Source organism: Ciconia boyciana, chromosome 3 (genome assembly GCF_034638445.1).
Source record: "Ciconia boyciana chromosome 3, ASM3463844v1, whole genome shotgun sequence".
NCBI lineage: Eukaryota > Metazoa > Chordata > Aves > Ciconiiformes > Ciconiidae > Ciconia > Ciconia boyciana.
Genome location: NC_132936.1, coordinates 116,668,774 through 116,739,605, shown reverse-complemented (window position 1 = coordinate 116,739,605; position 70,832 = coordinate 116,668,774). Strand labels below are relative to the sequence as shown.

Below are 70,832 nucleotides of genomic sequence, written 5' to 3'. Positions count from 1 at the left end.
ATTCCTTTTATGTCTTGTGCAAAGGCATCTGCTACTGAAAGCAAGAGAGATTCAGGCGAGTGCTCCATGAGATGTGACTAGAATTTGTTTCTTCTGAAGTCCTCTAATCAGAAGTACTAATGTATTCCCTCTTTTCCCCTAAGACTTGGAAATCACATTTTAGCGCCTGCCACAGGACTGTCAGGATCAGCATTTCAAGTAGCAATTCACCCTTTATCAACATTCAACAGCATTGTAAGTCAGGAATAATTAATGTAATATTAACATAGAGTTATCAAGAAAGGTAAGACTGTAAGTGTTCAACATCAGATTCATTTAGTATTTACTGGAGTAATGCAATCAGCATGAAGTCATTTAACTTAAATGTCAGCTTCAGTGGAATGTCTCAGGGCAGTTGCAGCAGTTCAGAGGTGTGCCCCACTCTGTACCTACCGCCCTCAAGCTCTCCAGAGCTCTTTAGTGCGCTCCTCAGCGGGTCATCTTGGCAAGTCACTTCATGTATCCCTGTCAAAACAAAAACCAAGAAATATTTCTGTAAAACCCACAAACACTTTGCCATTATATATACCAGATGTATGTATCACCGCTCACAAGCTACATCGTACAGATAGATAGATAGATCATACATACAGTACCTATAGAAATGACAGATGAGAGTCTATAGGAATGATAGATAAGAGTCTATAAAGCCATATTTTTGTATTTATACACACATACATATGTGAAAGAATACATAAAATCAAATTCATACATCCATTCAGTAGAACAGGGCAATACATTGTGGCTTTTACAGAAACCATTTCTTGACTTTCAGTGGACACATCAGACAGTGTAATGTGTACTGTGCTTAGCTACAGTAATACACATATATATAAAAATACAGAAATTGATATAAATTCAGTCCAAGGTTTTGCCTCATAACAGAGGAAGACAGCTAAGCTACTTTTCTTAACATCTGGAAAGGGTTTACTGTCTTTCAGGACAACTAGGTTCAGCAGTTTTGGGGCCCAATTCCTGCATTTCTGTTCCCACTATCTCCAGTGCTACTCCAGCACAGCCAAAAGGAAAAGGAGTCTGGCTGAGGGGCTTGGCTGAGCAGGGTTGCAGTAAATGTCTAGTTGGATTTGCAAACATGCCAAGGCTGCTACCTTACGCTGACATTAGCAGGGGTGAGGTGCCCAGGCATGCTGGAAAATCCCCGTAGCTACTTACGTCTCACTTGTAACAGCATGGCGCATGTGACAGAGTGCCTGGAGCCAGAATCCCACTGAATTTCAGTGGAACTGGGACACCTGGATCCAGTAAGTTCCAGCAAAACCCCACACCAGCAAGCACTCGCAGCGCTGCAGGGCTGGAGCACATGCCCTGGGTTGTATCCATGCTGCAGCCTGGTTGCTCCCATTGAGCTCACTTTTCCCCTAGCTGCCATGATTGCTCCGAAACTGGGGTACAAAGAACAGGGAACAACGAACGTGCACACAGAAGCAACAAACCTTTGCTCAGCAAGATAAGCCCCAAAGGCCAGATTCTGCACCATCAATCACAGAGCTGACGTAAGCCGTGTTCGGGGCAGCGGGTGAAGGATCAAGACTGACTCAGGAGAGAAGGCACCTCTAACACTATCCTAACAGCCTGAAGCAGTGGTGAGAGCATCTACTATAATCTCCTTGCCACATATGGGGCCTTAACTGTGTCAAACGTCTTCAGTGAACACCACATCTGTCTTTAAAAACAAAGAAGAGCTTTTCCTACAAGTAAAATAATGTTAACAACCTGCTGCTTGGAATTACATCTAGATATGCAGTTCCAACACACTGCCTTTTTCTGGGGCACCTGCAAAGAAGTTTCACTGCAATGGAGACTCTTCTGCATGAGAAGGTCTCCTCACTAGGGGTGGGAGTGGGCAAGCCAGCCTGCTGCAGCTTAAGATGGCATGCTCCTGCTGAATCCAAGTCCCACCACTTCTTAGCAAGTGCCATGCTTGTTTGAGTGTGTACAGACCAAGTGCTACAGAAAAATGTAAATATTTTTATGGCCTGGCTTGCTTAAAAACCTAGGAGGATGGCTGGCTAAGTGGAAAGGAATGCTGTGCACACACAGCAGAAAAAATTTAATGAAAGACAGAACCCAGAGGTATTCTTTAACCCAGAGACGGAGTGCTTTGCATTGTTAAACAACGGTTGTTTAGTACACCACAAAGAGAGCATTAAAGTCTAGATAACACAATTAATAATGAAGTCTCCAACACAAAGTACTGTCACCATCAGCATGACCTCACCCTCCTCATGCACAGAATACAGGCTGGCTTTACAGAGCTATTCACTCGTCTCATCTTGCTTTTGAGAAACCAGCCAAGTGCCCAGTTCACTCTGTACTGGTAGAGGGTTACAGTGGAGACAGAGCTAGGCTCCTCACGGAGGTGTGCAGGGGAAGGACAAGGGGCAAGTGTGCACAAGATGGAAGATGGGAAAATCCACTTAGATATTAGGAAAAGTGATTTCACCATGAGGGTGGTCAAACATTGGAGTGGGGTGCAGAGAGGTGGTGGGACCCCTGTTCTTGGAGATATTCAATGAACATCAGCAAAATACATTGATGTTATAAACATCAACGAAACATGGCCCTGAGCAACTTGATCCAGTTGGACCTGTGTTGAGCAAGGGTTGGAGCAGGGACATGCAGAGACTCCTACCAGCCTCTGTTATCCTGTTGTTCTTTGGTTAACCCAAAAGGGAACTTTTGACCTAGATATTTGTCACTATTTCTTTTCTTGCCTGTCTCCTGTATCAGTATATCCACATCGACTGGCTGTCGCAGATACCAGATCCACTGTACTGCCTGATCGAGCCTCCAGCTGAGTGACCCCTAGGAAATATGTGACTGGACCTAGGACTTGGCTTGAACTGGGGTACAAGTTACTTTAAAGACCAGCTTCATCTTGTCAAATCTAGAAGTCTACAGAATAGACTGAAATTTGGTGCTCACAAAGCCAAGACCAGGAGACAGTGACAGTTCAGATCCCTGGCACAGAAGCTGTAAAGGGTGTGTTATAGAAAAGGAGGCTCTTCTGCAGCCACCATTAGGGCTGCTGTTTCCAACACTGAGCCACGGGAGTCACACCAACTCTGATGGATCACTTCTGTTTGCCTTGCACACTCTTTCCAGACAAGATCCCCCTCCTGCATGCACTCCAGCCTCTAACAGCTGAGTCCTGAAGGGGACGTGGGAGGAAATATGGTGGGTTTAGCTCCAAGTCACCTTTCTGACTACTCTCCCAGCCCCAGGCAGCTGCACACATTGGAAAGCAGCAGTTTGATGTCAGGTCATAAAACAGCTCAGCAGCACTGCCTAGAAATCGCCCCTTACAGCCCAATGTGCCCAGCCTGGTCGTGCAAGGTGCTCCTGCTGATCTGCACTCATTGAATACCCATTTAACAACCAAAAACCACCCTTCATAAAACAAAGTCAACAAAAAACCTGAGCTGAGGTCTCCAAGCTGTCACCACTGGGAGTCTCCAGTAACTGCAGGTTACACCTCTCGAAGTCACCTCTCTCAGCACAACTCTTAATAAAGACCCTCCCTGGAGAGAAGCGCAGCCCCCAGCTGCAGCAGGCAGAAGAATCATTGCTTGCCAAACAACACGCTTCAGCAGCAAGATCACGGGCGGCCAGCACCACTGTCAGCTGACAAAAAAATCAAAGGCAGCCTAAATCTCCCTCGCCCTGCTCTGTCTTTCAACACGATGTTCAAATCCGCTCTGGAAGTCGTAACTTACATTTATGTTATACCTCCTTGTCTTTTCAGATGTTACCGCCCCAGCTAGGCACAGCCTCTGGCATGGGGATCACCCATTCAACTCACATGGCTACATCTGAAAGCACTCTACACTGGGATGCAGCTTTAGTGAGGCCAAGAAAGCTACACAAGGTGTAAAAACTTTTGGAAGAGAGCCTAGATGCAACACCGAAGAAGAGGGAAGACAGGCAAGCCCTGCACAAAGCTTGGCAGCATCCTAATGCACTTAATTTCTTTAGATACATTTATTTAATTGTATCTTTTCACATCATCAGTGCTTATGAAGTTCAAGTTTAACCTGGGGGAAAAAAAGAAAGACTCATGTGGATAGATAAAAGCCCATCTAAAATATTAGAGTGACTTTTACAGCTAAACTATTAAAACTATTTCAAGTTGTTTCTTCAAATATAAATACTATAATTATGTTAAATGTAAGATTATTTCTCCCCATTTAACAAGTCCCTGGTCTTGCCTGCATGCTTGAAAAAAAAGGCAAGTAGACAAGGTTTAGCTGGGCCAGGATGAAAGCACAAACATCTTGAGGCCCATGCCAGCTTAATTTAAATTGCAGGGTGCAAGGTCTCTGGCCGCAGGGGGAGAGCAGCCCAGCTGCTTGCCTCAATGCCTGCAGCCGCTGGGAAACCCATCCCCAGGCTTTAAATCCAAAACTGGGCTGCTGGAGCGAGTCCTCAGGACATTTTCCCCTTGACTCTGGGGCTCATGCTGATTTGTTGCTCCCTGATGAACAGCCCCATCCTTCAAACCTGGGAGACAGCCCATCTTACCCCTCGAGGTGCCCTGCTGCCCTTTCCCCTTGCTCCTCCAGCAGCCCCTGCTCCCCTCCACCTGGACCTTTCTCTGCCCCAAGGCACTGGGGGAAGCTGATCCTTTCCCCTTTGTTACCATCAGCAGCCTCTTTGCTCACTGACTAGAGATTTGAATTTGTGTCCTAAGTGCTTTTTGGGCATCCGTACATGTGTCTGAATTCAAAGAGACTTCTGAAAGCTGAATGCAGCTGCAGCAACCAGCCAGTGACCTGTGAAGGGGCCCATGGTCATGTAGTTGTCCAACTGGGGATCGTTTCCCTTGGGCTTTTTACATGGCCTCACTCCCCTTTTCCTGCTGTTTCTGGCTTCAGTTACAGCCGTACGTGAACAATGCACCCTGTGTGCATGTTTCCCATTTAGTGCACAGGCTTGTAAAACATTTTAAATACGTGATTTACAAGGGTTCTGGCTTGGACTGAAACTGTTCCCCTCAGAAGCTGAGCAAGGGTGGACTGGCCGAAGGTGTTTATGGAGGGCAAGGTGGGAGCCGACAGGCAGGGCGAAGGCTCTTGGGTCACTGGCAGACCCAGCATCCACCACTGCAGCCTACAAGAAGTGATAAGGAAATGGCACCATTCCTCCCTCAGCCAGCATTAGCCCCAGAAAAGCATCCCCATTTCCAGAAGTGACATCTTTTGGGGCTAAGCAATATTTAGACTTGGTCAAAAGCAAAAGCAACTGAAAGCCACTCTAGCGTTTGAGCCAAATCTGTTTGTGACCTTTTCTTCCCCCAGAAAATTGCAAAAAAGACTAGAAACATAGGAGTGGAGAAAACAATGGCATTTTGGTTAAATAGTTGGGAAAAAACCCACGTGATGATTTTATAATAGAAATATATTTTAAAAGATAATTCCATGAAAAGCAACATTTAATTTAGAAGCATCAGGCAGTCCATTTTGTTATCATTCGAGGTCCCTAAGTGATCCTTCCAAATGCTTGAGTAACTACATTAGACAAAATATCCTATCCAAACTCCAATTCCTTACTCAAGTTCAATATAGTTTCAATTGGAAAAGATAATATAAACTTCCTGTCCTAAAAAAACTGCTACCACATGCAATTAAAGCAGTAGGGGAACAAGGCAGCGCTGTCCTATGGATCTGATCAGCAAATGCAGCATTCAAGTCTCCCTCGCAGTGATATGCATTATGAAATGGAAGACTGCTATGACTGGATTTTATATACATATATTACAAGATGATCTAATCTCCACTTCAAGTGCTGACAAAACACATTTAATCACATCTTTGAGGATTCTTTACAGAGTTGTTGCTACAGTGTAAGTGCGGAAAAATGTTTCAGAGCTCTCTAGAAAGCCTAGCTAAGATGATTTCTTCACAGGTTGAAGCACACCAGACAGGTGCAGAAATCTGAAAGGCTCCCCAGATACTGCTTTATCAAGAGTCATTGGGGGAGGTGTCTTAAAATAATCCTAAATGTATAGGGTTTTTTTCCTTCAGAAACACCTTGTCCCTGCTAGCAGCAGCTCAAGGATCCTGAGTTTGATCCCTGTTTTGAACCGCTTTATACCACAATTCCATCGGCTGTTAAAGCAAGTCAGCACTACGCGACGCTTAAACGGCATTTAGGCAGCGCCTGACAGCACAGGTCTCGTGGCACCCGGTGGGATGCGCCTAGGAGCCCATGGAGCCAGGAGACATGCATGATCATGGCCATGGGATCGTGGTTCCTGCCTGCTTCCCTGTTCCCAGCCACGCTGGGACCAGAGCGATGACTTGCATTGACTTTGCCAGTGCTAACAGAGGGAGTGAGTTGCTCTGCACAAGCAGCAGCAGTGCTGGGGCCAAATCCTGCCCTGCTCCCAGGAGCAGGGGAAGCCCCCAGGCAGGAGACAAGCTGCTGAGCCCACTCACTTTCTGTGTGAGGTCTCAAATCACCTCTTGGGCCATTTCTTTCATTAGGACAGTTTAGTGACTATAATCCCTCTATGCATGAAGCCAACACCTCCCTCTGCTACCTGGAAATGTTGCATTTCTCACAGCTGCACCTATCTGCAGTGACTAAACTGATGGAAGGCTCCTAAAGACACTTAAGAAAGAAAAAAGGTCATCCAGCTGTTACCTGAATCCTTTGAGCTCTGCGAGTAGAAAGGATTTGGGGTGGAAGCTGTGGGACTGCATGATTCTGAGCTTGAAGTTGCATCAGACAGGATACACAGCACTGCAAATGTGCTTTGGCACACCAAAGGTGTACGGAGAGATGCCAGAAATAGCTTGGAGGTCTCACTTTTCTTTTTTTTTGTATAAAGGTTTTCCTTTTGTATAAAGGTTTTCCTTTAGTTCAGCCATTTCATCTGTCTCTCATGTCAATTTGCTGAAGCAGCTTTTTCTTTTTTTTTTTTTTATTTCCCAATACCAATTCCTGGGAACCACAAAGGGCGAGGCAGGCCCCAGCTTTCAAAAGAATGACATTTCTCTTGGCGTATTGATTACCAATACTGCCACTGCACTCCACATGCAAAAACAGGTTTCTGAGAACACCAGGACTCTTAAATAAAACACTGTAGCTCAGTAGACTTACATTTTCTAGCTATACTTGAAAAAATCCATGCAAAAGTTCTTCGTTATTCCCCTCCTGCTTTTCTCTTCTCCAGATCCAAATATCAAGATTAGAATTTAAAACCTCCACAAAACATGTTACCATGTGTTTTGCTGCTCTCTTAAATGAGCTTTTCAACCGCACACTGGCAGTAGCCTAAATATTCAGTGATGGCTTTACAAAAGGATAGGGAAGAAGCCTTCTTTCTCTCATCTCTACATAAATATTTTTGCTTAAAACCAGCCAACAGCTTGAACAAGAGATGATGGCACATAAAATGATGTAAATAAGTGTAACTCATATCAATTAACCGTAGGAGCAGAGAGTGGAAATGAGAGAGCATGTCTGTGTGTGTGTGAGTGTGTGCAGGCAATATTATAGTAAAAAATTTCATTGCAGAAGCGAAGTCTAGTAACCTCGCACCCAGAGGTGTCCCAAGTGAGGTCACCTGTGCAAACATTATTTGCCCTCCCTGCACACTTGCCTTATGCTGGAGCCAGCCTCGCATTTCATAATCACATGCCATTTTTTTCCATCCCAGATAATTCAATACTTAGCAGAGGTGTCACTAACTGAATAAAAAGTTATTCAACATTTGATCCTCATCACTCAGTTTGCTGGCTCGTGCCTTACGTACTGTGCATGGTTCCAGCGCTTTTCTGAACACAGAACTATTCATTTTCCATATAGCCCTCAGTGAGATGCCTATCCTATAGATCATGACTGCTTTCAAGCTTTAATGACTGTAACCATGCAACTCCTTGGTGAAACAAAAGAATGGTACTTCTTATTTAGGAGATGTGGAAGTGGCCATAGAGACAGTCAGAAGCGCCCTTTTATTTCAGTGCCTAATTTGGGATTTTGAGATACTGACTCTTCAGAGGCAACTGCATCCAGTAATGCCTCCTAGTGCCTCCACCCTGCCTTGCCAGGGAGGGAAGGAGCAGTGATGCCTTTGCCTGGTGATGAGATGGCCATGTCCTCTCAGGAGCTGACACTATCGACGCCCACGCATGGTCACCTCAGCCTCAGCTGCACCCAGCTCTCTATCTCCCCAGCATCTTCCTGCCCCTGTTACCACGGCATACGGAGGAGCTGGGGGGAGAGCAGACTGCGCTTGCACGCCAGGCTCTGCCTTGGCTGCCAGTTCATTAATGGATGAAATTCAAAATGCTAATCCCAACCCACAAAGCCACCAGTGTACTGGGGTCAATTAGCTCTGCAGCTGCCTTACCCTGGACACCCCACTGTGGCACACTTGGAAAATGTTTGCCAGCCCCTGCCACAGATTTCCTGGGAGCAGGAGATTAAGCTCCTTTGCCTTCAGACTTGACTTCAGCTGGATTGCCTTTAGAGAGCCCTGGAAGAGCTGGCTCATCTCCAAACACTACTGAAATCAGGAGTCCCATTTTTTTCCCATGAAGTTTGAGTCATGCCCCAACATAGCTCTACATTTTCCTTTTGCCATAAAGTCAAATTTCTTACTAAGACATTTTAGGTAGGCATTGACTTAGGACGGAGCAGGCTGTGCTGTTCCCAAGTTGGCAGGAAACACAGTCCCTAGATATTAACATGATGGACATGTCAACACAGAGAAACGTATGGTACCAATTAAGACAGTATCAACAATTATGCAGAACACAGTTGAGTGGATTAATTTGTTGCCTGGAGTAAAGGCTGCCAGTACGAAGCTGGCTGTCAAGAGACACACTTTCATCTTGCATGCTGCCTTGTGCCAAATACTATGAAGCCCATGTGCACTAACAATGATCGCTGGGTTTTCTTTTTCCACCAGCAATCTCAAAGCAGGGAAAGAGCAACCAATTAATGTCTCTACATGCTGCCTCCTTTCTTCTCTGTTAAAAAAAAAACAAAAAAAAACCAAAAAACCCACACTTGAAAAATCCACAAATGACCGTTATTCCCAAAACACTAAAATAAGAACTACAAAGTAACTGGGAAAGGATGGTTCTTTTCTTGCTCAAAAAGATTTTCTTTTCCTGAAGGGCTGAGGTGATAACTCATTTGTCAAACACACTTTTTCCCAGTTCCCTAAACAGAGATAAGAAAAATGGTTGTCATGTGTGTGACTTTTTTCCAACTTGCTATTTTTATGCTGATCAGAAGGATACACTATCCGTCTCTTGCTTCCCACCCATTCTTTGCCAAGGAAGATGCAACATTACCTCTAGCAAGTTGTGGCTAAAGTTCTTCTGCCTTGCCAAGTACCTTCCAGAGGCATGGTAAAATACCTTAATTCTAGAGGGGCTGTAAGAACAAGCAGCTGATTTTGTCTAAAAATCTTATGTTTGCAAAATGCTACGTAGGTTCTATGGCTGTCAGAGTATTAAACAGCAAATAAAAACTAGGACTTGTAAATGATCACTTGCTGCATTAATAAGCAGCAGCATTTTAATTCCTGCTAAAGCTTTGTACCAGCTGTGCTTTGTCCTAAAATCCAATTAAATAAAATCTGCTTATGCTTGTTCCTACAATATGAAGAATATTGAACTACCCTTCATAAACTCTGCTGTTGCTTACAGAGCATATGGTCCCACATCAGGCTCTCATTTCTCCATATTTAGCCTTGTTAAACAACAGCATGCCTACCTGAGATATAAATTACCTTGAGGCTTGGAGTAATGCCATCCTAAGTAAGGAAACTATTCATAACACTGCACTCCTTAATTTAATGCACCCAAAAGTCCCCTGCCCACTTAAAACACAGCACACGCGGATCACAGTCGTTGATGGAGAAATCCACTTTTAATCCAACATTCCCATAAACACGTTCTCTGAGCAGCAGAGCCATGAAATCTGGTTTTCTGGAGGTTTGTATCCTATATGCCTTACTCCTTCAGCCAATACAAATGTAATGGCTGAAGGAGTAAGGCATATAGGATATAAATCTCCATATTGGCTGAAGGAGTAAGGCATTTAGGATATAAACCATGTATATATACAACTGAATATCTGCAGTTTGGCAATATTCCCATCACAAAACCTTCCAGCTCTTTCCTATTATCTTTATTCCTACTACTGCTCCTTGGGTAAAGAAGCTAGAAGCTGCAGGGTCCCAGAAACTACCTCCTTCTCAGACCAGATATGGGGCTGCCCTTCCTTAGGGACCACGCTCCTACTGGCCTCTCCTACTCTGGCAGTGATTTTCAGGAACAAATATTTTTCAGACCTTTCCCCCTTGGCCAAATTTGATCAAGACTGGTCATCACTTACCAAAACTTTTTAGGGTAAAGAATGGATGGACAGTATAAGAGATCAGACTAACAGAATTCATATCTGCTACGTCTAAGTGCAATTCATATCTGCACTCTTATCTGTTACATGTAAGTGCAAAGGAGCATCCAGCAAACTGTTCACCAGGTGCCGAGTGTGAAGTCTGAGGGTGTTTCTGTCTAATTAGTAATTATTTGCTGATATTGCACAGGTAACACAGGGCACTTAACACGGTACTGAGCCTTCGGTGAGGCACTTCATGCTTCCCACCAGTGTCTCAACCACTGCACTAAGGAATGGGAAGGAATCTTCGAAGCTACTTCCAACATCTCCACCGAACTCTAACATATTTCTGGGCCCAAGTGCTTTGCCCTATTTTTCTAACTTATGGCTCATTTTTCTTCATTTCAAGAGCCCTGTGCTCAGGGTTGTTTTCTTCCCTGTGCTCAGGGATTTGCATAGACCCAACATTCTCCAAACGAAAAGATAAAATCTTGACAGGCACTTCCTGGGAAGTTATTTCTGCAGCCAGTAATCCTCTGCCTGCTGCCAGGCATACCATCTTCCTGGTAAATACCAGCCTGGATCTGTGCTGGATGAGTGACTTCCCTCTTGCATGGAGAGGAGAGAAGCAGTTCTCAAAGCACATAGGCACAGGCTCCCCCTTTGATGGCTTCCCCCTGGAAAGGAGCTCGTCGGAGCACACAGCAGCTCCTCGTGTCCATATAGTTCCCCCAAAGTACACAGATGCCTCCTGCCCTCCAGCCTGTGGCCGCTGCTCCCAAGCTGCGCTGCCCCAAAGCTCCTTCTTATCTGCTATTTCCAGATGCCACTGACACAGCCTAAGGGGCAGAGGGGACTAGCAGTAATGCCAAGGAGAACTGAGGAAGGTCAAAACAGGGCAGGAAAAATTGTATCCATTCAGATGTGCCCAAATATGATTTTTATTTTCAATTAAACTTCTAAACATCTACATAATTAAGAATTTTGATGAGGAAAAAAATGTATTCTTCTTTTTCCTCCTGCTGGCAACTGCAATAAAAATGTTTCCTCCTTTTTATTTATTTCCTCCATCTTTTATTTATATTCCTCCATCTTTTCTACCATTTCCTTTTCTACCATTTTCTTTCTCTTTTACTATTTTGGAGCTTTCCCAATGTGAAATGTTTTCAAAAATGGCAAGATAATAATAACATCCACAAAACAATAAAAAAAATGAGATAGGAAAAATAACTGCAAGACTTTATTTAGCCTTTTAGACTTAGTAGCACAAGAAAAGGAGAAAAATAGCAAACTTAACGTTCCAAAATACCTACATATCACCTCCCTTAAAAAACCTCCGAAGCTTTCCTTTGAAAAAGTACTTCTGAATACATGGAGATGGGCACCTTCTGAAAGGTAAGTCAGGTTTTGGTGAAGCCTCATTTTTTCTGCAGGAAACATTTCACTGGAGAAAAAAAAAAGCCAGCTCATTGTAATGAAAGTTTAGTCATCGCCATTTCATGATCGGTGATTAAGAGGAGCATGATGCCATGTAGACTGCTTCCCGACCAATTTAGGGTAGAGAGAAGCTTCAGAAGACCTTGGGTGATGGGAGAAGATACAGGACAGTGTGTGGTGTAACAGCAAGGATGGTTATTCTCCAGCACTGCTGGAATGGGCTTGAGCTTCCCATCCTCCCACAAGGAAGAGGAGGGTAGAGCCCACGGGGAGCCTATGCCATTTGGGGGAGTGGGAATAAAAGACAGCACAACAATCCGACTCCAGCCCGCTCTTAAAGAAATGACTTAGCCATTCAAATATACTAAAATATTAAACATTGTTTAGGAATTGAAGTACTTGAAAATTAAATGTTTTCTTTACAAGGACTAGAGAGCGTGAGCTCAAAAGCGATAGCAATCCTCCTGCAAAGCTGCCTCAAGGGCACCTCCTGAGATGTTTCACCCTAGTCTACTCTGAGAATTTCCTTAGGATGGGAGATTGCTGGACAGATCCCTCCTGGTACCCTCTCTCCGTTGCTACGCTCAAGACGATGTGTCAGAAGGCTTGCACAGGCGGCTGGGAAGATCTGCTGGTTCAAATGCATCTCCTCTACTAGCAATGAGACTAACAGGATTGCCTCCTGACAGCAAAACTGTCTTTTCTTCCCCAAAGACACAGAGCTCACTGGAGGAAATACAAAGCTATGTTGCATCCACAGCTACATATATCAAGAGGGAAACCACCTCTCCATACACAAGTTGTCCTGTATGGCCCACAGCAGCAAGCCCAGGCTGGCTCCTGAGAACAGTTACCTCCCTTGTCCTCCCCTCTGGGAGCACTCGCATCCTCAGACTGTGCTTCCCAAGTCAAAATCTGCAAATACATGGCGCTCTCTAGTGTCTTTGCTTTGCTTGGGAGAAACACTAGTACCCCAAGGTGCACATCATTCCAGACAGCATGGTACAAGCATCCAGGTGGAGGGATGCCCAAAGGCCTGCTATTAATTTGGATGAGTTTGCCATCATATCAGTTTGATTGAACCTTCTGGTGGAAGCCACTCCAACTATCTCGCTGTGGCCCCCACCAGCAGCACAATGCCTCCCACAGCAGTCATTTAAACAAAAACAGGTTTTTAAGCCACATTCCTGATGGAGAGAACTATTCCAGGAAAGTTTCTGATCCTGGATTAGGTCCCTGCAGAACCCAAGTGTGCTCCCGTCAGCTCCTAAATTGGCCGTCAGCAATGTGTAACACAGGTTGTAATTTCAGGGTGCAAACTCAGAGGAGAATTCCTCATGGAGGAGCTGGCTCAGAGATGGCACCAGGGAGGGCTTGGCAAGCCATAGCATGAGTGGTACAAGGGCAGGCACAGGGCAGGCTGAGGGCTACTTGGGACCCGCAGGTACCATTAGCCATGCAGAACAGCTTAACTCCTGCCAAGCAGCACGGACAGGAACAGCCCCAATAGAAACACCAGTCCTTCTCTTATGTCTTGCCTCTTCCCATCACCACTTCACTGGGGAGGAGGGACGGGGCAGAGCACATTTCTAGCTATCGAAGGCGAGCACAATCCAAAATGGCAACTGCTTTGATTTGCTCTTGAATGGCTTGCTCGTCCCTTTATTACTGCATTTTCTACTCTGTTACGGTGCCTCTCTTCCTCCTGTGCTTCTTTGAGGCTGACAATTCATGACAGAAATACAGCACATCCCACAGACTCATAGTCTCAGGTCCAACTGTGTTTGCCTAAATGACAAGATCAATGTGGCAATCTGCTGCAGAGCATACGAGACTTCCCCTCTCCCCCTCTTTCTCTCTCTCTCCTCTTTAATATACATTTTACATTAAATCAGCATCTAAAGGGAGGAAGCCCCTCTAGTGCCTAGGAGAACATATTTTCTTCGAGCTTGCAATGCTGGCTGGTGACAGGGGGAAATACACTTGCACCGGGTAATTGATTTGATGTATGCCGTGTTTTGCCGGGATAAACACCACCCCCTGGACTCCTTGCATTCCAGCGTCTCCAGCCTAAGCTCCTTGTTAAAGCGTGTTGGGAGTCCATGAAAGACATTGAGTAGTTTTGACATGAAGATAAATGCTCTTATCTTCAGCTTCCAACGTTGCTTCTCTGAATAAGCACTCTTGATAGTTGTCGCTGTTTTAACTGCTCTTCAGCTGGGCAAGGGAATAGGGGGAAAACGTTTTAACCCACCTTATTTCAGCAAACTTCTCTGCTGGGAGAATAAGCCAGGCTTGTCACCAAACCAGATGACTTCCATTGGGACACATCACCACACTTCACAGGGAATAAATTAAGGCCCCATGCAGGCAACACACTTAAGCACTTGAATAAACCTGCAGCTTAAGCTTATCTGTTGCTTTATGGGCTTAGCAAGTCCCAGACAGACATGCATCTCCAGAACCTCGAAGATATTTGCAATACACCAGCAAAACTACACATCCAAATAGTACTGTGCTGCTGAGGAACTTTATTATTTTACAGCCAGGCAAATGCTAAAACATAAATAAGTATCTTCCAGGAGACCAGTGCAAGAACCAGGAAGAAAACTTGGTCCTCCAAATCCTCCACCTCTTGCTGGAGCAAGCTGTCCCTTGGCTCAGCCTCTCATCCCAGAATATGGGAGTGAAAATCCTGCTTTGTGCTTTCCATCTCCCCTCACTGGAAGGTCGACTACAGACCACAAACCTGACCATTAAGGCATGTCTCAGCTGGAGCCCAGGGAAAGCCCCATGGATTTGAATGGATCTAGGATTTCACTCTCTGCTTCTCTATACAGGGATTAAATAAATATCTTCCTGCTAGAAAAACACCACACATGCCTGCCTGAGTTCAATGGGATCTTTAAAGTAAAGATACAGAAAAGTTGCAATAATTGCCAGTGATATGGCAGGGGGTGAGTTTTAGGGCCAAAACAGTATTTCAGGCACCGTAAATCCAGTTCACGTGTCTTTAATACAATGGAACAGAAATGACAGGAAAAATGAAAAAGATAAAGAAAAAAATTCAGGAGAATAAATTTCCAGAAGAAATAATATAAAATGCCTTAAGTATATCAGGAGGGAGATGTCTAGAGAAACAGTAGGTCTCTGGCAGAACCAGCAAGCAGAGGGAGCAATCAAATAGGGAGGTTGCAACCAAGCCAAACAATGTCTTTGCAATCAGTATTCACACTGGAATATGATTGGGGTTAGAAAAAGGCAGAAGAAATAGCTATTCTGGAGGTCACTCTCTATGCTGAGACACTACTCAACATGCAGGAATAAAATAAATAAATAAGAGGAGCACTGGAAAAATTCAAGATGTCCCATTGAAATGAATCAGCTGGACTGACAGCAGCTTTCTAAATGCATTGGCCAACAAAGTAACTAAGCTCCTGATAAGAATATGGAATTCATCTTTACACAGCTGTCACTGCAGAGGGACCCAAATTATATCTGCCCTTTAGAAGAGGGCCAAGATCATTGTGGGATGAGCCCAACAATTATGAAATGCCCAACTTAAGAAAAACAGCTGAGAAAAATCATGTAGCTTGACCTGAAAACCCTTCAGGCCAAATGCAGCAGATTTTTTAAGTCAGTGAAGTTACTCTGAATTTCTAGTGGAGGAATCCAGTTTTGATACTGGCCGGAACATTCTGTAAGAGTCTTTGAGCTCTGGCAATGAAATATTCAGCTGCACAAATCAACAAGCCTACATCTATACCCAGTTCCTAGAGTGGTACGAGTGAAGAGTCACAGGGTTGTCTAAAACAATATTTTTTAATAGTTTCTGCTAAAAGTATCAGACAGGAGATAAACTCTGTTTTATTGGACTGAGTTGAAAAGCCACTTAGACCATGTATGCGCTTATATTTCAGGATTAAGTTTCCAACTTCTTATAAATGCAATCTCATCCCCTTTTCACCCCACAAAATGCTAATCACTAAACAACCCAAATTTAATCCTGTGGGTGGAAGACAGTATGCTTCTTGTCCTGCACACTAACCACTAAACTACATTGCCACAAGAAGAGTGAACACCCTTTGGATCCATTGTTTACATTGACTATTAGTGTCTGAAGTGATGCAGAATAGACAGAAATAATAACCATAGCTGGTGACCTGGAGCTCATTCAGGCTCCAGCTGTATAAATTACAACCTCTTACTGAGGAAGCTCAGGGATATACTCAAAAAACAAACTGTGAAGCATGCTGTAGATAACAGTTGAAAGAAAACAGCCAAAAATCTGGCTCCCACCAACCAAACTTTTCTTGCTCTCAGCAGGATCGGAATTTTACCTTAGAACGAACAGTTGCTCCTACTTTGGCTTGGTGGTGTGCATCAGGGATTACTGCAAAAGCACAAAGATTGATGCCAGGTAAGGAATGTCAGGTAATGTATGCCTCCAGCATACATTAACGTAGAGGCATACCATGTACAGCACTGCCAACTGTGCCAATGCTAAGCACCATGCACTTGTGCTGTCTCAGGTATCTTCTGCAAGCAAGTATTGACCTGCATCTGCATGGCATATTAGTCCCTTTATTCCAGCACTACTTGATTATAACCCATTGCTATAATTAAGATGAATAATACTGGGAGGACAACGTGGAACTGCATTTGTGATCAATGATTTTTCTAAAGTCAGCAGTGATTTTAAAGGCCTCAGTGCCTTGGTAAAACCCAAGAATAACTTCAATTTCAGAAGGTGGAGGCACTCTGAAAACCAGCTCTTTTTAATGCATCTCTACTTGGGAGCCCCAAAGCAGCTGGATCACTTGCCATTTTCCATGTGCTGGGCCAATATTTGCCTGTGCAATGGAGTATTGCAGCTTCCAGAAAGCAGTATGTGAAATTAATCAGCCCAAAAGCCTAAATATCAGCCAACACTTACGAACCGAATAGCACTTAAATTTGATGAAAATTCTGACTGAAAATTCAGGTGTAGCTGGCAAAGGATTTTTAAATTACAATTTCTCTGAAGTGTCCTGCACTAGAAAGGCGCTTGCACATAGGCAAAAAGGGCTGGGGGTGGGGGTGAGGGGAAAAAAACAAGTAAAATCTGTTTGATGAAAAATTCTACTTGAACTAAAGTCTACATCTTGACATCCTACTAATATCAAAGCAAGACAAGTTGAGGCTCAAAGGGAGCAGGCTGAAGCCTTTGCTGCTACCCAGACTCTTGTGGTCATTATCCTTTCTGCAGCATTCCTACATTACAAGTATTTCTCAGCCTCGACTCAGCAAAGCTCTTAAGCACATGCTGAACCCAGTCAAATCAAAACTGGACAAGAAAAAAGCTCTCATTCCATTAGGAGTCATAAAGCTCACTGCAGAAGTGCCTAGTGAAGTTATATGGCTTGTTTCATGTGCAAGGTTAAAGCTCTTCCTTACCCGAAAAAAATAAACCACATCTTTAATCCACTTCAGCAGAGTGCCTAGTGCTGTCAGGACCCTGATCACACACAGGACTAAAACAACTACAGTAGTTGTCTACTCTTAGCAAAAATAAGCCAGCCCCAAGGAATTACAGCCTTCTACCCATTGCACTGGAAACTCTAGTCGATGAGCTTTCTCCCCCAAATAATGGGACGTTCTGAAGTTTAGTTCAACTTGGCACTTCTCCTTCTCTCTGCTTTGAAAGGCATACAGCAAAAAGCTGCTCTAAAATATTTGTCCAGCAGAAGTTCACTCTTGCAGAGTACAGAAACATTGAGAACAGAATGGAAATAACAGAAGGATAAATTATTCAGTTGATTGACTCCACCCTTCACCTGGATGACATTTTGGGACATAATGGCTGGAATAAAGCGCTGTCAGTCCAGGCTCTGAGGCTGAAATTCTCCCTCCTGGCAGTGCAGAATGCACCCTCAGCGTGAGGCAGCTTTAAGGCAGCTTTGTGTACCTCTAATCTGCAGCTGCCAGATCCTAGGTCCAGTCGCCCATGCAAGCTGGGGCAATCTGTAAACTCTTCTATGCCACGTCTGCTGCCAACAGACGTTCCTGCAAGGAAGGGTCAGCAGGACTCAGGAATAATCTCAACACATCGCCTTCTGCCAGGACAGACTGCCAAGAAGGGACTGTCTAGCAATATTTTTCAGTCACTCTTAAACAAGGATTCCTTGAGGCAAGGCTGAATGTCAAGTTGGAGGTACTGACAGCTTTAAGATTAATTTGCAAACTCAGGCAGCTAACCCAGATCTGATGTTAAAGGCCCTCCACATCTGATAACTGAGACTTTTATAATAAACAATCTTTATGAGGACTGCTTGAATTCGCCTCCAGGGTTCTTTGGTCTTACAGCTTTGTAGAAAACTCATGTCCTTTATACTATAATACACTCAGAAATCCACTTTGGGCACAGGAGCAAATACTGACTTATACTCCCCGTCTCAAGTAGCTGCTTGCCTTTTTATAAACCAATTCACCTGCAGTGACTATAAAGCAGTAACAAGACTCCTAAGCAATGTTATGTAGGCATACGATACATGCTAGTGTGTTTTGGGAAAGGGATACAGAGTTTGGAGATTAGGAGATAATAAAATGAAAATAAATAACTCCTCATCTAACTCTTCAAAGGAAAAGACCACTCAGAAAAAAATCTGGATAGATGCTATCCTTATAGGAATTTCCTTCCATTCTGCATTTGGCATCAAGTTCTTTCTGATTCTTTACTCAGGTATATTTTTCTTCAGGGAAAATACATTACAGTTAGAACACTGCCCATGATTTCATAATATGTATTTACAAAGTTAATCATACTTGTGTCTCTCAAGGCGTCTGTTAATCTGGGCTGGTAAATTCCTAATTATCCTTGAAAGGCAGCAGTATCAATCCTGAGTCCTAGTACAGTGGGTTGCCACGTTTAATGTTCAAGGAAAGAACACATTCTTTAGGTGCGCTCAATGAGGGCTGTCTGGTACCACAGTGGGCAATTTACAATGTACACCAAAACTCTTCTAGTGCATTCATCTCCTAAATCTTTTCCCCTCTCTGGCTGTTAAATTTCCTCTCAAGGAAATCAGGGGAGACCTACTGTGATAAACATCTAGCATAAACAGACATGGATCCGTTCAGTTAGATTTGCTTTACTTACAGAAGAGAAGATGAGGGAACATACAATACAGAAATGAAGAGGTAGCTGCAGAAAGAAGCAGTTAAGTAGCTGCACGTCCATGGTGGGTAGGATGAGAAGTAAATGACTAAATGAAGAAATCGTGACTTAGGCTAGATATTAGGACTGCACTTCATAATGATACAGACAGCTGAGCACCAGGATAGGTTTGCCCAGGCAGGCTGAGTAGTTTCTGTCATTGCAGAGGTGTGGTTTGGACATGGTTGGCCTGGCTTTGGGACAGGAAGATGAAGTTCCCTCTCCAGGGCCTTGCTGATTTACATGGAGGATTTTAGTGAAGTCACAAATGTGCCAGGTTACAGCAGACAAGATGTAGTGGATATTCATGATTTTTTAAAAGCAAAAGCGACTAGCTGAATAGAAATCAACTAGTGTCCTGGTTTCGGCTGGGATAGAGTTAATTTTCTTTCTAGTACAGTGCTGTGTTTTGGATTTAGGATGAGACTAATGTTGATAACGCACTGTGAGAGACTGAAAGAGTTAATGTCGCAAACATTGTGGCGACTTGAGAAGCTATTTGCATGGCGATGGCAGGTCGGGGAGCACGGGGTGAGGGAGAGCAGAAGCGGGACATACGGGACATGGAGAGCGAGTCGGAGGACACGCGGTGCCGGGTTCTGCCAGACCTGACCATGTATGGCCAGAGGTCACACAGAGTTGATCTGAGGAAGGGGCTTGCAACCGTCCTAGAGACCCCTCACGATCACCCTCCTCCCCCAGCGCCTGCGCAAAAGATTGAGAACTTTCTAGAACAAGAACCATGTAAGTCCTGAAGGGGCATACCTGGAGGCAGGGATTAGCTTATAAAAGACACGCCTTCCAGGGAACCACGCGCACATCTACTACTGGAAGACTGACACGTCTGTTATCGTCATCGCGGGATCCAAGGGTGGTGATACTTTTTCTTTCTCTTTCCTCCTCTCTTCTCTTTTCCTTTTCTTGCATCTCTCTTCCTCTACTCTTCCAATATATGCAAGTTTGGGATAAATTGTGACGGGTTGCCCGGAAAATAGCTCCACTGTCAAATCGCCTCTGTTCGTTTGTTCAGCTCGCCAGTTTGTTAAGTTTGTCCATTTGTTGAATTCGCCAGTTAATAAAGTTGCTGGCCAGACTGTTCCTCTGAGTCATTGTCGTGACTCTACCGACCACGCAGCTCTGCCGAGCAGAGATCGACCTTTGTCAGTACACAAACCCTCAGGGAATTGAAAAGATTCACTCATCTCGCAACCCACCAAGTGTGACGAGACACGCGCTGATGTTTTAGTTGTTGCTAAGCAGTCAAGGACTTTTCAGCTTCTCATACTGGCCTGCCACCAAGAAGGCTGGAGGTGCACAAGAAGCTGGGAGGGGGCACAGCCAGGACAGCTGACCCAAACTGGCCAAAGGGCTATTCCATACCATATGGTGTCATGCTCAGTATATAAACTGGGGGGAGCTGGCCGGGGGCACGGCCGCTGCTTGGGGATGGGCTGGGCATCGGTCAGTTGATGGTGAGCAGTTGTTTTTCACTTGCATTACTTGTCTTTCTTGAGTTTTATTTCTCTCTCTCTTTTTGTTACTTTCCTTTTCATTACAATTTATTATTATTTTATTTTATTTCAATTATTAAACTGTCTTTATCTCAACCCACAACTGTTCTCACTTTTACTCTTCTGATTCTCTTGGCTGTGTGGTGCTTAGTTGCCAGCTGGGGCAAAACCATGACAACTAGCCAAGTAGCAATTGACTTTGTTGATTTCCACCTTCCATTTTAATAACTTCTTACTGATCATGATGGCAAAGTACGTAATTTGTCCCACTGTAACACAAAGCCTACAGCACCTCAGCACAGGTCTTCCCTCTTAACTAAACTGCTGCAACTCAGGGATGCTACAGAGGCAAAAAATCTGGCCCGAGCTGTGCTAAATTCAAATTAAAAAAGAAAGAAATGACAGCACAATGGCACTTCACAGCAGACTCTAGCTCTTCCTACTGATACCTCTGGTTGTCCTTTAAACATGTATAAACACAGTCTATATTTGCCTCTTGATGCAGATGCTGCAGTTTAAAACCAACACTTCACCTGCACAGTCCAGCACTCAGTGTATCTGTCATCAGAGCTGCTGCAGCAGCATCTAATGTTTTAAAGTACTGTTGTATTAAATCCTGCAACTGTAAATTCAATATTTCATAAAGGCAGGCAAGACCTTGTAGACAGAGTCTGAGGGAAAAACTTGCTTTTAATTGAGTCCTGTAATAAAGCATTTCAGGGAGAGAGAGGACAAGCAAGCAAGCTGGATTCGATCATTCAATCCTGCCTCCTCCACTATGAATGGGAACAATGCAGCATACAAGAAAGGAATTCCTTGATTTTAAGCAACATATTTGTAGTAAAAATCCCTTTAGACTTTCTCCAGTCTTAAGCACCACTTTATGGATTCTGGTTACATGAAAAAACCCATCTTCAAATGACAAATAGAAATCTTACATTTCAAAGACAGCAGACTGGAAAGTTCAAAATGATCATTCATACTATGACAGCAGCTAGTATCTCAGCTGAGACTGAGGTACAATGGTGCAAGTAGCCAACGTGTACCCACAAATAAGAAGCCCCTGCCTTAAATAACTGAAAATGTAATAAAGAATTAAGCGCTCTTTGGAACTTCAGAGAGTCACTACACTCTTTCTTACTACTTGATGAGAACTTGAGCCAAGTTCGCTTTGTCTGGAAGCACAGCAAAGAGCCTAAAGCTAACGGATTATGGAACAAAAATAAATATGAAGCCAAATCCACATCCCAACAGAGAGATATTGTAGGTTGCAGCAGTGTTGCACTAACCTCCCCAAAAGCATAACCCATGATAATCGAAGCTAAAGGCCCTGAACCAGAACTCTGCTTCTACGCCTTAATGTTAGGCAGTGAGACTTGTGGGATTTCCAGTCATTCTCACAGTCCTTTACTCTCACAAGGAAGAAGTGTTGGCCTGGACATGAAGAACGGATAAAGGAAACACACTGATGCTGACCTGACAACACAACATGAACCTTTACATGCAGCAAAGCTTCAAAGCAGAGGGAGAGTTTGCTCTTGTTTAGAAATCCAAATTTAGGCACCCAAATGCTTATCAGAGAATCCAAATATCTGACCTCAATTTGGGGCGCTGCTGCCGCTCCCACTTAAGTTGCACTGAAGTTTTGACATACTCACACTTTTGAAATTAGGCATTTATGTAACTGTCCAAATAGGAATTTAGAAACTACAAATAAAAAACTAACCCTGCAATTAGTTTCTTAACTAAACGACAGTCCTCTCTGCCTTGTGGCTTTTTTTCCCTAAATGATCAAATTACTAATGTTATCCTCCATCACTCACTCTGGGTTTGGGCTTGAACTAGTTGCAAAGGATGTACAAAAGAGCTATTACAGGGAACTGTCAGCAGCATGCAGTAGCAAAATAAATCCTGCCTTTGCATGAGTTTATGATCACACTGATGCATGCCACCTTGGAGGTAAATTTTTAAATACTGTGCTATCTTAAGATTCTGCAATAAAAAGGGAAAGCACTGGCACTGTCAGGGACCAAGTCCCAGGAAGCATTTTGCAAGAGTTGTACAGAGTGCAGGTAAAGCATCTGGTGTGATGCCCAGGGAACACAAACAGCCCTACCATCTGTGGGAGCTCAAATCCACAAAACAAGCTCTGGGAGAGCTTAGAACTCTGTAAAGTGTTCAGTTTTCAAACAGCTGGGCACCTTGATTTAGCGAAACAACTAGACTCTACCAGTGATCAGTAAAGAAGGACAGACACATACAACAAGTGCATTACTCCCTCCCGTGAACAGCCTTCTGGGGGAAACAACCATAGAGGTGAAGCCTCTCTAACTAGTTTGGCTTGTACAAGTAATATTTAGACAGCTAAAATTACCACAGGAAAGATCACCTCGCCCACGTGTGCAAGCAAAGGTGAGACCAAGGCTGAAGCCATCAGATCCTCTGCCATAAAGATCCTCCCACATACTTCCCAGCAAGCTGCAAAAGTCTGCATAGCAACTCTAAAGCCAACGCAGGGTTCTCAGTGTGCATTTCTGCACAAAGAGAACAGTGCAGCTATTCCAATCACACACCAGACAAAACATGATTTGCTGAGAATTACTGAGAGCCCCCACCACGTCTCTGAGTACCTCCTGAAAGAACAAGTCTCAAGCCTGAATAATTCTCAAGTCCTGCCCAGACTCACAGGCATGACTAGGGCAGAATTTAGCCCCAACAAGATCCAGAAGCAAAGGAAGAACATTACTTTGCTGACAAAGCTTGTCATCATTATGTCATATTATCTGTTCAATATTTTCATCAATTACATTGACAGCAAGATCGAGTGCACCCTCAGCACATTTGCAGATGACACCGAGCTGAGTGGTGCCGTTGACACACCAGAAGGACGGGATGTCATCCAGAGGGACCTGGACAAGCTGGAGAAGTGGGCCTGTGTGAACCTCATGAGGTTCAACAAGGCCAAGTGCAGGGTCCTGCACCTGGGTCAGGGCAATCCTTGGTGCTCCTTTAAAGGCCCCTTACAACCCAAAGCATTCTATGATTCTATGATCAGACAAATGAAAAAAGTGCCCAGCCTGTGTGCAGTATTATCATAGAATCATAGAATAGTTTGGGTTGGAAGGGACCTTTAAAGGTCAGCTAGTCCAACCCCCCTGCAATGAGCAGGGACATCTTCAACTAGATGAGGTTGCTCAAAGCCCCATGCAGCCTGACCTTGAATGTTTCCAGCGATGGGGCATCTACCACCTCTCTGGGGAACCTGTTCCAGTGCCTCTCCACCCTGTCATGACATGGTGTTCACTAGCTATTCCAAAGCCACTGTCGCGGTTTAACCCAGCAGGCAGCTAAACACCACACAGCCGCTTGCATCGGAAGGGTAAAAGTGAGAAAACTCGTGGGTTGAGATAAAGACAGTTTAATAGGTAAAGCAGAAGCCGCGCACACAAGCAAAGCAAAACAAGGAATTCATTCACTCCTTCCCATTGGCAGGCAGGTGTTCAGCCATCTCTAGGAAAGCAGGGCTCCATAATGCGTAACAGTTCCTTGGGAAGACAAACACCATCACTCTGAACGTCCCCCCTTCCTTCTTCTTCCCCCAGCTTTATATGCTGAGCATGATGCCATATAGTATGGAATAGCCCTTTGGTCAGTTGGGGCCAGCTGTGTCCCCTCCCTGCTTCTTGTGCACCCCCAGCCTACTCGCTGGTGGAGTGGGGTGAGAAGCAGAAAAGGCCTTGACTCTATAAGCACTGCTCAGCGGTAACTAAAACATCCCTGTGTGATCAACACTGTTTCCAGCACAAATCCAAAACATAGTCCCGTACTAGCTACTGTGAAGAAAATTAATTCTACCCCAGCCAAAACCAGCACATTTTCCACCCCTTATTCCATACCATTTACGTCATGCTCAGGTCCCACACTATCCAATACATCCTCATTAACCACCACCCCCCTTCCCATCCTTTGATATAATATGCAGATATAATTCCCTTAGTCTATGGACCACCCCTGTAAAATGTCCACAAAATGTCCATTGAGTTAATTTAGTCCATGACTTTGGCCTCCATCTGTTATGGTGGTCAGGACAGGACTCAGGACAGGAGAGGTGGTGTGTTGCATGCAGTTACTGGGCACCAAAGCCAGCTCAGGTTGGGTTACTGCTGCACTTGCACTGCTTCTTGTAAGGCTTGTCCTCCATTGGTTCAGGTGGTTCCTGCTATAGTAATTCCTATAAAAGGCAACAAATCCCGGGTTACAACAATTTAAAGGTGTTTCCATTACAATCTCCACCCCTGGTGCCTTTGGACCAGACCATCGGGTTTAATGTTGCAATGAACTCCTCCCCTTGCACTGCTCTGGCTTGGACTTATCCACAGACTGCAGTTCCTGAGGAGTGTACCTGCTCCAGTTGGAGCTTTACCTATGTACCACCGTCTCTCCAGGGGTATACCTGCTGTGGCATAGACTTATCCACAGCCACAGTTGCTTTGAGGTGCAGCGTGGCCTTCTCCATGGGCCTCAATGCCTTCAGAGATATACCTGCTCCAGCATGGCCTTACCCACAGCCAGTCCCTTCAGAAGTAAACCTGCTCCAACATACCTTACCAAAGGCTGCAATCCCTCCAGGGGCATACCTTCTCTGTTGTGGACATATCCATGGCCACATGCTTTAAGGTGCTCCAGCATGACCTCATGCACAGCCACTGATGCTTCAAGGTGTACCTGCTGCATCATGGACTTATCCACAGCCACAGATGCTTCAAGGTGTACCTTCTCCAGTGTGGACTTACCCTTGGGCCACAATCCCTTCAGAGGTATACCTGCTGTGGCACAGACATAACCATGGCCACAGACGCTTCAAGATATACCTGCTCTGGTATGGACTTACCCACACATCACAGTCCCTTCAACTCGAGTCCACACTGGAGTTCCACCCTGTCCAGTACAGCAGCACAGAAACAGCAGCAATGCCCTGGCCACCTGCCAGCCCAGGTGCATGGCCATTGCTGTTATCAAAACGTTCCTGGGCACAGCAGTGTCAGATGATCAGCAGTACAGCAAGTAGCAAAAGCAAAAAGCAGCCACTAACGAGCACTAGACTCTAATATACAGTAAGGCAAGCAAGCCCCATGGCAAGCACAGAAGCCTGCCAGTTAATAGCTAAACAGCAATAACAGCTATAAATTCAATTTAGCACATTCCAATCAAATCTGTCGTTATCTCAAACCCTTCGAGCTCCACATTGGGCACCAAGAACGACTGTCGTGGTTTAACCCAGCAGGCAGCTAACCACCACACAGCCGCTCGCTCACTCCCCCCCAGTGGGATGGGGGAGAGAATCAGAAGAGTAAAAGTGAGAAAACTCGTGGGTTGAGATAAAGACAGTTTAATAGGTAAAGCAGAAGCCGCGCACACAAGCAAAGCAAAACAAGGAATTCATTCACTCCTTCCCATCGGCAGGCAGGTGTTCAGCCATCTCCAGGAAAGCACGGCTCCATCACGTGTAACGGTTCCTTGGGAAGACAAAATGCCATCAACTCCGAAATCCCCCCTTCCTTCTTCTTCCCCCAGCTTTATATGCTGAGCATGATGTCGTATGGTATGGAATAGCCCTTTGGTCAGTTGGGGCCAGCTGTCCCAGCTGTGTCCCCTCCCTGCTTCTTGTGCACCCCCAGCCTACTCGCTGGTGGGGTGGTGTGCGGAGCAGAAAAGGCTTGACTCTGTGTAAGCACTGCTCAGCAGTAACTAAAACATCCCTGTGTGATCAACACTGTTTCCAGCACAAATCCAAAACATAGTCCCATACTAGCTACTGTGAAGAAAATTAACTCTACCCCAGCCAAAACCAAGCACAGCCACCTTTTGAAAGTAGGGGGCCTCTCTGCACTGGCTAGGTCATGCAGAGAGTCTTTTAAGGGCATGTCAAGGATCTTCACAGAATTGAGAATCTGGCTCAAAATCCATCCATTCAACAGTAACCTCCTTGTGTATCACAAAAATCTTGAGTACTTTTGCAACACAAATGTTAAAACTTGTTTAATAGCCATACTAGCTTTGAGAGTTTCCCAACATGCTTAACAAAACTACAAATCAACAAAGTAAAACAAGCTAGGGAGTGGTTCTAGCTAAATGCCAAGTACAGCAAGAAAAAAATCAATCCATGGGAGCAAGTAATACCCCTTTGTTTTTTTGCTGCTGGCTTTATGCTTAAGACTAAAATAGCCGAAATATATTGAATGCATGGAGTGACTGCAGTGATATGTAATACTTGAAACAGTGGCCTGGGAGAAGTCTCATCCACAACAATTATTGTTTACCAGACACAAATACCTCGTAGGTGTTAAATGAACACCAGGGACTAGTGTACAAGTGACACAGAGAAAAGATCGTCCTGGGGTACTGCAAGCCAGGAGCACAGCTGTGAAATTGCTCTGGCAGACACTAGCACAGCTAATAACATGATCTTTTTGAATACACACATTAGAGTCTTCATGGCATTTGTAATTTGTTAAAACTCCCAATCTGTCACTTCATTCTGAGGACATCAGGAGAAAGCAAGCCTGTACTCTGCGTGCCTGCACATACCTTAGCTCATCAGCACTTTTTACATGTTTTACAGTGCTTCTGCTAAAACACTGGGCAGGTATTAAGGGGCAAGCAAAGAGGAGAGCAATTTCTGTTGCTTGCACACTTATGGCTACATAAGGGACAGCAGCACAGGCATGCCAGGGAAAATAGCATTTGTGAGATTCCACACCAGCACATTCAGAAATACAGCAATTGCGATTCAGGTGCAAAGATAAATCACTGGCACCATTTAAATGAACTCTGTGTTTCTGAAATGCCAACTGTAAAAAATTGCTGATATTTAATTTCGTTAGATATACTGCATCTGGTGTTTATGGCTTAGTGCTGCTGCCAGAGAGCCCCAGGAGCTTCGGTCTGGGAGCCAAGCCAGTGTCTACCAACTTAGTTGGACTACTGTGGATACACAAAGATCCAATATTCCTCTGATTTAAAGCTTTCAGGCAGATTTTCAGAGGCTTTTGTTTTATTTATAGCTAGCATGTGTGGAAAGAAATAAAACAGTAATTTAATATGCTGCACAATTATGGGCTTATTTCTTCCAGTTTCACATTTCAGTAGCTTATTTCGAAGCGCAGAGAATTGCAAATCTGGTTATTTCCATCTTAACCATTCATATGTGGATAGACACAAAGAAATTCAGTAATGAAATGCCTTTCCATTTAAAAAGGAAAAGGCCAAATACAGTTTCATCACAAAAGCTGGACACTTACACTATTTATACAGATGGTCATCACAACTGTTACAGTCACATAACAGTTAAATGTTTTTCCTTCTTCCACTCCTTATGGCACAGATTTATATCCTTCTGTTACACGAAACTCTAACTTGTCAATGAAGATGCCCTGGTGTTCTGATCCTTGAAGTTTTAAGGTTCTCTTCTGCTTGAAACTGGAGTAGGTACTCTCCAACCCTCCCTAGAGAAAAATCAGAAGAATTCTGTTCATTAAATTGACAAAAAAATGTATGCCTTAGTCTAAAGAAAATTAAACAGAATTAGTAAAAGCAAAGAGTATATATTCCATCTTCAGGAAATATTTTAAGCATCTGCGTAGACAAAAATATTAAACAAAAGTGTGCACAATTTTATTTCACAGGGATGTGTAGGATGCTTGGCCATCTGCTGAAAATGTAAGGCTGCCAAATATCACAGATTCACACCTTGAGTCTGGAAATTGAGTTCACATGGCAAATCCATGCATTTCTTGTGGTGTCTGCATTCCACCAGCCTTTCCTTTACCTACTACTCAGTTTTACACTTCACTGACTGCTAAGCTGGATTGCTTCACAGTTTTTGAATGAGCAGAGCCTAGTTTTGCAAAGTCCCACTGACTGCCGCAGAGCTGCTGGCAGGATACCTGACTGTATGCTTGACAGATTTTCAGAATTGGGGAACATAAGAAAATCAGAGTTTGGGAGATCAGGGCCCCTGCTTGAAGCCACTGGCATCAGGAAAAGGAATAACATTGTGCAGTTCAGGGAAAGTTCTTCCATTCTGAAAAAGTAATCAAAAGGAAAATCCTTAAAGGCTGAACTTTTACAGGCCACCAGCTTATACTATGAAAAAAACTGAGGTTTCCATGAATATGACTTAATAAAAACCCTGCCATACTTTTAATTCATATAAACCTGTTCCTTGTGTCTAATTAGCTGAGAGTATGGGACTAGTGTTCCCCTAATTTAAAGGGTGTTAACCAAATCAGGACTAAGGCAACAACAGTAAAACTAGGTTTCAGACAATCTCTTTGGAAATCTTGCACAGATTCATCATCTTGCCACTGTCTATAGCAGAGAACTTTATGGTGAGATCTGTAGATAGTGCAAAAGTCACCATTACAGTTGTTGAGCCTGGCAGGAAATAAATTTCTAGCACCTACTGGCAATTGGCAAGATGACAAATATAGATTGCACTTTTTAAAGTTCAGAAACCTACCTAACATTAATGCTGTTTTCCATAATGTTTCCTCAAATATAAAAGTGATCTTGAAACTCTTCTATTATTTATTAGGTAGTTAGCCAATTAGCAGGCATCTACTCACAGATTTTTATCTTTGAAACTGCAGTATAGCTGTAGTGCCTTCACAGCTCAGAGCTTTGGGGTCCATGTCTGGCTAGGACACAACACAACGTGTATGTCTATGACTGCAGCTTGTATTGCTTTACCCCCAAACAGGCTAGCTAGCACAGGCATCACAGTCACTATGCTGATTATGGGGGAAGCCTCACAGTTCAAGATAGTGTCAGGTCAAAAAAGCTGAAAAATACTCTGACTTTTTACCTTTACTAAGTTACCTGCTTGTAGAGCTGTCCTGCCAGCAAGCCTGAGCTATGGGGTTCAAAGGTAAACCAGGTAGCATTGCTGAGCTGTGGTCAGTGCTGTACAGACACATTGTGTATGACAAAAGCTACATCACCTCTTTTCTTTTATCTTATGTTTTGATACTTTATAAGGATTATTTTTCACTGGACAACTTACCTGTCTGCTTATGTCCAGGATGTGCTGAATTACATGCCTTTTTCTGTAGGTTTCAACACAAACTGCAAACAGCATTTCACAGGATTCAACTTTTGTTGTTTTGTCTTATCTGTAAAATAAGGATAACCCTCACCTGCGTTGAAACCTTTATTTTCTAGGAGCACTTACACAGCAAAGCCCACTGTCCTCCCTGCCTCTAAGGGGACATGCACAGCATTCCTTGAAATTCTGGGATATCTTTAATTTCTTCTCCCTTCCAATCTGCTGCTATTATTTTAAAATAATTTCCTCTTCATTTCTTCTGAAGGTCTTCAGGGTTTTTTAATGCAGATTCCTGCTGGCATACCCATGTTTAGAGAAGTTATTTTGTCAATACCACATTATTCATCAGCTCGAAACCCAAATGGATTTCCCAGAACTCCTGCTTGTTTAGCCACCTTTCTCTGTAGTTCTCCCCGTGGAACAGAATGAAATTAAATTTAAACTAGGCTTCAAATAATTTAGTCAGAGCTAATTGAGTTTGGAAAGTCATACTAGAGAATGATCACCCAGGGAAGTAGCTAAATATGATTTTGGGAGAGGAGGGGAGGCAGGAAAAGAGAGTTGACATGTTGTATTAGGTACGGTAAAATCACAAATGTTATCAGTTCTCATAGTAAAAGGCACAAGCTGCTCTTTCATTCTGGTCATGCAGAAAATAATTTCCTGCACACTTTAGAACGGCATCCTTTCTCCTCTGAAGGAATCAGGCCCTAAGGAGACTGAAAAACCTGGTGAACAGATTACCTCATTTTTAGGGGGACTACATTTTCCAAATAAAAGAAGAACAAGCAGAACTTGTTTCTACATTATTAACTTTTCATAATGCTACGAGGGCCTCCTATAAGGGACAAATGCTAGCTAGAATAAAAAGGCTGCGTTGATCTCATCGCTGCTTTTAACTCAACAGTGACACAGACAGGCTTTCTTGAGGAAAAGGTGTTTTCTACTTCGGCTATATCTGTACCTACCATAAAACAAGGTTCATTCGTATTCACCTTAAGTAATAAAATAGCCCTGTCAATATCTATCCTTATTTTGCTCATCCCTCTCTGTAGCCATCACCAAGCACCATCACTCCCCTGGATTTATCCCGATAGAAGCAGAGCAGACCTGCAACTGCTTTCCTTGGACCAGTATTTCATAATTACCTTTTCAGAAAAACCCAAACCCTGCCCTAACAGACTAGAAAAAATCTACTCCAACTGATTAGAAAGGAACCAAAATGATGTAGGAGCTGACGGAAGACGCTCAGGGCTTGCACACACCAACATCTCTGAGGCAAAAGGATGCTGTTTTGGGCAACACTTGCACACTGGGCTTACTGCTGACTGTGCCGTGAATGGCTCAGGGTGACCATCCTGCTGAGCACTGCTTTTTTAATTTTCCAGGGATGACAGACGGTCCTGAACAGGCAAGAAACGACCACAATTGCAGTGACCGTGACAAGGAAAAGTGTTCTCATCTGTGCACGCGCACATACGTTAAGTAACCAGGAAAGCTCCTTCTTGTGTGTTTAAGTGCACACGGAGGCAGCAGTGACTGCTCTCACATGCATAGCACAAATAAACACGCTTTTACATCATACCAGTAATCATATATTTCTGGGCTTGGTATCTCTCCCAAAAAGCTCCACTATAACGCTGTCCCCGGGGCAGAAGCACCCCCTCCTCTCCCCAGCGCCGGGAGAGGCCTCGCCTCACACCTCGCCCCGTCCCACACCCCCTCAGGAAGCAAGCGGCCCGGCCCGCAGCGGGCGGGAAACCAGCGGCGCCCCCGCCTCCCCACCGCGCCTGCGCGCCCCCGCCCCGTCGCCACAGCAACGGCGGGCCGCGGCGCCGCAGCATGTCGCTGCCCGAGCCCTTGAGGCGGCGGCTGGGCTCCTTCAGCCGCACCGTCTTCACCGACAGCCACCGCACCGGCCCGCAGTACCCGGGCAACCGCGCAGGTAAAGCGCAGCGGCTCGCCAGCAACAAAAATGGCGGCGGGTGCGGCTGGGGCGGGGAGAGCTTTCCGGGCATGAAGATGGCGGCGCCTCCAACCGTCACCTGGCGGCCGTTGGGGCGGGGCCTCGCGCTGACGGCCGTGTTCCCTCCGCCAGCGGAGCGGCTTCGGCCGGCTCCCCGTTCCCCCCGGGCACAGCCGTGCCCCCCGCCGTCCTCGGGGAGGAAGGCAGAGGTCCCGGCCCCAGAGCCCCGTCGCTCTCCCCCAGCTTAAGGGGAAGAGCCCGGGAGCAGGCGACACGGGTGCCAGCCCAGCGCTGAAAAGCAGAGATGCCTTTTAGATGAGGTCAGGTTTCGCTGTCAGTTATGCTGCTGCACTGTCGCCCTACGCCTCACATGCTGCAGGCCTAAGACAGGCCTCCTTTGCGCTTAAAATATTAAACGGGGAAAAGTCCGATTTAAAAGCAGGTATGGAGAACACTCTCTAGCTGCCTTTACAACTTAGTAAGCAAGTTTGCGTAAAATATTGCAGATAAAATGCGCTGTTACTCACTCTGCCTGTGCCAAAATAAAAAGTATAAATGATATAGGGAGAACACAGAACAAATAAAAGAACTGAGCTATTGCTTTAAGCTCACCAGTCCTGCACAGTTAGGGCACCAGATGATTAAAGCATGAAGAGGTGTGCCAAGCTAGAGTTAGGCAGCAAAAGCTCAAACTCACCATATGCCAGCTTTCTCTTACTTCTTCCAAGTCTCTCATAAGGACTGATAACTGTTGCTTCATCATATCGCCAGTGAAAACTGCAGGCTAACATGCCCTCTTTTCGTACCTTTGGAGTGACGGAAGCCATGAAAAGAGACATAGTCTGTCTACATAGAGAGGTTATATTCATAGAAGTTAGCATGTGAATTTCAACTTATAAATCCATTCCAAGCTGATAAAATTAATCAAAAAGTCATTCATATTTCAAGATAGTTCTCATTTTCTTTGTGTAGTTATGCCAGTGTAGTTACACTGCTAAAACTTACTAATTCCTCATTTCATTTATCAAACAATACTGAAGTATTTTCTTAACTCCAGGAATAGCTTCGATTTTTAGTAATTTCTTTTCCATTTCCCATCATGAAAACTCCTATGTGAATATCCAGCCCATTGAAACCAATTGCAAATGTACCATTAACTTCTTGGAGATCAGGATTTCAAAAATTAAGTTTACATGTACATAGCTTAGTGAGTTACCCTAGCATCAAAGAATTGGCCATCGCAATACTGTCCGGCATTTCCATGAATTTTAGCAATCCCAGAAAATAAGCATTAGTTCGATTTAGAGATAGAAAGATGAATTAGAATTGGCTTACATTGCTAAACATTCATCTAAAACACAGTTTTAAAACTTGAGCAGAAGTTACAAATACCAGTGCTACATCAATTAAACCTTTAACATACCTAAAACATTCTCATCATCACAATGGAAATTAGAGCTGTTGGCTTCTCTGTTTTTAAGTAATATGGCCATGAACCATTAAATTTTCATCCAATACATATAGGGCAGAAACATAGTTACTTGTAATTGCATAGTCATGGAATTTTTTTGAAAGATAAAACGGTGTTTTAGAATTGTATCTTGGTGCACTCCAAAGTCCTCCGGGTATTTAAGAGCTTCATTCATTAGCACAACTGTGACAATTTTAGGTAGATAGTGAAACTGTTTGAGATACCTATAGATTTTCATTCCTTTGCAGATGTAAGAAAGTCTTGATGCTTAAAAATGGGATTATTAAAAAAATAGATATATAGGTTGTCTTGTACCTTCTATTTCAGTATAACAAATCCCTGCCCCTCACACCCTACCCTTAAGGTCTGTCCCAGTTTTGTTCCCAAATCCTCTTCCCTTCCAACCTAGTCTAGTAGCTACCATTAATACTTCTGCAACTGGTGTAAAGACTTCTGGAACAGACTGTACCAGGCTCCATGTGGCTGGACTGGAAACAGGGATGCCAGACTGAGATGGAACACAGACAGGTATGAGAGTGGTTGGAAGATACGGAAAGAGAAGGCAATGTCAGAAGAGGTGGTTCTGAGACTGGAAGTGAGACAATGTGACTGTTTAGACTAATTTTCAATCGAATATCACCATGGTGACAGACAGGGGCACAGGACTTGAATACAAATCAGCAGATCACAATGAATACTTTCTAAACTTACTCAGGTAGTACCAAGTGAAGATGTGCCTACAAACTTCAGTTGGGGAAAACATGAGAAAGGAGACTGTTGGTAATTGAAGTAAAATGGATGCAATATCAGTTAACTAGAATATGGCAATAAAACTTCACCCATTAAAAATGAATTATTCCCTTAGAATGCCGTTTTAAATTTTTCCTTGTTTTAAGTCTAATCTTGTAAAATCTATCATTAAATCCTAAATATAGAATTTACAGCCTGCATGTTAGAGTTCAATATTTGCTTTTCTCAACATTGTATGAACGCATTTTGTTCTCTCCAAACTTTAAAGGATAAGTTTTAGTTTGACACATATTTGAAATTGTTAGCTCTTAAGAACTAGAAGAATTACTGGCTTCTTGTACTGGATGGAACATCGCTTCCATCCAAATGTCTATTTAAATAAAGACTGAAAATGAAGAGTGTGTAATGCAAACCTGCCCTCTAGCAGCAAGTCCTTACCCAGGAGGATCACCTACAAAATAACAATAATCTAGTATGTACTCATGTAAGCTTTTGCTGTTCTCTTAGGAACAGCAGTGAAATAACTACTAACTCTTTCTGCAATGTCAGTGTACAGCACCACTTGAGCTAAGCCTATCGGTCAGATTGTGGAGTAAGCCAAAAGCTATAGGTAATCAACAGTTAGACACTCAACTTGAATACATGACTAAGTGATAAAAATTCTGTATCCTGTGAACTAAAAGTTGCATTGAATTCCAGGAAGTGGTGTAACTCGAGATAGGGTAGAGGTTGTCCTCTGGATATGTAAAAATATTTTTCTTAACATTTAATTTGACTGGGAAGAGTGTTAATGCCCTGCTTGAAGCTAAGATGGAGCAGTATCTTTCTGTTGTATTTATGGAAGGGAAGTATGGAACAAACTAGGAGTGATAAAGATTTCTCTCTATCTACAGATAATGAAATAGTTTCCAGTTTACCACTGCAGATGTCCCTCTATTTCAATGTTTATTTTTTCCCATTTTGGTGGCTCAGCACAGTTGTCATGCTCCATCTGAAGGTGAGTCCTGAAGGAAAGTGATGGTTTGCAAATGTAATATGTTTCTGATCAAACACCTCCTAGTACTGAGATAACCTCTAACTCCAGTGAGCTCTATTAGGTTTATTTGGGAATTCCTTGAAACGGGAGGTTCGAGAGTATTTGAAAGCCAATACAACACTGTCAACTTACAGTAGCATGCAGTGTCTTCATTTAGTCACAAACAGCATGTTATGAAACAGCACAGCAGAAACTTTTACTCTCTTCTTCCCCCTAGTATCCGGCCTTGTCAGATTACTACAAGTTCATCCTGGTCACAATCATGATCCTAGCCTCTCTAATAGAGGTCATTCGACTCTACCTGGGGTACATGGGCAATCTGCAAGAAAAGGTATGTAACTGCATGTACATATTGATTTGTGCAGGAGAGTTTTTTTGGAGTTGAACATAAATAAAATAGTCTACCAGTTCATCTAACAGATTTAAGTTGGGGAGATGGTTATTTCTCTAAGTTACAGTCTGCATCTTCTATTCCCTTGGCATCAGCTTCCACTTACTTTTGTGCATTCTAAGAAGTTTTCCCTTAGAAGAGAGCCCTCTCACTCCCCAAAACTGTTTTGTCAGAAGAAATAAGTACGGTTAAAAACACAGTATATGGAAACATTACCTCACTTTTGCCATTTTACATTATGTGGTGGCTTTTGGAAGATTAAAAAAAAAAAGATGTTTTCTCCACAAAGTTTTGGATTTTTTAATCTCCAACTGCCAGTTAATAGGTGATGTCTCCCTATTATAGGTCCCTGAGCTGGCTGGGTTTTGGCTCTTGAGTCTCCTCCTGCAGTTGCCTATAGTTCTCTTCTTGCTATTTAATGAAGCTCTGAAAATTCAGCCGCTGGAGCGAGCAGTCCATATTGTCTTTGCCCTCTTCCTCACCTTCCAAGTCATTGCAGCCTTTCTCATCCTGAAAAGAATGGTAAACAAACTGGCAACTCACTTCTGCCTTAATGAATTTGACCAGCTAGAGGAACATCCTGTGCCTGATTTTTACAGCCTGGGTAAAGAAGAGAGAGCAGTTTCCAGGGCTGGTAGGGGCCTGTGCTGAGGAGGTTCATCCAACAAGTGCTGGCTGGGGATTACACACTGAGGGCCTGAGAATCTAACAGAGGCAGGCCTCATGTTGCTACAGCTCTGTTTCTGTTTTGTTGGGTCACTCTTTAACTTCCTACATCAGAGATACTAAGAATAGGTCTTGCTTAAGAGCCAACATTAAACCTCAAAGATTTGAGCTCCACTCTGCAAGAAAAATTAAAGCCAGTTACATAAGTGGTGTGAGTGGACTATTTGTGGACTGTTACTGTGTAGAGTACCATCAGAGTAGGTTTGGTGGGTTTTTAAATTTTTCAAAGTCACATGGCATTTTTAAAAAAAAAAGTCTTTTTTCCTCACTGTTTGCACAAATTGTTTTGTTTACAATAAATCTTTTATACACATTTTTATTTGTGTTGATACCAGTTTTCTCTCTATTCTTCCAGATATGTTACACATATTTAATGTCTGGTACCTCAGTTAAGCATAAAAAAACCACACCCAAACCCAAAACAACAAAGAACCCCAAGAAATCTTGAGGCCCAGAAAGAACAATGATAAGAGTGAACGAAGACTACAGTTTCAGAGATGGTCTTCCAGATAATTCCAGCACTAAGAATTCCTTACTAATAAACTAGGGATGGAATTTTTAAAGTATTCCTTCTTCAAAACTCCTACACTCATCTTCTTTGGCTTAGCTAGAGTTTTAACTATCAAGCCATTCAAACAGGGTGGTGCAATTTTCTCAAACAGAGGATTCAACAAGTCAGCAAGTTACAAAAGTATAGCCATTAAAAAACCTGGTTTATGTCACCGGAAGGCAGAGCCTGTTTCTCACAAGACAGGGCATATACCAAGGTTCTCTCATTCCTGTTTTTTGTATTAATATCTGGACTATCTTCTCCAGTTTTGGTAATGGCTAAAAGTTCACCTTTTCTGTCAAGGAGGGATGGGGATCAAAAATTAAAATAATTTTTTTATCTGAATCCTTTGAGTCTTCAGCAGGGCAAGAGTTGTCAGTTTTGAGAGCTGGCACAAACATCCAAACTGCTCAACGGAATGTAAAGAAGATGGGTCTAATGTGAAAAAGGCACAGTATGCTTAAAGCTGCTGCATATTTAAAGCTTATAGAACCTCTAGCAAAAAGAAGGCATTAGCTTTGTTTTATACCGAAACTGCTCATTTGCTTTTTAATCCATGAGTGAATGGTACCTTTAATTCTACTAAATTTCCTTCTTCATTTGTTATTTTTATTTAACAATATATTGTTATTTGTTATTGTTTTTAAACAAACTACTGGCTTGGATTGGCTATTGTGCAGAAAAAGATAATTTCTGTAAGAGAATCTCTAAGAGTGTCTTTAACAGTTAATATAAAACATTTAGAGCCCTGTATTGAGAGCCTGCAAGAGAGACAGTGAGGTTTAAGCAGGAGTTACATCATTTCAAAAACACTTTTACAGCATTAGAAACTCCTTGTAAAAACATTCTTAACTGATGCAATGGGAACATTGGACATATTTTCATGTCAACCACAGTTACGCTACTGGAGAGTGCCAAGGTCAGGACTGATGAGCTACAGGAGAAGCTTGGTAGGATCCATTACAATAACAGATAAGAACATAATGGCTCCTGGCAAGCCAAACAGAAACATCAAATACCTTGGAGCCTATTTTCTCCAGTGATTATGAACTCATGATATGATTATGAACTCAGATGTCTTAGTGCCTCAGTAGCCACACAGAGCTGCCTCTTCCAGCCTAGATATGATAGGACTAACACCAAAGGCTGCCCTTCCTCGCCAAGGATGTAGGGTAGACCTCCAAGGAGCTCACATCCACCGCTAGGAAAACCTGGGTGTTAAGAGAAATACAAGCTAACGATGCAGCATGGAAGTTGAGCACTGCTAGTTTTCAATGCCTTCCTATAGTTTGTCTAAGAGAACATACAAGTTAAGGGAAAGCGGTATCTTTTCCATAGGTACACCAGCTCTCTGAGTCTGCCCTTGAGATCATTGACAGGACAACCACTGGGACAGCTTAGAAGAGACACTAGGGCAGTTGCCATCCCTCGTGCTCTGCATGTAGCTTGCCTGTTCCCCTTATTCAAAGCCCACTATGGGAGATTAGTAGGGAGGTACACTGAGATGTGTACCTGTAGTAATCCAATCTCTTGCCTTATGTAGAGAACAGCATATCCTTTGGTTTTCTTTCCTGTATCACCTTAAAAAGTTAAAAACTCTAACTCTTTTGTAAGATTAAGAGTGTAATGGGTGGGAAGGTTTTGACACCAAATACATCAAATACAACATAAGGCTGAAGAAAAGTCACCCATATACCAAGGCTGGCAACAAGGAGCTGACCTCCAGGCTTAGGGCCCTGAGACGTAATTCAAAATCCTTGCTTTTAGTGATAAGGAAACTTGGAAGATCAAGCAAGACAATTATCAGGAGCCAAAGATACAGGGACACGCACCTCTTTCTTTGCTGGAGAGAGAGAACATTGATGAGGCGATACAGAAAATAGGATTCAGAGAAACACCGTTAGAAATAGAGTTGCCTGGAAATGGTGAAGGTAGAAGCCAGCCTGTGATGTAAAGCTTCAGCAACATGTTTGATAAACACAAGATCTCTGCATTCTCTCTGTTCAGGCTTCCTAACAGACCTGCTAGTCTATTTTGAGTTTCATCATTACCAACTTAACCATTTAATTATGAAGAAAGCCTGCAAGCACCTAGAACTCACATTCAGCTGCATTTTTTTCCATGAGTTTCCTATTCCTCATGTACCCAGAGACAGGAGAAGAAAATTACAGTAGTGCTCAGGAAGACAGAACAACAAATGGAGACTCGCACGGAAACTTTCCTTCAGTTTCTAAATTTCACAAGAACCAGCGAGACGTCAAACAAGCAGAAAATATATTAGTCATTTGTAACAGTCAAATTTCAGACACATAAAAGCAAACTTCAGAACAGAAACTTTCAATGAGCATGTTGGGGGAAAAAAAAAAGAAGTGAAATACATGAGGAGAAGAAAAGGGGGAAAAACACTACAGAAGGTACTTGCACAATAAGTATAAATCAGAAAATAAATGGAAGAACTTTTTAGCGTCAAGACCAAAGCATCAATAATGGCATTAATGCTTTAAAGAAAAATATAGGAAAGCTTGGTTTGTTTTTAATGAAGTAGTTCAGGAATAATTGCCAGAACAGACTGGAAGCAGTGAAGGGTACATGAGAACTTCAAAGGAGCACAGCAGGAAAGCTAGCAGTCCTTCATAAATCCTCTTCCTCCTGTTATTCAGATAGCTATGAGCAGGTATGTTGTCACATAACAGGAAGTATATACTCATCTTGCAGTGCAAAGTATTCATGGGTTAATCTTAAATTCATGAGAATTTAAGATTCAGCAAAGCAGGTGTTTGAGGAGTGAGGAGGTTTGGTGGTTCCTCCCGCCCCAGCACAGCTGGAAACAAAGGTGCAAGGAGGGAACTCAAGAACATTGGAAGTTCATTGAGCAGCATCTAGACAGTTTTTAACACAAGCGGTACAATAACAGCTTTTTGCCACAATAGAGTCTGTGCAGAGAACCACAAAATATGTTTTTTGATGATCTAGGTAGCTACCAATAGCTCTCCCTTCATGAGCAAGATATTTGAATGGCAAAAATCTATGTACAGAACTCAGTTATTTTATTTCATGAAGTTTACTGTTAGGAAAGGCCAACAGCCAATTTTAAAGGAAATTTGTACCAACATATTTCCTTTAACTGAAGAAAAGAAATGAGGAATGGGCACATTATCTTAAAATGCTCTTTTTTAGGTTACTGATCAATTTGAAGACAAGCAGTATTTTGTATGCAAGGGCATAGTTGCTGTGTTGTTAATACCTGAACTCAGCATATGTTCCTTGTCCAAAATAGACTTTGTAAAAGGGGATTTTTTTTTAATAGTTGCAAGACTTCAGAGAAGGGGAAATTAAATTTGGAAGAGGCTTCAATTATGTACCTTACTCAAGCATATCTGATAAAGCAGACATGAGATAAGGCACAGATTTGATAAAAACCAGACAATTGATAAAAAGGGGGTACAGCATTAACCTTTCTATACCAACAATTCACTCTTTCCGATTGCTGAAAGAATTGCACCCAGAGCAATGAGATCGTACATTTTACTCTTGCCTTTGTCTCTTATAAACTAGAGTAGACTTAGTGTTAATCTTTAAATAGTTAACGAAGGAGGTAGAGTTGGCATCATTACGTGGTCTGATAAGATAGTCAATAGTAGTATTTGATAGCTAGATAAGGCTGCAGAGATAATTTATTTTGAAAAGCGAATTTTGTTTCTCCAGGACAAAGATCAGATGGCAGCAATTAAAGAGGACTTTGTTCAGTGCTTTGAATAAAGCAAAGATAATAAAGAGGTCTTCTGTAGGAGGCAGGGAAAGTAGTATATAAGGGTCAGCTGGTACGACCAATAAGGATTTAAACTGTAACAGAATAAATAGGTTCAAGAAGTATAACACTGAGGGAAAATGAGTATGTTGATGATTGACGCCACTGAAGGAGCCCCTGGGTGCATGAAGCAGAGGATTTATTAAAAGGAAATAAATGTGCTAAGTTACTAGCTTGAAATCTTATAGGGATTCAGAGGAAACATTATTCCACCAGCTAAGCAGCAACCTAGAGGACACAGTTCAACATTCATTAAATACATGCAACTTTTGCAGCTTGTTATGAAAAAATCCACTTTCTTCTTCGGACAATCCAAGGTTTGAAAGTAATAAAAATGCAGTCCCTGGGAAGCACATACTAGCCAAGAGATACAAGCACAACAGAGAAACCGAAGAGAGAAATGGAACAAATCTGGTAGGCAGCTGCAAATGCAACCATGCTAAGACCTGTGGCTTCCCCGGTGAATTTAGGAAGTATTAGTGACTTCCTTGAGAGCTACCTTGAGCATCCAGTGTTAGGGAAGGAGTTCCTGCAGTCTATGAAAGAAGCTACTGTTGTTCTTTTCGGGATAGAAAAGACCCTTATTTACACTGGTAGACCCATGCTGTTCCAGAGTCAAAAATGCAAGCAAGAATGCTTGAACCCTGTTTAGTTACCATGTTCTCAATTTATTGAAACTGTGCCATGAGCTGAATTTGTTACAGTGAGAAGAATATCAGATATACCTATTCCTAATGACTCATACTGCTAATGTCAGAGGAGATTTATTTCTTATTACTTTACACAGAGAAAGTTTATGGCAGGCTGGAGCTTTGAAAAGAACCTCTCATTCCATGCAACTACTGGTCCCCAGTTGCTTAAAGAGGAACTTACTGCTTGTGTCAATCCAGAATGACTCATATCAGTCAATGTGTTTGATCTCCTGTTTGAATTACAGAAAGGACTTTAGCATGAACATCTGTTCTCTCTGTGTTTTGCCCTTGACCCCATGGCCTTTTGTACAGGAAATGTAGAATTTATCACAGGATTAAAACTTACAAGAGCACATCAGAAGATACCCAAGTATGCTTACAACTGCAGGATATTAATGTAAAAGTCAACAATTAAAATATATAGCTAAAGGATTCTGTATTTGATTTTTTGTTTGTTTGTTTTTAAAACACCTCAGTTTGAAGTGAAATCTTACCACAGCCAGGAATGCTAGAAATCCTCCCTTTGTAAAGCAGCTGGGAGTAGTTGGACAACAAGTCTTTGAACAATGGCTTCACTTTGAAAATCCTGGAGAAGCCTAAAGCTCAGTCCTTTTTTTTCCCCCTCAAATGATTCAGCATGGTTAGCAGAGCATGTATAAAAACATGGGGCAGGGCAGTGTTTTGCCAAGGATCTTCCAATAGGCACACAAACTATTCCAGCAGCCTATGAAGAAATACCAGAATGGATGGGAGTAGAAAATCCTCAGCATATGGCAGAGGCTTTCTGCAGGCATCCCCAATAACTGAGTGCTGCAAATGCAGTGACAGTGGCTCAGGGTGCTCTGAAGCACAGCTGAGCCATCTGAAACTGTGATGATGGAAAAGTTTCAAGGTTATCATGCCTCCAAAAGTTATTAGCATCTTTTAGCCAAGACAAAGCTATGCTCCCAGCAAAGGATAACTGGTTGATTTTTGCTTAGCTTAGGCATCACCTGAAAGCCACAGCTGCTTAGAAGGACCACTACCACCCTGAGAAGTTACCTCCAGAAGAGCATAATTTACTGCAGAGGGGAAAAGGATTGAATAACCTGAGGCTGCACCCCATCTGGGAACAAATTCAGGAGTATCTCACAGCCCTGATTGAAAGAACTCAAAAATCAGAATTAATGGATTGAATGGGGACAGCTGTTTGGTATGCCCTGGGTGTAACTTTGGCTGATTAGCAGATGTCTCCTCATGTCCAAGAGATACAAGAGCACTTGGTGAGGAGCGGCAACAGCAGGCGATGCAGGACTGTCCTGGTGAAGCGCTCACGTGTGCCACATTGAAGAGCATGTGATGAGAGCAAGTGTGCTCAGCTGATGCGTCCCACCAACAAGAAACACCACTCAGTTTTGACATTTGGCAGTGATTTTAATTCCTTTTTGTTTTTGTAAACCAATCACAATGAAAGAAATAAGGGTTAGTCTCATGTCGGTAGGCACTAAAATACTAGTACTCTGTGCCTGAAAACATGTATGTGTGTAATCCCCAAAGAGAAAACAATCCCCTCCGCCTCTACACAATATCTACAGTCCTGTGCTGAGTAACACACAAGCGAATGAGCACTGCCCACTACATATACACGTGAACTTTTAGCCAGTGAGAGGGATTATTAAATATTCAGTTATTCAAAACTGAAAGTGTTCTCATCTACCAAAAAAAATCACAGCTTATCCAGTTATTTGATAAAGCTGCTTTGATTGATAGATAGCAGAAACACCATGCTTCTGCCATGAAGGCGCTTGCTCCCATGTGATAGCACCGTCGTAGCAGAGCATCAGCATGGTGCAATCTGTATTTTTCTAAACAAAGAGACAATGTCCTTTTACGATTGCCTTGACCCCCACTCCTGAGTGCGTGGCGGGGCTTGAGAATTTAAAACTGTTCTTTTATGCAGTTTTACTTAGGAAAAAGAAGCAGCTGCAACCTGTGCCCTAGGAAAGGTAGGGTCTTGCCACCGGGGCTTGCATGCCGTGTTGGGCAGGCATTGACAGGTAAACACCACTTAAATCACAGAGGTTAGCATTCTGCATACGTGCAAATGCATGTGTTGATCTGTACTCCGTGCACAGGGAGAGTGGATCTTATAGTGGTGTCTGCTCTTTCGCCACTCCCATCAGGAATGGAAATCTCTCTGTGTTGTCAGCTTTGGAGAATATTGAATTTTTCCTCTTTCCCAACTGGAGAAAATGTGATGGCAGCTGCCAAAATCGGGCTCCTGATATTAACTACCTGCTTGTCTTTGTGTGTGACCGCTTACCAGACTGAGCAATCACAGAGGGCAGCCACAAATTTCACAGAACTGGGGGGTGGGGGAAACAAGAAAAAACCCTAAAAGCTGTGAAAGTAGAATGGACAAACAATGAATTACAAAAAATACCAATAAGGCAAAGCAAAAGGATTAGCCAGGCTGGTTGCAGTCAGCGACGGTGAAATGTGACACAATAAAAACTCAGTTATTGAGTTAGGACAGCCCTAGGATACAAAAGACTGAAATGAAGGAAAGCTGCGGATTGCTTTGTTCTTGAATATTGAATTTTTTTTCCAGAAGTGTGAAGCATGAAATATTACAGTGATAACGGAGATTGGAAAAGAAAAAAAAAAACCAACCAAGGAAAAGTCTTTAAGGGTTTATTTAGGATGCACTGAAAGAGAAATTTGGTTCAGTCCTAAAACATCACCTGCAACAAAGCGGCCCAACAGCTATGAGTAGGATGAGACACGTTCGCCCGTGTTCACATTTCTCAGTACAGCTTTCAGTTACATGTTGCTAAGGGACCGGTGCTGGTCTGGGAAGGCAAGGGAGCAGCAGTACAGCTCGCCGTGCTCCCTGGCCAGCACATTTCCATCCAGTGTGCCAAGGGATCCTTCCTCCCTCAGCAAAGCCAGTCCCTGGGCACGGAGCAGCTTTGGGACCCTCCTCGGTGGGGGATGCGCCAGTGGTGCACAAATGCAAATGACGATGCTACTGCTGCCCTGAAATCCAGCCCTTGGCACTGGGGATTTTAACTCTGAGAAAAATATTAACCCTCAGTGGGGATCCAAGGAAGAGTTTGTTTGTGTTTTTAATTTCACCATATGGCCAGCTGCTGTTTTTTTAGGCTGTATTGCTGTAGTTAATCAGGCACCCAGCAGCTTGAATTTTTAGTGCTGGCTGGCAGCCACTTGCTAATGTGGTCACCAGCTGTGACAGGAGCTTGAGCAGGACCTCTGTGTCCAGCCTACCTTCATGCTACTGCTATGCCCATCTGAATGCAAAACCACAGTAGGCATGTGGGCTTTAAAAATGCTGCTGGGGATGTACATCATTCTGCTTGAGTGAGAAATCGGTTGTATTCCCCCCACCCCAGCACCTCGGGTAAATACAACTCATTTCTCATGAGGTCTGCAGAAAACCAGTGACTTCCAACCATGTCACCTGGTACCTTTTCATCCTCAAAAGGTGTCTGCACTGTTTCGGTCTTTTTCAGAGGACCAGGCACTCAAAAATTGATATTGCCCTATTTCAAGCATAAAAAATGAAAGAATTAAAGCTAAACCCTTGGGGGGTACAATATCTCTTTCAGGTAAGAGCTCTGCCCATCGCCCTGCTGAACAAATGGTTTGAGCTTGTAAAAATAAATAAATAATTTCTTATTCTTCTTCATGCTTGGAGGATCAGGATGTTTAGAGAAATTGCACAGTGGTTTGAGCCATTTTACTGGTTTGTTGTTAGTACTTCTGAAATTGGCTGGTGAACAAGTGATATTCGGGGTCTGAAGGCTGATGGACCCTTCTCCCCCAAAGCTGAAAGACTTTAGCCAGTCCTGCTTGCCACATACATAATACAGTATTGCCCATTTTATACTATCAGATCACCATCCCGTATGAAGGATATTCAGAAGACAGCTCTTCCCATACTTTTATGGGAATTAGGCACTTTTCCAGGCACATGCGATTCAGCCCTGCAGAAATCCCGGTGCTGTTTCTATGCAGAATAGGCACATACAGCTGGTTCAGTGCTTCAGCAGCCTTGCAGTGACAGCACTGTTATTTAGCACCCATTTACTATACATCATTAATACCCTGTAGGCTTTCTAACATGTAGCTTGTTCCTGCTCTCACTTCTGTATGGTTTTGATGCGTTAGACATGTGAATGTTGCTTTTCAGAGCTATGTTCAGAGCAATGCTTACGGTCTTGTTTGCTCTGCTGCTGCATCAGTGTGATTTGGAAACTAATAAAAATGGAGGCATCAGCTTCCCTGTCAGCAGCATGCACTTACATAGATGCTGTTGCCTGGAACCTTTTAGGGGAAAAAAAAATTATTGGAAATATCTTCTATGCTGTTTTCCGCCAGCAGAGGGGCAGGGCTTTTTCTCTTGCTAGCAATGTAAGAAATCCCCACTGTAATATCTAGTGCTTATTATCCTTGTTGATAGCTTCCTGCTCCCTTGCAACCTATGAAGAAGTTGTGGCAGGAGAGCAAGCACAGAGTTGCAGTGGATTGGGTTTTATTCACTGCTGAAACCTTCCCAAGTCATCTAAACCCTCTATCTCAGGTGCCTTCATTCTCCTTAAAATGGACAAAAAATATATAAGCAGCCTGCACAGAACCTGTCAATGGGGAGATGCAGTTGATGCTGTGCAACGGCATGGGCACAAGGAGAGGTAGTGTGGGTGGGTGTAGCGTAGCTTACCACCTGCCACTTCCGATAGAAAAGGGATTATTTTCTTCCTCCTCTGCGGCTGGGAGAAATCAAGAGCAAACAGACCCAGGTTTTAAAGCAGTGCATCATGTAGCAAATTGAACTAGCAACAAAAAGTGCTTTGCAAAAGTTTCTGGTGTGCCATGCCGTCAGCGGGAGGACAGCCTCTTGGCTGAGATGCAGTACACGGCTCCTTCTGCAGGATATAGTGATTTCAGCCATCTGCTTTAAGAGATTTAAACTCTAGAAAATGCCCAGCATCCCCATCAAAAAAATAAAATCTGATCACTTTAAATGCTCCCAGGTTGTACCTTTGAAGCCCTGTCAGGTCTTTTCCATGATCTATCTCCAGAATGGAGAGGAGGAGAGCGTGACAAGGTCTGAGGGACGTACAGAGGAACATGGAAATCCTAGAATAAAATTGCCCATTGTCACCTTGACCATGTAGTTTAATTGTAGAAGCTAAGACCAAAATCCTGCTACAGTCAGCATTATCAAGCACATCTTTACTGCCATATAGCTTTCCAATGTGCAGCCCGCCCTTAAGAGAGGCAGTTTGGCTCAATATATTAGAAAACCTCTTAAATATGTTTAAGCTGTTGCACTTATTCAGCCATGTGTGGATGTTTTTCTGCTCCATCCCTATTTCCACTTCCACCTCTGAGCATGCCCAGACCACTGCATGTCCCCAAAAAACAGCTGAAAACACCCAAACCCACAATTGCGCAGTCCCACAGCCAATTACCACAAGTCAGACCAACAAGAACTAGGGGGAAAAATTAAAGCTCAAATGCCCAAAACAAGTCAAGCCACAGCTAAGCTGAATAATTTCAAGGGCAGGTCTAAAATGCACATACCAGCAAATATTTTGATGATCTCAGTTAAGAGACTCCACCTCTCCCTCTTCAGGGCCATAAACAAAGTTAGGTCACTGGAAAAACATTTTGAACTGAAGTACCCCAGCAGGAGAATGCACTCCTCCTTGGAATTTTAATTATTAAAGCCTTTCATATCATAGAATAATAGAATGGTTTGGGTTGGAACGGACCTTAAAGATCATCTGGTTCCAACCCCCCTGCCATGGGCAGGGATGCCTTCCACTAGACCAGGTTGCTCAAAGCCCCATCCAACCTGGCCTGGAACACTTCCAGGGAGGGGGCATCCACAACTTCTCTGGGCAACCTGTTCCAGTGCCTCACCACCCTCATAGTGAAGAATTTCTTCCTTACATCTAATCTAAATCTGTCCTCTTTCAGTGTAAAGCCATTACCCCTTGTCCTATCACTACATGCCCTTGTAAAAAGTCCCTTTCCAGCTTTCTTGTAGGCCCCCTCCAGGTACTGGAAGGCTGCTGTAAGGTCTCCCCGAAACCTTCTCTTCTCCAGGCTGAACAACCCCAACTCTCTCAGCCTGTCTTCCTAGGAGAGGTGTTTCAGCCCTCTGATCATCTTTGTGGCCCTCCTCTGGACTCGCTCCAACAGGTCCATGTCCTTCTTATGTTGGGGGCCCCAGAGCTGGACGCAGTACTCCAGGTGGGGTCTCACGAGAGCGGAATAGAGGGGGAGAATCACCTCCCTCAACCTGCTGGTCATGCTTCTTCTGATGCAGCCCAGGATACGGTTGGCTTTCTGGGCTGCAAGCGCACATTGCCAGGTCATGTTGAGCTTCTCATCAACCAACACCCTGAAGTCCTTCTCCTCAGGGCTACTCTCAATCTATTCTCCGCCCAGCCTGTATTTGTGCTTGGGATTGCCCCGACCCATGTGCAGACTTTATAAAGCAAAAACGTTTATAAACAAAACTGGGATAAAATCAGTATGTTTAGTAGGATTTTTTTAATATATTTTTTTCAAGCTAACTATGGAAAGCTTAATGTTATCCTCAGGGTGCTTTTAAGCCTGACGCTGAGGCTGAAACACAGGCAATGAGCAGCTGGGCACGGCTTTTTCGCCTTCTGTAGGTTGAATACCAGCATTTGCTGGAAAGCTGAAAGCAAGCTTGGAGGTGGGGACAAGGTGGCCGGTGGTGCATGGTGGCATTCCCTGCGCATCACCCTGGACAAAGCACCCATGCCATGGCTGGCAGCTGCACAAGAATTTGGGAGGGGAAGAGCTATAATTACATTTCTGCGACAGTAATTATGTGTATTTCACACAGCTTAGCAGATGTCATGTGGTACAATAGGTGCTGTGAAGAATACTCATTTATTAAGTAATTTATAGCATAATAATTAACAGCTAATCACTTGCAAATTAAGATGGTCTGGGAACAGACCCAATTCGCACTATGTGCTGCCTCCTTCCAGAAGATCCCGCTATTTAGACAGTGCTCCTCACCCCCACAAAGCCAGCTTCTCTGCTCCATCCCTGCAGAGCCCATGCTTGCACACACACATCTGCAGGTAATAGCTGTGTACGTGGCAGCAGCTCAAACGAAGAAATCAGACTCTTACGTGATATCCACAGGGTGGGTGGGGAGCCTCAGCTGCTGCCTCTGAAGATGTTGGAAATAGGAGAACAGGCTTTTAGATCAGGCTAGGAGAAAAACACCATCTTTTTACAACAGAGCAGGCTTCATTTCTCTGCTCTGCCTGGTTAGTTTGAAGCTGATGCAGATATATCTACACTTAATACATACACCATACCTCCCATCGTGGCATGGCATACCTAACTGGAAACTGCTTCAGTCTCCCCACATTGTCACTGTCCATCCTGAAACCTGCATCACAGAATGGCTTAATTTAAAGCTTTCAGCCCAAAAGCTGTTCAGATGCAAAGCCGCAGGCTTTCCAAGCCTGCCCTTGCCGTGGTCGCCCCTTCCCTGTAATGCCCATTTGCTGCCTCGCTGCAGGCCAGCTTGCATGGCCCAACCTGCACCTTCTCCAGCAGCACAGCTCTGACTGATGTTGAGGTATTTGGGGTAACTCAAAGCCTCTGCACATCTGGGATGGCCGTCCCGTGGTCTAAGTGTGAGCACTTGGGCTTTCAAACTGCCATCACTGGTTCTTGAAGGGCTGCCCGAGGAAGTTCAGTGGGAAATCACTGCTTGGAAGCAGCCTGAGCTTTCCAGGAGATGGGGCTTTACCCAGCAGCCCCAAGTAATTTCTTAGCCATATTTACTGCATTTTTCCACATTGCCGTCACTCACTTGGGTGGGTATCACCCAGTAAGTCAACAAAATACCACTAAAAGTTTCTGTACTTGAGCTGATAAGGTAAAAAATACTTTCTCCAGGAGGGATGGTCTTCGGTTTGTGGTTATATTACAGCCTCACCAGCCTAGTGCCATTCAAACCACAGCATTAAAGCCACATTTCCACTTTTCCCTGTGTGCAGCAAAGCCCCAGAAGTGTGTGCCAGTGCTCAGTGGGGAACAAGGAGCCATTTCCACCGTTAGAGCATCACGCCAGCCCTCGCAAAGAGGCATGTTTTGCCCAGGACGCTGATCAGAGAAAGGTCCTCATCCTTGGCTGGCATGACCCTATGCAGCACAGTCCCAGCTGTAGTGCCAGAACATCAGCTCCATGTGTGCAATGATCTGCTGTGCAAAGAAATCCCTTCCCCGCTCCCACTGGTTATGGCCTGAAGTAGGAGATTTTCAACCCCTTCATCATATATTTTCACTTAACTGTGGGTTGTCCTCAGTCCTTGCCCCCATCCCTAACTTCTGTTTGGGCACTGCAGAACTTGCTCTCAGCTGTATCTGCTGTCAGTGAACTCCACTGCCCCATTTCACATGATAAAAAAATAATTCTTTTGTGAGTTTAAAGTTTGCCTTTGCAGATTGCTTTCAGGGAGCGTCCCCTCATTCCTGTACCATGAGACAAGCCAGTTAGTTAGGATATATATCAGTACCACAGCCTTTTCTTTCCCCTTTAAACTAAGCTGCACCAATCCCTAAGCTTTTCATCCAGGGGCCCCTCCAAACCGTAATCATTTTCATCACCCACCCAGTCCCACAACTGCCTGCATTTTTGAACAGCAGCAATAAGCTGAAGCCATTTTGCCATTTCTCTTGGGCTTCACCCTTTGGTTTTGTTTCAGTCGTCTGCAACGCAAGCAGAGGCAACTAGCTATGAGCCTTGCCTGCCTGCAGGAGGGCTTATTCCTGCCCTCCCATGGGGTCGTGGGGCTCACTGGAGCCTCCACGCCCTCCTTTACTGCAAGGGATTGCTTAGGAAATCCCATATGTACATTGCATGTAAAGGTCACGGCCAGGAAAGGTTCAGTTTGGTGGAGAGTGCATCATACAATGGCACTGCTACAATACATAGCGACATGGCTGGCCAATTCAGTAAAGCACAAAGCTTAATGCAAGGCCAGCAGTTATTTTGTATCTGCTGTCTGGTTAGAGGAAGCACAGTAATGCATTCAAATTGCTCTGAGGAGATAGAGAAAAGAGAGTTGAGCAGAGTTTACCCATCTCTGGACATGGCTAATATCATCCTGCCAAAGTCAGTGCATCAATGGCACTCAAAAGCATCTATAGGAAGAAGGAAGCTTTTTTCCCCCCCACCGCTCCTTTTTAGATGCGCTGCATACAATTGCACTCTCAGGTATTTTTCCAAAACTCTTCCCTGGTGAAAGTCTCCCTGGAGACTCCTAGGTAGCCCATGCCCTGTGGAGCACAGGCTGCGCGATCATCCACTTGCCATTGGAAATTTACTACCTGTATTACTCAGTAACTACAAGGAGAAGCAAGCCAACATCTCTGATGATGAATATTTCCACAGACATTTGTCTCGAGGTTTGTTACCTCCTTGCTCGGTCCTCTGCAAGGATCCTTGTTTCAGCAGAGGAGAAGCAGCGGAGCCTGCCCCAGCCCTGCTGCTGCCTGGCCGCGCAGCCCAGGTCCCCGCGGGGCATGGGGTTTGTCCTGGAGGAGGAGGGAGCCCATGGTGTCCAAGTGCCTGGATGCCACCTGCCCTTTCCACTGCCGCTGCAACACGGAGCAATCACAGCAAAGTCTGAAGTGTCCTTCTGGTCTGCAATCTCACCCCCACTCCTATAAACATCTCTGTATCATCTGTCCATGAAAATGCCCTCTTTGCTCACTTACAGCCCATTTACTGCTCTACCTTCTAGCACCTTCAATGAGGCCTTAGATGAGCCTGAGGTTCCTCCCCAGCGTGCAGACACAACAGAGAAGGCAGGTGAGAAGAGGGGTTTGGCAGGGAACAAGAGGAGGAGTGCTCCTAAACCTGCCAGGGCACATGGGGACAGTGCCCTGGAGATCTCCCTTGGCATGACAATAACCTCAGCAATACCCCAGCCTCTACCAGCGGGCAGACGTTCACAGGCAGCAGAAGACACACAAGTGCTGTCCCAGCAGGCTGCGAGTGCCCACATCCCTTTCCCATCTCTCTCCTGGTTGTGGGAAAGGAAGCCAAACTCCTTTCCAGCATCTGCCTTCACAGCGATTCTCCTCACACGGTATTTTTGGCTTTCACTACCCAAGCTGAGGCACCAGCCATGGCCACCACATGCTGAATAAGGTGTCTCCCGTTCTTCATGGCACCTGATGAGGCAGGTGCAAATGCATAGGGTGAGGGGGTCTCCCACAAGGAATTGCCCCCACATCTCCCCTAGCTTGATGATTCATGTCCAAGGACAGTGCTGTGTGGCTACATGAGGCTTGTCCTGCCTGCTTCAAAACGCAGGGAAAAAACAATCAGATGAACTTGAAGCATTTTGGAAGAATGAGTAAATGGCTCAGTAAATGTCAACCAGGGCTCAGTAAATGTCTTTAAAAAAAAATAAAAACCTGCTGACATTCAAATACTGTTCCTCCCCCGCAGCTCCTAGGACATCTCCCAGTCTCCAAGTTAATAATGGACTCTATGAAACCTCTGCACACACCACAGTCACTCAGCAATAATACATGAGAGAATGATTCCTGCTGCAAAGAATATCGTACCTGGTGGCCCATAAATCAACAGAGTGTGTCATTTCGTATGGCCAAGAGCTGTGAGCAAGCAGAGCATTGCACAGCGAGGTGACAAATTCATTTTGGATGTCAGAAGCAGCAGAACTCCCAGTCAATCTCGGACTGCAGTGCCCGAGTTCAGATTTACAGATCCAGCAGATTTGTCTCGTTTTATTGTCTATTAATTCACTCCACCACAGATGAGAGAGAAGACCAGATGCCAATACCCTGACCTGCAGCAGAGGGAAGAAATTCAGCCCCTCTCTATTAGACTCAGAAGAGCAGGAAAGGAGGGATGGGCTGTTCCGAAAGCCAGCCTGGCATTCATGAGGCAAAGCAGGACTGCATGCAGCTCCTTCAGCCTCAGTGGAAAATAAAAAGCAACATTATTCAGGACTGAAATGGCAGATATTTGTAATAGGGAAACCGTAACACCTATTGCTTATGATGGGCTTGATGTCCGGATCTCAGTCTTGCTGTGTTTTGCACACAGATCACACGTGCACCTTAGATGCTTCCAATAAAATCCTGACATTTCTCCAAAGCGCAGCCATGAGGGGCAGCTGCTGTCACTTCACACCCGATAAGGAGAGAAGCAGTGTGCCAGCTCCACCTCCTGCTTTCACACCGAGCACGGATGGACCCACTGCTGGAGCGGGTTTGGCTGCAGCAAGCCCTGCCTGGGCACATTGCTGCGCTGGGCTTTCCTCCCTCGCCCCAAGCCAGCACATGAGCACCAGCGGGACAGTTTGTCTGGATGAAGGACGGCAGGGAAAGATGGCCCAGTGGTAGCCTTGTGCCTGCGATACAGTGCAGACTGCAAGTGATAGAAATTAAAAAAATCACAAGCTGAAGCCAGCTCCCATCCTTGCCTTGGACCACGAGGCCCAAGCAGTCGGGTCTTCCCCCAGCAGTTGGCTGTGCTGCAGTGGAAATCACAGGATTTCCCTCAGTGGTTTACAGTGTGAATTTAAGAAGTCATAGAACATAGAATGGTTTGGATTGGAAGGGACCTTAAAGATCATCCAGTTCCAACCCCCCCTGCCATGGGCAGGGACACCTTCCACTAGATCAGGTTGCTCAAAGGCCCATCCAACCTGGCCTTGAACACTACCAGGGAGGGGGCACCCACAACTTCTCTGGGCAACATTAGTGCATGGGAAGTAGGCTGGACTAGGTAAATGAAATGCTAGGGACGTTCCCCACAGCATTAGTTATTCCCCCCTCCCAGGTTTAAGAGCAAGCTGCATGCTGGGCAAAGCAGAGGCAGGCAGAGTTTTGCCCGTTGTCCTTATTGCCTGAGAAACCTTGGTTTGGAGGCTGCTTGCTCAGGGCAATCTCCTGCCAGGGATCCAGCCCAAGCCTGGCTGAACAAGCATTTCCAAGACACCTGCTTCAGGAGCCAGTCACAAGATCGCCCAGCCATCCTCTTCTGGCTCTGCCAGCCCCAGAAACAACCCCAAGCACCTGAAATCTCAGAGGAACCCACTGGCCTCTCTCAAAGAGTGAGCTGGAAAAGGAACCACTTGTTTTACATCAGGAAAGGTGTTGTCTGACTTTATTTCTCATGTGGGAGGGGATAAACGGTTTGCAGTTCTGCAGCCCCTTGCACGTAAGCATGGGAATGCACTTACGGCCAGGGCATCCCTTTGCATTAGGCAAGGATTTTTTTACATCACATTTCTACAAATGGGGGAAAGCCAGCTGGCTGGCATCCTACCCAGGAACAGAAACCCTTCCAGTCTGCTCCCTCTGCTGCCGCCTATGCCACACATATCCAGCCTGAAACCTGTCCTCAAGAAGTGACAGCTCAGCTGATGGTCTTTTTCAGGAATGACATAATCTCTTTCCCTCTCATAGCATCCAGACCAAGCAAGCCATTTCCATCCTTGCATCTCATCCTTTTCTTGCCAAGTGCTGATGGAGTTGTGCTAACCATGCACTGGTCCAGGTGCAGGCAGTGTGGGCTCCAGGGGGGAAGCACCAGCTCTGGCCTCAGGTTTATTATCTCTGTGGTATGCCCTAATATCGCTGAGGATATACCTCCCAGCCGTAACACTGGAGCGGGGATGAGCCATTAAGGGGGACATAATTCCATGGCGCTGCCAGAAGTCCCAGCTGTACTCTGCAGTAGCGTAACGCCATGTGTGGAAGATAATATGCTTATTAACGATACAGCTACAACAGACAGGGCTGGGAATCAGCACAGCACGGATCAGATTTTTTAAGCACTTAAAACACTTCGTATCCATATATCATAGATGTCTTATGACCAAAAAAAAACCCCAAATGAGGGGGGGATCTTTCACTTAGTCTCTTCTCTGAGGCATCAGTTAAAGAAAATTAAGAAAATCAGTCCATGAAGAGCAGGAGGCCTCCAGCCCACCACCTTCCTGTGTATGTGCTCATGCATATACAAAACAGTATGTATCTATATCTCAAAGTTTTGATGCCTTGACCAAAAGCTGCCAAGCAATCATCCCACCCTCCCTTGCACAGCAGGGGATGCTGTGGGATGTCTCCCTGCTTTGCAGCTGTAGCACACCCTCAAAACGTGGGTCTCCATCCATCCCCATAAAGCACTTCTGCTTTGGGGATCGCAGGGATTGCTCATCCCAGAGCAGTCACAGTGCTGGGGAGAAGACCCCTTGCCTTGGCCAGGCCCATAGGGCAGGAGGACAAACCTTGCTCCCTTGATGCCAAGCACAAAGCTCATCTCTAAGTCTGCATTTTCTCCCAACACCTGTCCCTGACCTCCAAATTTTTTTCTCCAAAATCACAGAGGAAACCATGGTGTGAACTAGAATTGGAAACCCTGAGGGCCTCGGGCTTGCAGCAGCCCCTCTCCACCTCAGGTCACCTTGCTGCCTCCTTCCAGAGCTGCACACTCAAAAAGAGAAAGGAAAAACCCTAAAGACAGCAAAACATCAACTTTAGCAGGCTTTAAGACCAGCTGCAAGCACTGATGTAGCTCCTCAGTGGGTAACCGGGACCAGGAGCTGCCTGACCTGGCTGGACCCTAAATCATCTCTGTACTGAAACAAGCTGAGCAGGGGAATGGCACATCATCACCAGTGTGCCGAAACAGCAGGGATCACCTGCAAGACCCCTTGTGCCATGGTAGCTCTGGGTCAGCCTGAGAGCAGTTTTCAGATCAAGCTGCTCCGAATGACCTGGAGAGGAATTATTTCATTTGCTATGTGGGTAGCATTCATAGCATGTGCTTGTGGCAGAGATGGATAATTTTTTTTTTTTAATATGTAAGTAGTCCTTTGAGTTTGAAGCACTGTGACTTACAGAAGCAGCAATGCAGTGGAACTGCCATGAGCTCTTGAAAGCACCGGCTCATTCCCAATGTGTGTCACCAGTACATTGTGAAGGAGAAAAACTAAACATCCAGCTTCTTATGCTTTCCAGCAGCTACACAGTGGTGATAATCAAACTGGAGGAAACCTCTTAAAATGGGACAAAACACTGTGACTATGGGAAGGAGTGGAATTGTAACTGGTTTTGTAACTGGCCAGGGGATGGTGGCTCAAAAGGCTTGTGGAAGGTAAGTTGGTACCTTTGACTCGCTCCTGGATGGCACCATGGGCTTGGGGAGATACAACAGCTTTCACTAACCTGCTGAGTATTATGGGAGCTAGCTTCCCACACAGGAGCACAGTCTGGGGCTCACCTTGCTCCTGGAAAAGCTGAGAAGTCAGCAGAAGCATCGATCTGCTCATTGGTTTCTTGGCTTTGGGATCCAAACCTTACCTTACTGGGAGAGAGAGGCGTTTGCAACCTGAAGAGCCCCCAAGACCCCTTCATGGAGCCAAGGAGGGAAAAGGGGAGAAGGTGACCGGCCAAATCCAAGGCCAAGACAAGGACAGTATTATTTTGGCCCCTGCTGGTTTTCTTTGACCTCAGCAGGGAAACAAGCACACTCTGCACAAGCCCATTAATTGTTTCCTTCTCTTACGACAGAAAATTGTACATGCTTATCTGCCTCCTAGGGAGACATTTGTATTTAATTCTTTGCTATTGGCAAAATACTTTGAAAACCACACATAGAATACGGTCAGTAGGAGCTGATTGCTCCACATATGTCAAAGGAAGCAACAATCAGGATGTCTTTGAGAGACCTATTTTTGTCTAACCTTATCAGTACCCAAACCGGGATGGCACTAAACAGCACTGAAGTGAGCTGCTGTTGGAGGAACGTGTGTGGGGAGGTGTTCATTCTGCTTTGCGTATGTCTGCAGGCAGGAGGCCCCCATCAGCACCAACGAATTTGGATGAGCCTGTTATTGGAGAGCAACACAGTCACCCCTCGATAGAGGGGCACCGCAGCTGCCGGCCAAGCACCGGGGATGCTAGTTTCTTTATCATCTCAGTGCAAGTAATGTGCTCTTGCCTGGTTTTGCACAACGTTGGCATTTATAATGCCCCGATTTGTACTGCAGCCCCCTCCCTTGGCATATTCCCCTCCATACTGCAAATCTTACTTCTGCCATGATTCAACAGCTGAGATACAGGAATTGCTTTTTGGGGGAAGGATGGAAGAGAGTTACCCTAGGGAAACCTCTGAGGTCCCTTTTTCCTCCTTTTCCAGCATTCTTGCCAATTCCCTGCAGAGAAATGCAGCAGGGCCTTTTCCAGCCCCTTTTAAGCTCACCCTGAAGAGCAAACACTGAGCTGGGAACACATATGTGCAAGCTGCTTCATTCAACCCATACCTCCACAGCACATCTTGGCCACAGCTGGTCAGCAATTGCAGAGAGACCATCCATGAGCTCTACTAACCGGTCCTAGTCCAGCCAGGGACCCCCAGCTCCAGCTGTGCCCCACATCTGGCAGCCCCTGCCCAGGCCAGCACAGGGTCACAGCTCTGCAGCAGCAGCCCTTGCTGGGTTTTTGGTGGCAGACAGTGCCCTCCAGTGGGACATTTGCCACCACACCATTCATACATCTTCCCGGGGGGGGGGGGGGGGGGGGTAATTCAAATTTTAAAACCCCTAAACTAGACAGATAGAGAAGTTACAAGCCTGCAACTGGGCGGGGTGGGGGGGGACACGACACACCAGCTGGGGAGACAACTGTGCTTTACTGCCAGCAAGGAAGATGTGGTGGTGGTGGTGCTTTTTACAGCCAGCATCTCAGCAACCGGCATTCACGCAAGCACCAAAAATGCTGTCCCCATCATTCAATGACAGAGGGATCCATGTGCCATAACCTGGCCATAAGTCTCCCCAAAACTTTAAATCAAGCTCGGGGGGTGTTTCTCAGTCAGGCTGGAAGAAGCCCCCCACCCCAGATCCTCAGGTCATGCCAGGGCTTCCCATAGAGCTTTGCCTTAGGGGCAGGAGGAAAGCAGGCAGCACTGAACACAGATAGAGAATAATTTTTAATTTCTTAAATTGAGCACCAAAACATCTTTTTTCCTTAAAAAAAGTATTTAATTTCCATGTGTTGACAGTTCTGCACAGCTCTCAAGCAGGGTAAGTCAGGAGAAGCTGTACAGCAGCATGGAGCAAGTGCTTTGCTTCCCAAGGTGAGAGAGTATTAAAAAAAAAAAATTAAATTACAAGACAAGGAAGACTGTGGTGGGATATTTGCAGTCCATAAAACACACCAGAAGGGTTTGCACTGCCAGCAGCTTGTGTTGGCCAGGGAAGGCAGGAGTGACTGCGCAGGTCACCAGGGCCACAGGGGGTTTGGGGGAGCCCCGGGACCCCCTCAGAGCGGGGGGGACTGCTCCAGGAAGACCCGGTACGCCTGGCTGGGGTGGGCCCGGGCACCCCACAGCCACTCAGGGGGCCTGGCCCGCAGCTTCAGCTGGAAGGGGTCAAGGCGCAGGCACTCCCCCAGGTCATGCAGCTCCATTGCTGGCTCCTCCACAGCCCTCACCGGTGGCTCCTCAGGGCTCAGGTTCCTCCTGGGGTGCCATCCCCACCTGGCCACTCTGCACAGGGCACCGGCAGCCACCAGCATCGCCAAACCAGCCATGATGGCTGCCCCCACCAGGATGTCAGCATGGCGGAGGAAGAAGCTGATCCCTGCAAGAGAAGGACCATGGCCTCATCCTGCTTGCCCCAGTGGCCCCCACTGTGCTCACAAAGTCCCCCAACATCATGACCACAGTGCTCAGGTGAGACCTGGAGCTGTGGGTGCTCCTCCATGAGTGTCAGCATCTCCCCTGCTGCCCTCCAGAAACTCTCACCGCCGCCTCTGGGGCAGAGCATCTCTCCCAAGCCTCCATACCAAAGAAATATTTAGACCAAGAGCCAGCCTGCAGGAACAGCACAGGGCTGGTGCTACCCCAGGAGAGCCCCAATAGAGCAAAGCCATTGCCAAACCCATGTGCAGCTACACGGAGGCTAGCAGACCTGCTACCATTCCCATCCAGACCTGAAGGGACCCTCTCCTTGACTCAAGGGGTAATATGCATTTATTATTTGTATATGAATATAACAATATCCAGCTGATCTAGATAGGCTTAGACTGCATAACTGGTTAAGGAATTTGGAGCTGGGAGGATGGATGAGAAATGCGATTTGGCAGCAAGCCCACGTTCAGGTTTAAGCCATTTCCAGTGCTGCAGAGATGAGAAGTAGTTTTGGTGAAATAGCAGCATGTTTTGAGTACATATTGCAGAATATCGCTGTTTTTCAGGCTGGGAGGCCCCATTACTCTGCAAGATTGGATTATCCAGCTCTGATTTTAGTCAAACACCCACATGCCATCTGCTTAGCCTTGTGTCAAATACATCAGGGAAGCACTGGGGTAAACACCTGGAACATCCATGTCTTTCTCACCAAGATCTACACAGTGTGACAGGAGACCACTGGGCACTCCAAGGAGTGACCAACTTTGCTGATCACATCAGTAACAGCAGAAGTAACTCATAAATCACCCTTGGCCACACTTTGCTTATAGCAACAAGCTCCAAGCAGCCAAGGCCAGAAGATGCAGAAGGTCTGGGGAAATAAAGGCTTGTGTGTGCCAAATTGTAACCCTGATGCAGAGAAAGTAGCAGACTGGGGAAAGAGAGGCTAAGCCTCATGGAGAGGTTATACTTGGAAGTGCCAAGGCAGCCAGTGAGCAGAGCACAGCAGCAAACACCACAGGCTGTTACCATATTTAAACACCTGTTAAATACTCCAGGCTAAGCTCCAGGTTCAGGTGCTGGCTGTTGCATCAACTCACTGCTCCCAGGGAGCATGAGCTTTACCAAGAGTTTCTATCCACAGCCTCCCTCGAGCAGAGAGGGGGAATCACAGAGGGGTTGAGGTGGGAAGGGATCTCTGGAGGTCATCTGGTCCAGCCCCCTGCTCAAGCAGGGCCACCTAGAGCCAGTTGTCCAGGACCACATCTAGACAGTTTTTTTTAATATCTCTAAGGATGGAGACACCACAAGCTCCCTGAGCAACCTGTGCTGCTGCTCCATCACCTTCACAGCAAAAAAAAAAAGTGTTTCCTGATGTTCAGAGGGAACCTCCTGTGTTTCACTTGGTGCCCACTGCCTCTGTTCCTCTACCACTCAGGCTGTGCATCAGAGGTTCCAGAGGTTGTGCATCAGGTCCTATACCTCAGGGTACCACTGAGAAGAGCCTGGCTCTGTCTTCTTTCCACCCTCCATCCAGGTATTTATATACATTGATAAGATGCCCCCAAGACTTCTCTTCTCCAGGTTAAACAGTCCCAGCTCTCTCAGCCTTTCCTCATAGGAGGAATGCTCCAGTCCCTTCCTCATCCTTGTGGCCTTTTGTTGGACTGTCTCCAGTATGTCCATGTCTCCCTTGTATTGAGGAGCCCAGAAGTAGCAGCACTCCCTAAAACTTTCAGGCACCACTCAGGAGAGCCTTTGGGAGCACAGATGTCACACTGAATTACACCCAACAAGCAACAATACTTTAACCTGACACAGTTAACTGATGCAGGTCACCCCTTGGATGCCTATCTAGGCTAACCTCTGGAAGCTGAGGCCTTTGCCATCCAAGAAAGACTATTTCTCCTTTGAGTATAGACTCCCCTCCTAACTTAAATACCCGTGCTGCCTAAACCTCACTCTTCCTCCCTTCCCTCAGTTTCCAAAAGGATCACATTTACCTCCAGTCTACTCATATCTGACTACAACTCCCAAAGAAGAGCTCCTAAAGCCAAAGGAGGAAGCCTAAGGGGACAACCAGCTGGGAATTGCCTTGCAAAGATATTATATATCCTTCCCACACCAGGCCCAGACATCCAAAGCCACTGCACCAGTAGAAGTGCCATTTTTAAGCATCACATGCAGCACATGTTAGCAGAGGCACAGCTGGTAGGACCCCAGTCAAGGAGAGAGCCCCTTGCCCCAACATGCTCACACACCAGGTTACACTAGCAAGAGTGATGCTGCACAAATGACTCGCTTATGCACATGAGAAAAACACCCAGCTGCAGGAAAAAGCAGAGCTGCTGCTTTGTCCTCTACCTGATCGGGGAGCACGGATGCAGAGGGTGCCAGACTTGGTGGGAGAATGATCTTCATAGTCCTTTTTGCAGCGGCAGAGGTACGTGCCCACACCGTTGAAGCACTCCGCCTCCTCCCCACAGAGGCCGACCCCAGCGCTGCACTCGTTCACATCTAATGAGGAAAGAGATGCTGTAAATTGAGTCAGGCTTGGCATAAAAGGGTTTATCCCAGAGAAGAGTGAAACACCCACCTTCAACAAACAGCGAAACAAGCTGCAGCTTCTCCACTCCTACCGAGGTGCCAAGCAGCTCCTCCAGCTGGGAGCGCAAGAGCAGAGACACATTTCTCTCCTCCGGCTTCAGGTGCAGCCAGAAGGTGAACAGCAGGTTGGCATCACTCGTTCTGCAGGCAGGGGAGAGTCCAGGGCAAGGCAGGAGGAAAGTATCACCACCAGGCCCAACTCTGAAAGCCTGTTTAGACCTCCCACCCACTCATATTAGATCATGGTGCTGCAGGCTCTTGCAAAGATTATTTGCGACAAGAGGCAGCTTTGCACTTGGACCAAGGGAAAAAGGAAAGCCCAGTAATGGCTCCTCACTTGGAGCTAGGCTGAAGTGTGACTAGATATTCGCATAAAGCAAATTGTAGTGGCAATTCACAGCCCCAGGTCAGCCTTGACCAAGCGTGGCAGGGACCTTGCTGACAGCTCACAGCTTTCTCCAGCAGCCATCATGGCAGGTGTGAGGATCTCTGTTTTCTCCAGAGTTTAAATCCATCTTAGACCTATATAAAGGCCCCAGCCAGCACTAAGCATTCATTTTCACCATTTTTCCTCTAAAAAACAGATTTTTTTTTCCTACTTTCAGGACAAGTTACAGATCACAGGAGAGGAGCAAGGCTGGGTCTCTGCCTGGGGAAGGAGAATGAGAACCCAAGCCACTGCTATCCAAGAAGTATTTCAGGTTACAGCAGAGTTGCCTGCCAAGCCAGAGGCACAGCAGTAACCCTACCTTTTGATTTCCTTTAACTTTATTTCATTGACTCTGTTGGCAGAAAGTTTCAGGTTCTCCTGGATCTGCAAAGGAACAGAGTGACCAGAGCTGATTTGATTTTTGATGGGCAGGAGTATGACAGCAAACAGTTTCTTTTCTCAGTCTACCTCCCCACCTTGCTCTTCCCCTTCACAAACCACTCGGGACACATTAGATGTCCCATAGCCCAGTGCTCTGGGCCGTTTCTCTAGGAGACTACTAATTGCTCTCATCTTCTTAGCTTCAGCTCAACTCCCCCAAACACACAAGGTAATTTGGGAAGAGGAAGAGCAATAGTAGCCTCAGGGAAGTATTTGGGTGCTAAACCATTGCAGAGCAGCAGTGGATGGATGGTGGCTTTCTAGGCTAGGCAGCAGGCTGAACCCTCTACCTGCTCCAGTTTGCATCCCAGAAAGGAAGCTTAGGTGCAGCCCTGAAAGCAGATGCTCCCGCTGTTGCCCTCTTTAGGCTCTGGCTTACAACCTGCCCCACTTCCAGAGGCGAGTTACAGCCCTTGGCTGGTTGCATCCCTGTCTCTGCAGTGCTCTTCCACTGCCTTGTGATGGCACGGCACTCTGAAGGGCTGCAGCAGCTAAATGCCAGCCACTGCAGTCAGGCACCCTGCCAGGGCATTGGCCTCGGATGACAACCAGCACAAGCAACTCAGATGCTGGTTCATCATGCGGCTTTAACAGAAAATCCCTGGAATGAAGGGCACAACATGGTCTTTTCCAGTTGAAGCTTTGGGACATCACATTTGTTTTTCACCCCCTCCTCATGCCCAGACTTACATGGTTCTTCATAGGTTCAAGAAGACCCTTTTTGAGCTCATGTCCACCATGAGGAATCCAGTCCTTGGGTTTGATTTCAACAGTTACTTCAAACAGCACATCTGCCACATAACACAAACAGGCTCCTTAAATAAGTTAGTCCTTAAATATCAACAATAGTAGAACAGCTACACGAGGACATGCCTGTGTAAGTCAGTGCCACGTGGGTATTTCCAGAGGTTATGCATCAGGTAGAACAAGTTGTTGAGTAACAGGTGAAAACAAACCTTAGCTAATGCTCAGTGCTGAATACAGAAACTGATCTTTCAGCAAAAAGTATACAAAGCATTAATGTGTATCCAATTGCACTCACATTTCTTTACCTATTATCTTTCACAAAGGTATCATCATAATTTGTGATGGAGTCTAAAAGCCCACTTCTCTCACCCATCTCTGGCATCAGCTTAGATAAACTGCTGTGTTCTGGCTGAATCCAGGCTGGCACAGATTTGCCAGAGTCTGCTGTTTAAAGCCTATTTATTCAGCAGTATTTTTCCTGTTCAAAGCTCAGGCTCCTTCTTTACTGATTCCTTTTCACAAGCTGTTTCTGTGGCTTTCTCTGCCATATAAGCCCAGTATTGTGCTGCTTAGTTGCTAATACTCCCATAAGCAGGTTTTACTCCTCTTCCCAGTCTGAGGAGCAGGACTCCTGCAGGTTTCTGATCCAGGTAGTCATGAGACACCCACTGGAGTACATCTGAGGAAGTGAAGCTCATTCACCCTCATTCACCTTAGAAAGATCTTCTTTAAACAGCCAGCAAGTAATGCTTGAACTCAAATAAGCCAGCATTTATGTCAGGTTTAGCATCTGAACTGAGGTTTCTCCAAGGGAAGTACAAAGTGGCCAAAGCACAACTGTGGGATTGCAGTGACATCTTAAAAATTAAAATCTTCAAAGTGGTTACTAATCAGAAGCACCCTCCACTGCTTTCTAAACTTAATGAGCAGATGATGTCCATACACAACTCCAATCAGCACACTGATCTTAGGGCAGTGTTTTAAGACATACTTAACTCTTTGCATCGCTCACCTCCAGGATGGTGCTGGGATTGCAGTGCCATGTCATTCTCCAGAGATGCCAAGGCAGAAACCAGATCTGTCAGAGCAAGGGACAGAATCAGGCTGCTAACCTTGGTGTACAGGTAAAGGGGGAAAAAAATACATTAGGTATGTGTCACTTTGCAAGAAGAGTGCCATGTGCCAGCTCCTTTCTGTATTCCTTGTACTGAAGTTAAATATCAAGCTCTAAATACAATCTACTCTTCTCTACAGTGGGAAATGCTCTTTAGAAATAAATCACCCAATAAACTTCATTTCCATTTCTGGAAGTGGATGAGGTGTTATCTCTGTGAAGCCACCAGAGCTCCTGCAACCAAAGCTACCTTGGACCCCCAATGAAGAAAAGAAGCTTTGGCCTTGTGTATTAGATGCCTGCAACTGCAGAAGAGCTTCCCCACATCTACAATGAAGGGGTAAGAACAGTTTGGAGGGGAGGAAAGACCAGTTGAAAGCATCTTCTCTTCTGCCTTCAGGCAGAAATACAGAAATATTTAGCCACTGATATGTAAGAGAAGTCTACCATCAGCTCCTAAACTTTCTTAGGAGACAAGAGCCTTTTTTTCCTCACCCTCCTCCCTCTAACTTCCAGAGCTCAAACTCAGTTATCATGGCTAGGAGCATCGTGCCAGGCTACAGCCACGGGAATCAATGCAAGCCAGAGCTGTTGAACACCAAGGTGGGTATTCACAGTCTGCTTTGGGTATAAAGGCTGGCTCCTCCACAGATAATTCAGAGCACTTAGATTAGGAACCATCCTGTCCCTGTTAAGAGGAGCATCAGCCCATAGATGCCCATGTTACAACAGATAATCCTATGTCTTCTCAAGTACCACCTTCCTTGGATACAGAAGGAGTCAAGGGTGCTACCACATGGACCAACTGAAGGTGACAGCCACGTCAACAAATAAAACCTCTTAAGAAAGTGCTGCATCACTGGAAATGGATATTGCACAGTGTCGGGCATCAGTTCAACCACAAATAACCCAAAAAACACCTTACCAAAGAGCTCTTCATTCCTTTCTCCTGGAGACACCACATCCCCAGCAGTCACACCAGGATAGGGATAGAGAGAAGGTTTTGTACTAGTTTTTAGCGGTGGCTCTTCCAGCACTGGTGTCTGCATGCAATGTGCAGCAGCAACCACTTCTTCTGAGAGGCTGTTGCTGGCCTGATCCAGGCTAGATGATTTGGCAGACACACCTACGTTGCTGCTGGGCACCTCTGAGGAATGGACACCTGCTGAGCAACATGGAGCTACAGTGACTAGAGCAGACACCAGCTCTACATCCCCCTTTGCAATATCCAAAGCAGTCAGCTCAGCTTTAGGCCCAGCTGGAGATGGCTCCACCAACATGTCATCTTTGGTTTCTCTGCCCTCAGTGCCACCATCCTTAAGGCTCCTTTCCAGGTCTGTTTCATCCCACAGCTGACCACACTTGTTCAGGTCAGGCTTGCTCAGTTTAGCACCAGACTGATCATCTTCCATGAGATTGGGAGGGTGTTGAGCCTCTTCATCTGGGCTCACAAGCTCAGGCTGGATCCTGCCACCAGCAGGTGCACCTGATGGGCCAGGAGAGGTTCTCAGCATGGGCAATAAACCTTTTGTTACCACCATCTTCCAGCTCTCTTTTTTGGAGTCCTCCTGGACACGGTCTTGGGGAGCTATGGTATAATTTGAAGAGCCCACAGTTTCAGAGTCTCTGAATACATAATACCGTCCTTTAAAATGTCTGTATTCATGGCTTAGGGAACCACTCCCTGATAGAAACAACACATGAACCGCAGTAGCTTGCGTAGCAAAGATCAGAGTACCTCGGTTGTGACAAGCATACACCACTTTCGTTTCCACGCTCGACAAGACCCCCTGGAACGTTATCTTGTCCTGGTTCTTGCCACAGCCATTGCTCCCTTGGAACCCCTGGATGTAGATGACAATGTGCTTCTGGGAGCCTGCCAGTATGGTCCAGTTGCACCAGATGTTGGTTTTAATGTCAGCATGCAGCGGCAGGTAAAACATCCCAGACCCATTACGAAAGATGAGGTGGCAGCTGCTGACGGGGAAGTACTCCATTGTCCAGGGCAGTCCTAGCTCTGATACATCGGAAAGAAAATGCATAGTCAACGGTTATCGTACACACCAGGACACGGACATCGCGCTTCTAGGGAAGCTACAAATTGCCACAGAAGAGGCCTCATTTAAAACCCTCTCCTGCTGCAAGATTTCTATAGTTTCAGCCCCCAGAGCCACATCTCAGCTCTGCAATAGGAACTGAGCCTGGGCTCCAGCTGCTCTGCAGGGCTCTGGTCCTTTGCAACCCATCCAACCTCCAGCAGCTTGAATTACATGCTTTTGCTTCTAATAGAGGTTTGGCCAACAAGACCACTTTGTTGGAAGTCTTCCCCTCCCCAGACAGCTGGATTATGCTTGCTAGGCTGGGACTGCAGGTGATAGACACAGCCTCATCCTTGTCCCCATCCAAGTCCTTCTGCCTTCTAAAGATGGCTTACAGCAGGTTATAAAGTACTGGGAGACCTACCAACATGTTTCTGTTGCTGTCCTCCTGGCATCTGGGTCTTTCTGGATACAGGATCATCAGAGGGCTCCTGAGACTTTTGGCCTCTTGACACTGTTTTTCCCCGCTGGGCCACAGGAGGACCAGGGTGTGCAGGAGTGGCACTGAAGGAGGCATTTCTCCGCTCTCCCGCACCTGCTCGGAGAGCTTCTGTGGTTTTCTGCATTTTAAATCCCCTGAGGATGGAGGCAGAAGCCAGTTTGTCACTAGCAGCCATGCCCTGATGCTGCACAGGCACCACGTGCTCCTCTCTCCTCACCCCCCAGGTGCCAGGCAGGGAAGCTGGTGCCACCCCAGAGCCACTGCTCACATGGTCCTCAGGCCAAGGAAGCCCCACACCAGGCTTTGGGCCAGTGACAGAAGCTGGGGAGGGACCCCCAGCCAGCAAGCCCACATGGGCTGAGGCTTCTCCTTGCTGGCCACCTGCCTCCCCCAGCACCAGCTTTTGCATCCCAGGGCCAAGGCATCTGGGGGACTCATCTGTGCCCGGTTCAGAGGCTACTGATGGATGGCAAGGTGGGGAAGGGCAGACCATCTCCTGTCCTCCTGGGATAGCCAGTGAAATGCCTGCCCTTTGCCTGAGGCTGATGGGATCCAAATCCAAAGCTGCTGGTGGAGAGAAGACAATGCTGGACACAGGCTCTGCTTCTGGAGGAAGAGGTGCTTTGGGGGTGAAATTGGTAGAGCCGAAGTCTGCAGGGACAGGTTCTGTGCAGGAGACCACCAGCACAGGGATTGTTTCTGTCCCTAGGGTAGACATGTCTGTGGGAGGATGCTCCAGTCCTGTTGGCAAAGGGGGTACAGCTAACCCTGGCTGTGCAGCTTCATCACTTTGTTGGTGGCAGCTTTTTACATGCAAGGAAGATACACGAGCTTTCTCAGCAGCTGGACAGCTGTGTACTTGAGCATTTTGGGGAAGGCTCCCAGGGTCTGTAGGGGCTGAATGCAGGATGTGACTGCTCTGGCCACACAAATGAGGATGCTCTTGGAGGATGTCCCATGGTGTTGAGGGATGCAACGCTGTTTTCCCCTCAACAACTCCCCTAAAACATTCCAGGGAGGAAATACCCATGAGCTTTGTATGTTGGAGGCCAGTTGTTCCCAACTCAGGTTGAGTCATGGACAAATCCCCAAAACTGCTTTGGCATCTTTGGCTTCTCTCAGGTAGCAGCTGTGAGCAATCCCTATTTATCACTTCATATGGGCTACTCAGGCTGGGCATCAGGCCATTTGCAAGGCCACGAGCATCACTGCTCACTGTGTCATCAGCCAGGACACTCAACAGAGTATGGCTTTTATCCTTCTCTAAACTGACTGTGCTGAGCCCTGGGTACGTGGTGGTATCTGCGCTCTCTATGCTTTCTCTTCTGCCAGGGGACAAAGCCTGCGAGAGTGCAGCCAAGTCCAGGCAACTTGTGCATGTTGGTTTAATAGTAAACTGTAGGTCTCCCAGATCTTTCAGCCTCAGGGTAGGGTGCAGGACAGACTGCCTGTTCTCCAGACCCACACCTGCCGGCTGCAAAAAAGGCTCCACTACCTGCAAGGCACCAAGCAAAGGAGTTTCCAAAAGCACACTTGAAAGCCTGTGTGCGTTACCAAAACCCACAGTGATGTCCCCACTCATGGAGAAGCTCTGACTGCAGGTATCCTGTGCTGCAGTGGGGATTATGCCCCACAGCGTTCGTCTGCCTTGAGCTTCCTTGCAGTATCTGAGACCTCCTCGCAGCTCAGACCCCAGCACACAAGGAGCTTTTGTTTCCAGGAACAGTGTCCTTACACCTTCATATGGGACAAGCTCAACAGGACTTCCCACAGCCACAGTACCCAGCGTGCTCCCTCTTCCCCACAGCAACCCACCACTCAACACCATGGTCTTGCCAAGGCTCACAGTGCTACGTGTGGTTGCAAAGCCCAGCACATCTCTAAGGTCTTCAGCCCATCCAGACTGAAAAATACTATCTTGCTTTGGTAGTTTTGGAGCAGGAGTTTCAGAAATAACATCATCTTTGGAGGAAGATTCACCTTCATGGTCTTGGAAGATGTAGTACTTCCCTTTAAATTGTGTGTCTCTGCAGTTTGGCAAGTGCCTCTTCAGCAACATAACGTGGACAGCCTGAGCAAAGGTGGCAAAAACATGCATCTCCTTCTTCCAGCACGCATAAACCACACTGTTTTCCACCAGTGAAGAAACTCCTTCAAACAGGATTTTGTCCTCATTTTTGTTGCAACCCTCCTCAGTGATAAAGCCCTGAATATAAATTATTATATGCTTTCTAGAGCCTGCCCAGATTGTCCAGTTGCACCAAAAGTTTACTGGAGAATCACCAAGGTACACTGGAGAAAACTCCCCGTACTTGTCCTTCAGGACTCTGTGGCAGCTTCTTATAGGTACATATGCCAATATCCAAGGCAAATCTGACCCTGGAAGACAAGAAACAACAACCTCAAGTTTTCCTCCATCTTCACTTCCCAGAAAGAGTTACTAGTCCTTACTTCCAGAAATTATTTTCAAGCTCCCTTATGTCCCCATTTTGCTACACCCCACTCCCATTTGCCAAGCAATGTGCAAATCCATTAGCAGGAGAACATGCAAGTAACCCTGTGTCAGGTCCTGGGATCAAGAGGAGGCAGCCACCTGGGCATGCCCCCACACACCAGCCTGGGGCAAGCCTAAAACTGCCATTCCTTCCAGCCCAACTGACTGTTTGGCCCACACCTGCAACCTACCCCAAACCTCCTCCCCATCAGTGCTCACTCCACCAGTACATGCCTCTCCAGAGTACTCAGAGATCTGGGGGCAGCTGAAGAAGCCCTGGCCACCACCACCTCCTGCCCCACAGAGCACCAGGCTGTACCCCCACTGCTACCACCCCAGAGCAGGACACGCTCATGCTTTGAGTCCCCCTGCCCTGACACAGCCATGCAGGAGCACAGAGGTCCCAGCATGGCCACACAGGGGGTGCCACTTGTCCCAGGGAGGCACACAGGTCAGGCTATTTCGGGATCAAAGCTAAAGGCTCAGGGAATTGCCACATCAGGACAAGTTACAAAAGCAACAAGCATGCTATTATGTTTAGGTTTGGCACACAGACATTTGTTGTTTATACACCTGCAGAGCTGGAAGGTAATGCTCTCCTCAAAGCATTTTCAACCCCTTTGCTTTAAAGGGTTTAGCCACGCAAGAAGTCCTCAGAGCCTCAGTAGGATGAGCAATATTAGCATCTCACTATAGCTAATTTAGCCCTCAAAGGGGGAAACGCCTTCCCTCAGGTGGAAAGAAATATGGTCTTTTCCTAAAACACTCTCTCAAAGCTAGAAGAGCCACAAGCCAGCAATAGGTTTACCCTACAGGAGCACAACTGCTCCTGTAGGGTAAGCAAGTTTGGATTGAACTTTTGCTGCTTGTTTTTTTAATTGCTGCCCAACAGTGATTTGCTACAGCACATTGCTCCTGCCTCCGGGGTCCTGTTCTGCAGTAGGGGTTTGGCAGCTGGAAGATAACAGCACACGTTATCTCCCACGCTAGCACCGATTTTCCCCTTCTCCAGCACTTTATGTCAACCATGTCCCCTTCCCCCCCCACACACCACCCTGGGACCAGGTTGTTGCTCCTGGCTTTCCATGGCTGGATGTGCCCAATGAATTCTGGGGAGGATTTATTCAGGCTAAAAAAAACCCAAAAGGCTGGTCTGAGAATTAACTCTTACCTGGTTTAACCTTCTGATATTCCTGAGAGGACCCACATGCCTATAAAGAAAAGAGACTCTTATTGCAGACCCAAGTACCACTGGCCATGCTTGTAACACTGCTCAGAGAGATCCCAGCCTGAGCCCGATGGGAAGGGAGAACCAAATCCACAGTATCCTGGTAGCTTGGGGTTTTGCCTGCGCCTGGACCAAACCCCTAGGCCACCTCATTTTTTTCATGTAATAATAAATATTCACCCCTCCCTACCTCCAAAAGCATTGCCTGATTTATGCTGTTAGACCCCAGCCAGTACAAAAACACCCCCAAAACACAGCAAGCAAAGCCCAGCTGGGCTTTAATCCATAGGGACCATACAGAGGAGAGAAGGATTCATAAGCAGGCAGGATGCTGCACCCAGGAAGGGAGTTTCCTACAGGCAACTGAGTCCCAGCTTCCCATCACTCACCCCTGGGACAGCACCAGCAGCATCACAGCGGGACTTCAGCATCACCCTGGGAGCCTGCCTGCAAGCAGCCAGTCCCCATACCCCAGGCACCAGGAGCAGGGCTAGAAGCATCAAGGAGGGCAAAGGCTTCATGGCAGAGGTTTACCACAGGCACAGCATTAAAACAAGACCAAAAAAGAAAAAGAAAACCTCTCCCTCCCTAAAATAATTCCCCAGCAGAGCAAATGCAGGATCACCACCTTTCCCAGCCTCTCTCCAAAACACATTCCTACAGCAAAGGGTCTGGTCTGGGAGCCCACTCACTCATATACTGCCCTGCTACACCTGTGATAGCAATTAGCTAATCAATTAAATGAGGACAGCTATTACTCATTAGGGATAGACCTGCTTTTTCAATTCACCGTCCAGTATTCCTCCTTTCCGGGGTGTTTTGGTGAGAAGGCATTATCTGTTTATAATGCATAATGCTATAAACTGGAATTAAAGTGATACTGATACCCTGACCTGACCCAGAAGCAGAGCCCAAGTTGCTTGTTCTCTAAAAAAAAAAATTCAATTACTAGAGGGGAAAAAAAACCCCTAATGTAAAAGTGAGTGTTTTCATCACAACATTTTAACTGGCTTCTGCTGAAGGCTGTGATTTCCCCCGGGGCTGCGCTGTCCTGACACAGGAGTGAATGAAATAGGTGAAACCACCTTGAAACACAAGCAGCTCCTCTCCTCATCTACACTTAGTGAAGTGTGGAAAGCAAATAGCCCAGGTGATGATGTGTAAATTATTAGATGCTTAAAATTCTTTCAGCTGTAATTGTCTAACTTGTCATTAGGGGCCACGCGGATAAGGCAATTAGGCTGTTTGACATGTGGCTTTGACAATATTCCTTTTAAAATGTCAATCATCATTTAGCAAAATAAAATAAAAAATTCTTTTTTTCTTCTAAGCCATCACAGCTTGACAAGGCTGATGGATGTGCAGGGACAAATACACCCATTTTTTTTGTGGGTCAAAACAAGCAGTGTGTCAGACTGTCCCAGCCCC

At 45.4% G+C, this 70,832-nt stretch overlaps 2 protein-coding genes and 2 long non-coding RNA genes across 6 annotated transcripts; 1 reads left to right on the top strand and 3 right to left on the bottom strand.

The window, feature by feature from the left end:
* Positions 1-25,471: 25,471 nt before the first annotated feature.
* LOC140649720 (uncharacterized) lies at positions 25,472-29,928 on the bottom strand. Its single transcript, XR_012041723.1, has 3 exons — positions 29,627-29,928; positions 27,864-28,067; positions 25,472-26,078 (listed from the first exon to the last, which is right to left on the bottom strand). It is a non-coding gene; the product is annotated as an uncharacterized lncRNA (long non-coding RNA).
* Positions 29,929-31,446: 1,518 nt separating this feature from the next.
* On the top strand, positions 31,447-41,482 carry TMEM17 (transmembrane protein 17). Of its 2 annotated transcripts, XM_072857322.1 has the most exons (5): positions 31,447-31,613; positions 34,749-34,852; positions 35,109-35,222; positions 35,628-35,804; positions 36,364-41,482. In XM_072857322.1, exons 1-5 carry the CDS (start codon positions 31,511-31,513, stop codon positions 36,454-36,456), a joined length of 591 nt encoding a protein of 196 aa, XP_072713423.1. In that variant the 5' UTR covers positions 31,447-31,510; the 3' UTR covers positions 36,457-41,482. The 2 variants fall into 2 exon arrangements, with proteins under 2 accessions (XP_072713423.1, XP_072713422.1); XM_072857321.1 differs by lacking the exon at positions 36,364-41,482 and having other exon boundaries at positions 31,448-31,613; positions 35,628-36,319.
* On the bottom strand, positions 32,352-66,700 carry LOC140649718 (uncharacterized). Of its 2 annotated transcripts, none has more exons than XM_072857319.1 (8): positions 65,605-66,700; positions 64,067-65,158; positions 63,040-63,105; positions 61,971-62,071; positions 61,159-61,223; positions 60,399-60,550; positions 60,167-60,319; positions 32,352-32,480 (listed from the first exon to the last, which is right to left on the bottom strand). In XM_072857319.1, exons 1-8 carry the CDS (start codon positions 66,398-66,400, stop codon positions 32,419-32,421), a joined length of 2,487 nt encoding a protein of 828 aa, XP_072713420.1. In that variant the 5' UTR covers positions 66,401-66,700; the 3' UTR covers positions 32,352-32,418. The 2 variants fall into 2 exon arrangements, with proteins under 2 accessions (XP_072713420.1, XP_072713419.1); XM_072857318.1 differs by lacking the exon at positions 32,352-32,480 and adding an exon at positions 57,294-57,752.
* A 1,317-nt stretch (positions 66,701-68,017) lies between these two features.
* Positions 68,018-69,952, bottom strand: LOC140649721 (uncharacterized). The gene is made up of 3 exons (XR_012041724.1): positions 69,794-69,952; positions 69,348-69,387; positions 68,018-68,061 (listed from the first exon to the last, which is right to left on the bottom strand). It is a non-coding gene; the product is annotated as an uncharacterized lncRNA (long non-coding RNA).
* Positions 69,953-70,832: the final 880 nt, after the last annotated feature.

What these genes read in the sequence shown, in the direction of transcription:
- LOC140649718 (XM_072857318.1), bottom strand. Translation starts at nt 66,400, where the DNA reads ATGTCTACCCTAGGGACAGAAACAATCCCTGTGCTGGTGGTCTCCTGC. An exon ending in TGTTTCGCTGTTTGTTGAAG is followed by an intron (nt 60,320 to 60,398) that starts GTGGGTGTTTCA and finishes TTTCCTCATTAG; the next exon opens with ATGTGAACGAGTGCAGCGCT. An exon ending in CATCCGTGCTCCCCGATCAG is followed by an intron (nt 57,753 to 60,166) that starts GTAGAGGACAAA and finishes CTTCTCTTGCAG; the next exon opens with GGATCAGCTTCTTCCTCCGC.
- TMEM17 (XM_072857321.1), top strand. Translation starts at nt 31,511, where the DNA reads ATGTCGCTGCCCGAGCCCTTGAGGCGGCGGCTGGGCTCCTTCAGCCGC. An exon ending in GTACCCGGGCAACCGCGCAG is followed by an intron (nt 31,614 to 34,748) that starts GTAAAGCGCAGC and finishes CTCTATCTACAG; the next exon opens with ATAATGAAATAGTTTCCAGT. An exon ending in TGGGCAATCTGCAAGAAAAG is followed by an intron (nt 35,223 to 35,627) that starts GTATGTAACTGC and finishes TCCCTATTATAG; the next exon opens with GTCCCTGAGCTGGCTGGGTT.